This window comes from Lissotriton vulgaris, chromosome 10 (assembly GCF_964263255.1).
Source record: "Lissotriton vulgaris chromosome 10, aLisVul1.2, whole genome shotgun sequence".
Taxonomy (NCBI): domain Eukaryota; kingdom Metazoa; phylum Chordata; class Amphibia; order Caudata; family Salamandridae; genus Lissotriton; species Lissotriton vulgaris.
In genome coordinates, this window is record NC_141698.1 from 1,020,877,911 (window position 1) to 1,020,949,999 (window position 72,089).

The 72,089-nt window shown below is 46.9% G+C and overlaps 2 protein-coding genes and 1 pseudogene across 3 annotated transcripts; 1 reads left to right on the forward strand and 2 right to left on the reverse strand.

Moving 5' to 3' along the window:
* The first annotated feature begins 12,428 nt into the window (after positions 1 to 12,428).
* LOC147689244 (uncharacterized) lies at positions 12,429 to 25,942 on the forward strand. 2 transcript variants are annotated; one of them, XM_086940052.1, is made up of 10 exons: positions 12,429 to 12,576; positions 12,732 to 14,195; positions 14,963 to 15,052; positions 15,304 to 15,408; positions 19,055 to 19,164; positions 19,330 to 19,524; positions 20,300 to 20,462; positions 23,612 to 23,777; positions 24,300 to 24,394; positions 25,857 to 25,942. In XM_086940052.1, exons 1-10 carry the CDS (start codon positions 12,429 to 12,431, stop codon positions 25,940 to 25,942), a joined length of 2,622 nt encoding a protein of 873 aa, XP_086796178.1. The 2 variants fall into 2 exon arrangements, with proteins under 2 accessions (XP_086796178.1, XP_086796177.1); XM_086940051.1 differs by having other exon boundaries at positions 12,732 to 14,192; positions 14,960 to 15,052.
* A 23,763-nt stretch (positions 25,943 to 49,705) lies between these two features.
* LOC147689245 (histone PARylation factor 1-like) lies at positions 49,706 to 50,798 on the reverse strand. The gene has a single exon (XM_086940053.1). The coding sequence runs from the start codon at positions 50,771 to 50,773 to the stop codon at positions 49,811 to 49,813; it is 963 nt and encodes a 320-aa protein (XP_086796179.1). The 5' UTR covers positions 50,774 to 50,798; the 3' UTR covers positions 49,706 to 49,810.
* An 8,117-nt stretch (positions 50,799 to 58,915) lies between these two features.
* Positions 58,916 to 59,458, reverse strand: LOC147689246 (cis-aconitate decarboxylase pseudogene; annotated as a pseudogene).
* Between the last annotated feature and the right edge of the window lie 12,631 nt (positions 59,459 to 72,089).

The following is a 72,089-nucleotide window of genomic DNA, read 5'->3' on the forward strand; positions in this document are numbered from 1 at the left end:
TACTTTTAAACCATTGTATGGCTAAGAAACCATATCAATGCTTTTACAGTATTATCTCGCAATACTTATCTTACTGTACGTACTTTTTATAATAACAAGTCTTGCAATTGTGGCAATTCATTTCTCTTGTACGAGAAGAAAGACTGTTCAATAAATGTTAACCCTTTATTGACAAACGCCCGTCTCTCTATTCTCTACATATTGTGAAAGTAATCTGCACCAACCTGACTGAGTAAAATAACTGTCTATTGTTTCACACGACCCTAGAGATCGACTCTTGATCTGAGGAGCAAAGTTGTCATGTTGCACGGTTGTTGGAAAACTGAATCCCTTCTTTTCTGTGCCAGGGAAGCTGATCACTTCCTATTTTCAGTCAAGAAAGTTTCCAGTGACCTCTGAGCTAGTTGGTAACAAACCCAATTAAGTCTAGCATAGTCAGTAGAGGCCTGGAAGATCCGCACTTCTACGTCGATACTACTGTTTATGTTATTCCAATGCGCAGGGCCTAGTGGGAAACTAGGAACTACACTACATGGCGCCCAAACGTTTGGTAAGGCGATAAACTAACACAAGACGTTAGAGTAACTCAGTCGTGCATATTTCACACAGACCCCTTTCTCCCGTAAATACTCCAATAGACGTCTGGAGTGGGTGAAAGGTTAAAATCCGCCCGAACTTAGTAGGAAGAGATTCCTATGTAAAGCTCTGGTTTATTCAACGTTGAAGGATACAGTGTTCCAAAATATTGTGCACCTAATCTTTGTCTCCTTGGAGACCTACTCTGCAAACCTTGCATTTATACAATGCCAAGAGAAAACGGAACCACTGGGGCCGCAGCAGATGCGACTCAGCAGGGTCCCGAACACACTGACCCGGATGCTATTATCATCCCGGTCCACTTAAGAAAATCTATAACTTTAAAACTTATAGAAAACGGACTGACACCACAAGGTGGTACAGTAATTTTCGTGATAGAGGCACACGAATATCGGCAGACAGAGGTATTCTATTCATGGATAAACTTTCCAGCGGCAAACGCTACAACAAAAGAGTTTCACTATTACAAAATAGAGGAACCTCCGGAAGAGTACGCTCCTTTCGAGGAGACTGAAATCACACTAAAATTCCAAGAGCACCTGCTCTGGTTTAATAGCGCCCTAAAACATAATGATCACATAACCAGGCTCGGTCCACTAGGTAGACCAGGAGCAACGTGGCCGGTTCTAGCCAGCTACACACCACATCCTGACATTGCAAAAATGTCTAGAGAAGAGCTGTTAGTACAGCTAAAAACACATATAAAAATACATAGGCAATTAGTCCAATATGTAATGCGGACTGCAACAGTCCAATCAGCTGCTAATGTACCACAGCTGACCCCTCATCAGGGGAACACTAATAAAATTACACCACAGAACATACAGTCATGTCTTGGTAAAACACCCGTAAAACGGGAACAAATTCCTTTCTGGTTAGCACAGAAAATCACTCAAATAGAGGCAGTATTTCCTGATACTACCCCTATTGAGAAACACAGAATCTTGACAATCTGCCTTCCTATGGGAATCGCACCACACATGGAGGACTGCGACACTTGGGGTACAGTCTTTGCTTCCATTTACACAAAAACACACGGTGTTCCGTCTAGTGCGGTAATACCAGAAGTGCTAAAACAGATTCAAAATGAATACGGTCCAGAGCCCGCTTTAAATCTTGGTATAAAATTACTGAAAGACTTCAAGCAGGTCTCGGCTATATTATTAGCCAATATAAAAGGAGAAGCAGCATCTGTGGCGATCCGCCAGAAGTTGAAGGAAACAGATATAACAGATCAGCCAATTGAGCTTGCCAGAATCATAGAGAAATGCTATGAAGAATTAGGTAGAGACAGCTTGGGTGGAAAACCAGTAAAGCCCCAACTGCTCGAAAATCCTGAAAAATTATTTATTAAAAATGATTTAAACACTCCTAAAAAGAGCTGGGATGGAAATAAACAATCCACTCCCAAGGAAAAAGTTTTCCAGTCCAGAGGAAGGTCTCCTCGACGGAGGGAAAGAACTCCGACTCGAGAACACCGGTCTCCCCAGAGGGAGCCCTCTGAGAAAAGATATAACCTTAGAAATAGGGATAATTTGAAAAAACCTGATAGATATCAAAGTATTGATACATGTCCCTCTCGATCTTTTTCGCAGAAATCGGAAAGAAGAGGACGGTCAGACCCAGGAGAGCACACCAAGTCCAAAGACAAGGAACCTGCTCAGAGTAAAAAATCTCAATTTTCAAAAAAGAAGGTAGCCAGTGTTAGAGTAATCAATCATGCCGAGAATACTGAGGACACAGTTGAAAAACGGGGAGTGGGCATTGACAATGTTGGACAGTGCAGCAGAAATCAGTATAGCGCGCAAGATCTTGATGAGTCATCTGGAGACAGTGGACACAAATGAATACATTCAGGTTGAAACTGCCAACACCAGACTTAGCGAGCCCCATAAGATATACAAAATAACATTGCGTATAGAGTGTGATAAGACTAGGAAAATAAGAGGTCTATTTTGGGATAAACTCTCAAAAGGCTATGATATTCTGTTAGCTGAAAAAGATTGGCCCCCAGAGTTTGTCAGGGAGTGCCCTCGTGGCGAAGAAATGATTATGCCTGCCTTCTCGAATCACATTCCGATTCACAAAAAATATACTTATGCAAGGAAATGGGCAGTAGCCCAGGCACCGGCATTATATAAAAATCATGTAGGATGGGATGAGGACTCTCCTCCTCACAAAATCCAGTTAAAAAGTGAACCAACTGCCCAACGGCAGTATCCCATTAAGCAAGAAGCTAAAAAACAAGTCAGGGAGATCTTAGATCAACTTGAATACCAGGGGGTGATTGAAACATGCACCTCTCAAATGAACAATCCTTTGTTTCCTGTCTCCAAGCCAGACAAATCATATCGTCTAGTTTTGGACTACAGACACCTTAATGCATGTTGTAAAACTTTTGCAGTACAAAACTCGCATAGTGCAGCCCTAATGAATAACATAGTTAGGAAAAAATATAAAACGACATTAGACATATCTAATGGTTTCTTTTGTCAAAACATTGCACCAGAAAGCAGATATTTGACCGCTTTCTCAGCATTTGGGTCGCAGAAAAAATTCTGTCGACTCCCACAGGGGTTCAAGAACAGCCCAGGACTATTCTCAGCTAGAGTAACAGAGTTACTACAAATATATTATGATGAAGTATTATCTTACGTAGATGGTATTTATCTCACAGACGACGACTTGGATACTCACTTGAAAAGAGTGAACACCATTATATTTGGGTTCGCAGCAGAGGGTTACAAATTCAACTTTAAAAAGTCTCGAATTGCCCATCTGACAGTACTATTCTTAGGGTACGAATTATCAAGTGAAGGGAAAAGCCTAGCAGACAACTTCTTAGAGAAGTGCGCTGTACTCCAAGCTCCAAAAACACTGAAGAATTTACAATCCATACTAGGTTTTCTGAATTTCGGAAGAACTTACATTCTAAATTACGCAGAGAGGGTTAAACCTCTCTACGAACTAATTAAACCTGATTTTAAACAAATCAATTGGAATCAAAAACACACAGAAATTTTGAGATCACTGCAAACAGACATGTTAGCAAAAACAAAATTAGATACACGTGACATCACACGCGATCTTGTAATCCGAGTCATCCCAGGAAGATGCGGATTAACGTACCTAACCTCTAATGAGGGAGAAAAGGTACCAATTTCAATTAAATCTCACTTGTACACACAAGTAGAAAAAACATTCAGTCACACAGAAAGAACTGTGAAAGCAGTGCAAATTGCATTAGCAAATGAAAGAGAATTAGCACATGGTAAAAGGATTAATATCCTCACAGCGGAATCCGCCTTCGAGGCGCTATTCAGCCCAGTAAACCTACCTACAGTGTCACTGGATCCGAAATGGATACAGTGTGTAGATTCTCTAGGAGCAGAAGATGTGAAATACTATTTCGCCCCGCAATTCGAAGAACTGAATGATTTAGAGTATGAAGAAGAATATCCTCTGCCAATCGAACTTCTGCCTCTCCCACAATACGCCTGTATAATCTATACAGATAGATTTGTACAGCATTTCAACGTAGAGAGCAAATCCTACGATGCAGCCTGTGCGATTATTAAAGGTCGTTGGCTGTGCGGTAAATTCAGACCGAAAGTAACAAAAACTGAATCTGTAAGAAACTGTTCGGTTCAGAGAACTGAAATCAGATCTTTAAAGATGGCGCTTGAAAATGCAGAACGTGAATTCCCGACACTAATCGTGTGCGATTCTCATTTATGCGTCAACTCTTACAATAATAAACTGCAGAGCTGGATTGAAAACGATTACAAAGATGACACAGGTGCCACAATAAAGCATAAATTGCTCTGGAAACAGGTAGCTCTTTTACACAAAGAACTACAAAAGACTCACGTGATACACACACAGAGTCTTCGACGTGATGGCGTTCACGTTGCAGGGAATTCATTGGCTAATACAGCCACAGCGGAAGCAACTAAACCGGCTTCCGTAGCCACAAAAAAGCGTACAGAAAAATACATAGATGGGGAAACCATGCTGGCAGTAAAAACGACCGTAAAAGGCGACTGTGCAGCACTGCCCGTGAACTATCCACTCAATTATGCATACATAATCAATGCAAACTCCGTTCCTTTTGCTCGAATGCCTGGAGTGGGGGATAGAGTAATTCCAAACAGGAGCAGGAGGGGCTTCCTCTTACTGGAAGCACACATGGGGTTGGGTCTGAGACACCAAACAATTAAAGACTCTCTGAAAGAATTACAATCAGAGTACTGGTGGCCAGGAATGAGCATAGATATTCAATGTTTTGCTCAAAATTGTGAAGACTGCAACAGAGATCGCAGTAATGAACAGGCCAGTGTAGTTTCAGGAACCCTGATAGACAGCATTAGGCAGTCTATCTGCGCAATCAAAGAAGAGAAGCGCATCCCATTGTACATCCTTAAGGCTAAACACACTTAAAAGATGTGGCCTCCAGCGCTCGGCTGACGCTAGAACGGTTATAAAAGATCTGCGAGTCTTTATCGGCACATACGCAATTACCACGTTCCATTCTGACCAGGATCCTGCTTTCTGCTCTCGAGCTTATAGGGAGGCCATGGCCAGCATGGGAATTGGGTTGCGGTATTCTTGTCCGTCGCACCCCGAAGGGAATAGTGTGGTTGAAAGAAAAAAACGGGACATAAAGCGATCTATAACAGCGAAGGTATTAGGTTCAGGCGCTGGGTGGGTCAAACATGTAATAATTGTCCAGTCCAGTCTTAACAATTTGCCAAGAAAATCTCTAAAAGTTTCCGCCCATACGAACTATTGTTCGGAATTAGAATGAAAATTCAGGACCTCGATAGTCAGATGTCAGTGGTACAAGAAAAAACAACAGACTTTGACATCAAAGATCGTTTGGCTGTTTTACAGGAACTGAATGAAACAAGAAAATCCTTAAGCAACATAAAGTTAAAGCAACAGCCATCTACCACTGACGAGGCACCACAAGCAACAGCCCCAGCATGGCCTGTCTGGATTCCAAAGATTGGGGATCTAGTCAGAGAAAAAATTGCGGTGAAGTAGGAATTTGGGCCTTCTTACAGAAAAGCAGTACCTGTCTTAGCAGTCATCGGAACAAGATCAGTAGTACTACCGCCCCTTGCTGGTAAAAAGGAGAACAGAGTTGTGTCTATCGACCTGGTAAAACCACAAGCATGTGGCCTATAATCAACAGTAGGCCCAGTGGACTCCCAAGAAACAACAGAATACCCAAACTTGCAACAATCCAAGAGGTTCAAACTGAAAGACTAATCACATTCGATCAGCCTGCAGTGCACAGTGAAGGACTATGCAATAATGCCATGGAACTCGTGCCTCTTGAGACACAGATTGAAACGGTTCATCAAGAAACACCAGTCTACAATAATGTGGCATCAGAAAATGCTACCGAGAGACAAATTGAAAGAACAATTCCAACAATTGACAGAACTGCCTCTGGTTATTTCATCAACTTCGACAACTTCTCTGAAGATCAAAACGACCCCGAAGTGATGCCAGAAACAAAAAAGACTTTCAAAGAAAAAGCAACGGAACTCTTTCAACAACTGAAGGAAATCTACTTAATTTCCCCTTGGTTAGAGTTCTGGTTCGGTCTAGGTGTATTTTTCCTCCTGCTTTGGCTCATCATGGTACTTTGTTTGGGAAAATTCATTGAGGGAAAATACAGTACAATGGACACAGCAAGTCAGAACATCAACCTAGTCCTGAAACCACACAGATCATCCCACGTGAAGAAAAGAGAACTGTCAACAGTAAATGTCACAGCAATTCCAATACCTGGTGGGGTAGTATGGGAGAAAACTGACTATGAGATCTATGGTCCGGTCGAGATCCTGAAGTATCCTCATCAACTGAAGGTTTCCTTAAGTGACTTTGTAAAACCTAGTACATTCTCTGATGATTGGGACTTTAACAGTTTTAATGACATGATGTCTGATTTAGTAATGTCAGCTAGATTCACAGAACATGATTATTTACAAGGTTCATCTAGTTATGAGCAATTATTCTGCTATACACATTATGGTGATCATTATTTGCATAAATCTGCACAGCCTAGAAATGTTTTTATGTATAATCAATGGGAACATTGTGCTACAGCACCTAAAAGCAGTTCTAAGACATTCTTTGAGAAATTCAAATACTTCTCAGGGTTTAACACCAGTGATGCAGAAACGTTTTATTACAAACTGTTAGATAAAACAGGAATGAAAATAATGCTGACAAATTCTAAATTGATATATTCAGAAGCATTTTATGAAAAAATGATGACATTTGGTTTTGATTATTGGAAAAATAACATTGAAACGAAAACCATTTGGGGTACAAAAGATTGGCAGGTACAAGGCCTTGAAGCACTATTCAGAACCTGCATGATACCAGAACAAATGATGTTTTTAAATGACACAATTCACCAAACATCCTGTCTTGGCCTAGCTAAGATCAAAGACCTTAAAACACCATCTATTCCAAAACCAATACCTGAAAATACAACTACAGATATTGAGTTAGACGTTTCACATATTTTACATTTTAACAGAACACATCCTGATTGGAAAAAGTGGTTAATCTGGCCTACTGACACAAACAGCTGTCAAGATAGATTCCTGAACAAAACACAGGGGTTAAAAATGACCAGACTAGACCCAAGATACTCCCAGAGACAACATCCAGGGATAGTAACAACATACAGTGTAGGGAAGCTCTGCCTCAAATGGCTAACATCATCCACACTGGCTGAAATTAAGCAACACTTGTCTTTACTAAAAGATGGTGCTAATTTGCGCGATTTCATTGTTGGACCACGCAAACAGCGTCAAAAGCGTTTCATAGCGACCAGTATCTATGCTGCATACAACGAGGCTTGGAAAGTCACACAAATTGAAACAGCTGAAAAAATACGAGAAATTGATCGTATTAATTTAGAAAAATCACTTTCTGTAGTGGACAATGGGTTAATGACTCTGTCCTCCAGAATATATTAGTTGGACAATATTGTATCTTCTACCTTTGACATAATAGACAGAGACTTGCTAATGTTACAACATGACCAATCTCAATTACTTTCTATTGTACAATTGGGCTGGACGCTGCAAAATCTTCGTTCAGGCTATGTGCCATGGCGTTTAATCAACACAACGTCATTATTTTCCATCTTTAACCTTACTGATAAACAAATCGGTTTGGCACAGAAAGGAGCAGACTATACAATCCTGAGCATCGAAAAACTTGAGAGATTACCATTGACAATGTCAGAGAGTCCTGTCATTGAATGGATAATACACGGAATTATACCTATTCCGATAACAACTTTCCGATTTAAAAAGTGCCTTGAGTACATACCTACTGGCCAGTATGAACGATTGGGTAAAGGATATGTAAAATCTGAATGGAAATTACCATACACACATTCTTGCTATAGTGACAGCGACAAAAATGTATTTCTTAGTGGTGAAAACTGTAAACATTCACTAAGCGGTATACTTTTGTGCCAGGGTATTAATTTACACGGAGCATGTGATGGAAATTCTAACAACCTTTCATGCCACCAGCTAGTCACACCTGCAACTCAGATAGAGCCCTTCTTTATGCAACTTGCGAACGGGAGTTACATTCTTAGAACGGATCACAGATGTTGTGGCCTTGTTCCAGGGAAAAGTTATCTAGTAAGAGTAACATCCATGGTCAAATGTTGTATGCAGGCATTGTTCCCGAGCGGGCTTGCAGACACAGAGACTCCCATCTGGCCTCGTCTGAATCTCTATTCTATACGAATTGATACTTTAAGCAAAATGAAGTCTGTGCTTTTACAGACAACAGTGCCCATAACGTCATCAAAAGAGACGTATGATCTTCTAGTTGCAAGGACAGCTACGGAAGTTCATGAACTTTTATCAACAAATTGCCCTGTGCATTTCACAGAAATGCTTAGCCAACTCCTTAACATGTCTAGTGCCACAGGCATCCCAGGCATATTTAAGACGATTTTTACGGGACTGCTAACACCTTTTCAAGCAATTTTGGGAATCGTTCCTAATTTTGTTCACTCTGTTTTTGGCGGCATACCCTTATTTTTGGGACTTGTAGCAGGGATTTTATTTTTGACCGTCCTGCTTCGTTATGGCAAGCCAAAGCTCAGATATAGCTCCCATGGGAATGGAAGAGACAATCCTAGCAATGCGCTACCGGGACAGGATAACTAACGTCCTTGGATTGGCCAGGCTGAGAGATCTAAACATGATCTGGTTCCTTTCATTCAGACCTATATGGCAGAACTGTATCTTACCGGTACTACGATGTATGCTATGCGGAGATGAGTGCGTGTTGGACATCTGTCTTTCACTTCCATCAGCAGTACCAATGGACGTCGATACTTTGCTCAGTCCGATAACGGCTCACGCATTGTGTTGTCCCCAGCGGCTACCAATCCTGATGACGGCATTCGTTGAGACTCCTGTGCTACGACTAGGTGGTAACAGTGGAGCGAGTGACAAAAGCAACATCACCCAGGTACGACCATCTGTGAGCATTGCTGATCCTGACTACGATGACAGCAATCATTCTTACACCTGCCAAGTTACAGCACTATCGAATTTGGTTGAACTGTCACCGGATTTTGTAGACCAACTCTTTGAGAGCCTGTCTGATATGATGTTCTCACCCGAACAGAAACAATAACTTTGGAGAAGCATTCCGACACACAGCGTTCCCATGAACTCTGAATTCGGCCTTCAGTTTTGAACAACAAAAACTGCTAAAAGCGTTGGAACTCTATTTCCCCGTTCAAGCATTAATTCTTTTGAATTGAACATTCTTTAATATTCACCCTTTTTTGGCACGAACAATTCTTTCTTAAAGTAAAAACTATTCTTAGAGAACAGAAGCTTCAACTTCTATTTCTAAACACATCTAGAGACATAATAACTTTACACCAGCCTCTAGCACATGTATTGCAATGCATTTATATGTGATGATTTATCTCGCCCTTCTTCTGTTTCAGAGATATTTCATGTGTAATTCTTTTTGCATAATCGTTCATTGATTTCATATGCTATAATTTTTGAATGATTTCTATGCTTCAAAAACGTACAGTACCTATCATTTTCACGTATTACAAATACGCCTATTTCAAATGCATTTATGTATTTTGGGGTGGGCAATGTTACACATGCATCTTATTGCTATAGTTTTAGTAATTTGATGGACATGAACCCGTGGAGTGGGTGTTGCGTGCTTATCTAGGATCCTGATCGATACTGTGACCTTATGCCCCTATTCGGCTATAAATCCATTTATTCCCTATATTGGCATAACCGTTCAAGTACAATATTCAGAAAGTCATCTCTGGCCTCACACGAACAGAGCCACATTCCAGAATAGTTTTCTCTGCCACTTCCTTTGCAACCAATTAGTGCAATGACAGAGCAGAAGTCACTATCTGAGATTCCTAGATTAACACTCCGAGTTCTTCAACAAGATAAAAACTCAGCAAACCTGGAAATCCCCGCTTGCTGTGTTTTGATTAGTAATGGAACTCTAATGAGCAACTGATAGCGATCACTTCCAGTGACATCTTAATTGACGTCTTATGTCCAGCAAACTTACGTCAAACATGGCACCTTTCAGGTATAAATATTACCAACGTTGCCTTAAGCAAATGCTGTGTTGCTGCTACCGTTGTTAGCTGTGGTTCGCTGAAGCTAGCAAGCTGCTGCACGTCGCCTGAAGCTGCTGTTATGCTGAAGATACCATAGCTGCTATCGCTACTGCTATCGCTGCTAACTAGCGAACGATGGTGTGGTGAACTTAGGAGCTGAACAGCCCTCCCTCTGCGAAGAGCCCAGCAGATGCCAGCTGCCCGCGGACGCTGTCCCCCCTCCTTCTCCTCCTCGACGCGCTGAAGAAGAGACGCTGCCTTTCTCCTGCAGAGAAATCCAGCTCCAGCGTTTCTGGTCTACCCTTGCGGGTGACTGGGATACCGAGTTTCCCTGAAGGAGATACCAGACCTCCATCATTCTATTCAGAGGTATGGTGTTGACTAAACCCTTAGTGAGAATTCTTGAAGCAAACCTTGGCAAAACCAACTTAACTTAAAGCTACTTACTTACTCCCCTCCCACGTATTAGGCTTAGGTCAGGCACACTGGGGTAGGCGTAGTTAGAAGCACCAGTTGAGTATTTTAGCCTAATGTATATATGAATGTATATATGTTTTATTACTTTTAAACCATTGTATGGCTAAGAAACCATATCAATGCTTTTACAGTATTATCTCGCAATACTTATCTTACTGTACGTACTTTTTATAATAACAAGTCTTGCAATTGTGGCAATTCATTTCTCTTGTACGAGAAGAAAGACTGTTCAATAAATGTTAACCCTTTATTGACAAACGCCCGTCTCTCTATTCTCTACATATTGTGAAAGTAATCTGCACCAACCTGACTGAGTAAAATAACTGTCTATTGTTTCACACGACCCTAGAGATCGACTCTTGATCTGAGGAGCAAAGTTGTCATGTTGCACGGTTGTTGGAAAACTAAATCCCTTCTTGTCTGTGCCAGGGAAGCTGATCACTTCCTATTTTCAGTCAAGAAAGTTTCCAGTGACCTCTGAGCTAGTTGGTAACAAACCCAATTAAGTCTAGCATAGTCAGTAGAGGCCTGGAAGATCCGCACTTCTACGTCGATACTACTGTTTATGTTATTCCAATGCGCAGGGCCTAGTGGGAAACTAGGAACTACACTACACTCCAATAACTCTCCTTGTCGCACATACCGCTTTTTGTTATGGCTTTTGTTTCTGTGCATAATTTCCCATACTGATTGGCCCTTTCCGTTTACCAATTCTCGCTTCTTCAAACGTTCTGCTGGGTCTCTCTGCCTTTTTGCTGTCATATCTCCCCTCTTATACAAGTGCTGGTTTTCCCTTTTTATCGCTGGCTTGTCGCTCTGCTCATTATGACACTGTTCTGGTTTTGTATATAACTCTGGCTTTGTCCTAATGTAGTCAATTCCCTATTCTCCACCCTTGTGCTTTGCCTGTGCCTAACCTGTATGTAAGTGTTATCCCTGTAAAGCGCTCTGATACCCTAACGGGTTACGTTTGCGCGCTGTAACACCTCAAATAAATAAATCAAATAAATAAACATGCAGGCGCGGCTCAATGTGTCCCTGTGTTTGTAAATTTCACTGGGAAGAATTCAGCATATTTTCCAGTGGGGCCCAACTTCTTGGTAGGGTGGACGGCGTCCACCCGGGTGTACTCCAAACTTGTGCCCTGAGTAAATGGTTATAATATCCTTGGCCCAAGCTCGCGGCAAAGACTGCAAAAAAAATACACACTTTGGGGCAGATTTATGTTAACTGGCGCATCCCGAGGGATGCGCCAGTTAACATGCGGCATAGTGCGCCACAGCTACGCCACCCATGGTGCGCCGCATTTATGATGCTGTCCTACTCTCATACCTTGTTCCCATCTCACCTCTGTCTGATATTAGGCCTCTGCCTCCTGTCTCACCTCCTGTTCCCCATCTAACCTTGTGCGCCGATTTAATCTGGGTCTTACCCACCCAGCTACCCGTCTTCCATCTCCTTCTTACCCCCTACCCCTCTCACCCCTGTCCCAATCTCACCTCTTGTTCCCTCTCACCTCCTGTCCCAATCTCACCTCTAGTTCCCTCTCACCTCCTGTTCCAATCTCACCTCTTGTTCCCTCTCACCCCCTGTCCCAATCTCACCTCTAGTTCCCTCTCACCTGTGGCTAATTTCTTATCTTTTGCCCTCTCTCCCCTCCCCAGGTCTGCCACTCACCATGGAAGGCTTCGCCTCTGTGTACTACAGTGAACCATCCGTCATGGGCTTCCTCGCCAACGTCATCAGCGCCTTCCTGGTGGCCCTACAGAACTTCTTTTCCTTCCACACCAAAGTGAACGCTGAAGGGGTGGAGAACATCCTGGCAGGTGAGTGTGGCAGCCACAGATCACACAAAGAGTTACAGATGACGCTGGGATAACATGCATAGGACACTTGGAGGGAGGGTGCCGGGGTACACGCGCGCGCCGCGCACACACACACACACGCACGCGTTGTTCAATGCCTGTGCTATCTCTTGCAGGGGTCCATCTCATCCTGATTGGAGGACTGACACAGCTCATTGCAGGCTTCCTGTGCTTCCGGAAGTACGATCACCTTGGGAGCACCGCCTTTGTGGCATTCGCCGCCCTCTGGAGCAGCTACGGGGCTACACGTGTCGCTCTGGGCGCGTACCCCACCATCCACAACACCACACAAACCCTGAACATTTCTAACAATCAAACCATCATGGCCGCCTCCCCTCTTCCGGTCGCTGAGAGCGCAGTAGCAGGGCTGGTGGCATACACCGCCGTCGCCTTCATCCTCTCCTTCTGCTCGGCCACCGTTAACTACGTCATGCCCTTCGTGTTTGGCGCCATCACCCTCACGCTGGTCTTCGAGGCGGTGGGGCTCTTCGGACAGTGGGCGCTGGTGGTCTCGGGGACCCTGGAGCTGCTCATTGTGTTGATTGGGTTCTATGGTGCCACTGCCCTGCTCCTGAAGAGCCTGACCCAGAGGTACGTCCTTCCAGGCTTCGGGAACCCCTTGTTCAGCGTCTTGCTTCTGGGCTCGGCCAACAGCACCTCTTCCAGTGGCATCGGGGAAGAGACCAAGAAGAACTCCAAGTACGCGGAGCCCATGGCCTTGGGACACATCGCCGACGCGGTGGCCGCGCTCATCTTTGCCTTTTATTGCTTTGGGTACATGAAGACCTTCTACATTGGCGCCATCTGGGTCAGCATCAATGCGCTGTCCCAGCTCTGCGCCAGCTACTACAGTTACTTGAGAGAAGACGTCTACCACACCACCAAGCTTGGGCTCCACAGCCTCTTCTGGCTGCTGATGTCCTGGGAAGAGTTCATCCTCACGGTGCTCCTCACGGGGGACAATGTGGACAAGAGCCGAGCGGGCATGGTGGGGGGCTGGTTCTTTCTGGTCGCCGCTTGCATCCTCTGCCTGATGTCCCTCAACAGAGACCTCCTGGAGGGGCTGCAGAATTCATGCTTCCTCCTCCTCACGGTCTCCACCATCCACCAGATTCCACTCCTGGGATCCCATATCTTCTTCGGAGTGGTCTGCAGCATCTACACCGCCACCTCCCTCTACGCCACTTTTGCCAGCCTCATTAACTCCATCGCTGATAAGTCGCTGATCTCTACTGGACCCCAAGTGATGTCATCGGCTACGCTCCAGGACTTGCTGCTGAGCCTGAAGCGCGTCACCAGCAGGTCTAAGGAGGGCCAAGAGGTCAGCACCACCAGATGCCAGCTCCCTGATGCCCTCTTCTTCTTCTGCAATGGCCTGGCATCCCTCTCTGCCATCCAGGGGTCCCTCAGTGACCCCACCAGAGCCCACCTCTCCATCCCTTGGGTGCTGATCCCCGGCGCTCTCTTCCAGTTGTACGTCTGCAGGATCGTGGTCCAGAGAGGGCGAAGATTTGGGTCGGTCCTACCATTCTTTTACGCTGCTGTATGGGCCACATGGGCGTGGCTACGACTCGCAGGTAATTTATGATCTCTTAATCTTTACAATGTGTAAAATGTATCCAGAAAAGTCCGAGGGATCCAGTGTCATGAAGCTTCTGAGTGGTTTAGATCCTCAGGCACACCAGTAGGGGCAGTGGGGGATGTATATTTCTGGTTATTGGTTTCATTTGGAGCAGCCATGCATGCATGTAGTTTCTTGATGACATCACATGCAGTTCTTTGTCTGACTGGGGGCCCTTGCAAGCAGTGACCTGAAGAAGCACCTGGGAGGGGTCATATGTGATGGCTGCCAGGTGGGGGGCAAAGGGTTGAAGAGGAGTGCAGCTGGTGGCCACTAGGAGGCGACTAATGACTTATGGAACCATTAATGGGTCTGGATAAACTATTTTTGATAATCCAGTTGTGGGAAGAACAAAGAGGTATTCATGTCTTTGTTCAAATAAAGGGTAATTTCCTGTACCCAGGAGCATATTTACCAGAATTTTAATTTTTGTTTGTCTTCAGAAAACTATTTATACTGGGATAAGGAGCTCAGGGAAGTGTGTATCACCAAATCGGGGCGCACCTGTTCAGGGTGGGGTGGAAGATACAGTTTTGCACATCATCAAAATTCAACATCCAGCCCCATGATTGGCTGTTAGATGATCGAGGTGTTGACAGTATATGGTCCCCTCCATCCCTTGTCTCTTCTCCTGGCCCTCTCCTGCCTTTGAAGGAGGAGCTCCTTCCTGTGTTGTGTTTCATCCATGACTAACCCTCTGCCCCCCTCCTCTTCCCTCTCCATGTCCCCTGCTGAATATCCACGTCGCCAGTTATGGTGCATTCACTGTTGGTGCCGTCACCTTCCTGGTCATCAATGTCTTCCTGATGTCCTTGGGTAAGTCTCTCCAGATACCGAAGTCCAGTCATCCCTCTGTTGAATCCTTGAGGCCCAGGTGCCCTGACAGACAGCGGCTGCTTCCGGCTGCAGTGGGTCTGGGCCGGAGTCTGTCCCTCGATGGTCCATATGGACAGTTCTGAGGCATCGTAGCGTCCTCATCTAAAGACTTAAACAACTGCGACCCCCGCTGACCTCTGAAATATGTCCTTTCCGGCCTCTGACGCCATCTTGTTCTGCTTGTTCCACAGTCGCCTATGCCAACGTGGTGCTGGTGCTGCTCGCGCTGCTGATGGAGGCGGTGATGGTCTGTTTCCTGCTCTTCACCTTGGAATGCCTGCCCCTCGCGCTCGAGAGTAAGTGGACGCCTTGACTATGGTTTCCTCTTGTGTGTTAATGCATGTCAGTGATCTCTAAAGGGTTAATAAACAGGCAATATCGATCAAGTGCCATCCCGAGTCCACCTGCAATATGGTGAGGGCTAAAGGGAAGTGGTCTGTAGAAAGGACTGGAGTGCGCCTGACAAGCCTGAGCTTCTGAAGGGCTGTGGGGGTGAACAGAGTCATTTACGTGTCAGGCTCTGCTAGAGTTGTCTCTACAACGCAAGGGGGGCTGGAATGGAGTCAGTCACAAACCTGACATGTGTCTGGTCAGGGCCGTTTCTAGGTGTTGTGCCGCCCTAGGCGAGAATTGAAAAATGCCGCCCCCTCCCTTTTTTCTACCATCATTCTCTCAAAATTGCCTATGTAACCTTTGGTGTTTGAGTGTCCTCCATATATTGCAGTATTATACCTCTATGTTTACTGTGTACGCTTTTGTAACCTGCACACATGTCACTTTTTCCTCCTGTAATGCACCGTTTGCTACCTATTGTATTTTGTTGGCTCACGATTGTCAATTTTGTGGCCTCATTTAATGTAACGTTTGCTTTTGTAATTTGTTCACTTGTAATGTTCTCATGTATCAGTTCTGTTCCTATTGTGAAGCGCTCGGACACCTTCGGGTAAAGTCCGCCCTATATAAAAACGCATAAATAAGTTAAGGGGTCCTCTGCTCTTAAGTTCTTCACTGTGCACACTCTCTTCGTGCTTCCTTGACCCCCTCTCCCGTGTCCTACTACTCCTCCAGGCTCCTCCAGGCTCCAGGCTCCAGCCTCGCTCACATGCAGGGACTCAGAGATCATAGATTCATTCCATCATCACCTCACGTCCTCAGTCATAGGCCGGAGGCCTGGACATGGGGCCGCCATCTACTCTCAGATCTTTTTAGCCTGCCTGGCCTGCTGCAGCAAACAGGCCCGCCCCACCCGCGCCACCACCATCCAAACCGTCCTCACTCGGACACAGTGTGTCACCTCATCACCCCTCACAGTGCTGCCTGCTACCCAGCTCCTGCTCACTCAGTTACAGTGGTTTTTGCACCACTCTCCAGCTGACCGTAAGGACGGGCTCGGTCCGGAGTCGGAGTGGAGATAACAGATAATGATTCACCCGCCCGCCTCCGCCTCATTTACAACAAATTTAGGCCTGAGTGATGAACGTCTTACAATCCTTTGTCATCAACACTAATGTTGATGCCAATTTATGGAAAGTTACCAGAGAATCAGGAACAGTTCTCCAGAGCTCCGTGCAACGTACACAATTCAAGAAAAGCTGCAGCTGCTAAAAGTGAAAACTACATTATTTTACATATTATTCTGTTGGGAAGTCGTAAAATGGAAGCTGCTCCTCGTTTCCGCATTAATGAAATGTATCCGTCTGTAATGCAAATGGTGCTCATGTAAAGCGCTCTGATACCTTCGGATCAAGTTCGCTGTATATAAAATTGTGGGATATATATTTTTTTATCTATAATGTGCATACGAAGAGTAAGGTGCAACAGCCACTTTCTCGTACTTGCCAAAGGCATCTAAAATCAGAATTCAAAAGGATTCCCTCCCTCCAGATAATATCGACTTGTAATTTCGCTAGTGCTTTGTGCACCATATGTGCAGTTTCTATGCTTTCTAAATAGCATGCGTTACCGGTATGACACACCAACATCAGAAGAATGGTGCACTGAATGGTGCACTATGTTGCTTTTGTCGGGATACACATTTGTGGGATGCAGTTCACAGCCGATAATAGCAGGGAGAGTTTAACTCACTGAGCCCACTTGGCTCATCTCAACACCGATGTTTACTGGCAGGCAGGCTGGCAGCCCGGTCAGTAACGGTTCAATAGTCCTGATGATCTGGGTGGGCAGCAACATCACCTCCACCAAAACCTTGGCTCGAGGGCCACACAGGCTTCTGCAAGAGATTCAGGCGAGGCCAGAAATCGGATCAAGGAGCGGAAGCCTTTGCTCACTTTAGTGCAGGGGCCTGCTAGAATCCGACAAAGGACAAACCGATGCAGAAAATTATATTACACAGACAAGGACACAGTCATTTTGTTTTGCAGGCGGGGGAGAGATTAAATGTATAACTTAGTTTAGAAATGGCTAAAAATGACGACATTTTTAAACAATGGTGTGGATCGGGTTAATTATAGTTTAAACAAGTGTTACCAAATAAAATGTGCTGGGTGTATTTGTATCTAAGAAAGTTAACCACTTGGGGTTTGTTTGTGACATTAGCACCACTATAAGCCAGGGTGTTAAGGGTTAATGAGTGCCGTTAAGAGAGCCGTCAGCCAAAGACGAATTTCTTCCTGCTGGGGTGTTCCCACTGATCAAGAAGAAGCGACAGTGGGGAACACAAGTAAGCCGACAGTGGAGATGAAGAAAACACCCGGAGGAGGTCAGCTGAGAACATGTGTAGTTGATGCCTATTACACATAATTAACACATGATGATTAATTTACAAATAAATAATTGAATTTGCGGCATGCAATTCCGATCCGAAATATATATTTGTATCTTTATTTTCGCAGCCAGTGGCCTTCTAACTGACTCACCGGCGGTGTGTGCACTGACTGCTCAAGTCACGACCTGCTGCGCAGGTACGTCCCCACACGACACGACCACCACGGCCAGGCCTGACCACGGCTATGCTGTTTTGCAGGCTCGAGGTGCTGGGAGAGGGCCGGTGGGAGACGGAGTCGGGACCGGACAAGACTCTGTGTGGCACTGGCAGTGGCAGGTGGCAGGTGGCAGCTGCAGACCAGTATACTAAATTATGAGCAAAAGGGAGCAGCGCGCCAGCTGACACACACAGTCCGACCGTCCCCCGCGAGCGCTGAGAGAGATGGTGGCAGTGGTGCGCCGTGCGCGTCACCGTCACTGGCCTGCCCTCCCTGGCCGAAGCACTGCTCGTGGATTGGCCAAGAATGTTCCCCAGGGCCGTCATTGGTAGCGCTATCCCAGCGCTACAAGATTGACGGCCCTGGGGACCCACACTTACACTAGTGTGTCCCGCACCCCGCTCTACACACAGGCCATTAATCTAGGGTGTGCTGTGCTCTCGGCAGCCTCGGCTAAACGCGCAACAAGCAATTGCAAACAAACAGTCAGCAGGTGTGCTTCACTTTCACAGTGCACTCCAGACTCCACTGCATGATCACAACAAAATGCCGCCCTCATCATTTTGCCGCCCTAGGCGGCCGCCTAGTCCTGCCTAATGGCAGAAACGGCCCTGTGTCTGGTTCTCTGCCAGACCTCCACGTGTCTTAGTTTCTGTGCCTGTCTCTCCACTGCTGCCTTAACATCACCTACTTATAATACAAAGAGTTGGGGTGAGCCCGATAACACTGGGAACCAGGATAATTAAGTATAAATCAACACAGGAGTTCCTGTACCAGTTTAAATGTTTTACCACACTTAATTTCGTACAGACAGAAGGCGAGTGAAAAGTAATCTGTCTTATATTTTTATTTTATTGCCTTGGGTGGCATTTCCCTTCTTGAAATCCCTCCTGAAGGGAGCCCCTGTCTTGGTTTATCATTAACTTGATCAGCACACTTGTCTCTTTTGTTGATTTTATGAACTTTATGTCTAATTTTCCCCTCTTTGTGTTACTTTCAGTCACTGTATTGTCCGTCTTCAGTGTCGTCTGTATCTACGGAGCGGCGGCATCTCTTGGAAACTGCATTTTCCGCAAGGACCTAATTCCCATGGGACCCTCTTTCTTCAAGGTACAGTGATAAGTGCATACAATATGTTACGATCACTATTCTTTCCGATATGTCTTTCAAATTATAAGTCCATCTCTGTCCTCTAACTATGTGATGTGCATGTGCCGCTCAAAGGCAGCTGTAGGTGGCGCTGTCTCACTCCTTGTCTGCTCTCTGTCCTTTTAGGAAACAAAGTCAGAGGAGAAAGTTGAGGCGTCCGACTCTTGCGTGTGCCCCGATTCCTATCGCACCGGCAGTCTAAGGACCATCGCCGCCCTGCTGGACCAGGGTGGGGTGTGCGGGGTCCCCACAGACACGGTCTACGCCCTGGCGGCCTCCTGCAAACACCCCGAGGCCATCCAGAAGATTTACACCATCAAGGTGAGCACCGAGGGGCGGACTTCCGGCGGAATTTACCGAGTCCGAGACAGATGCTCTGTCATTGAAGAATAAGGGACCCCTTTAACCAGAACAGTTAGAAATCACCCTGTGGGCGGAGACATTGTCATGGAAACGTCAGGGTGAAACCATTCTGCAGGGGTGTGATTACCATGGTGATACCAGCCTGGAGTATGTATATATAGAGATATTGTCATGGAGACGTCAGGGTAAAACCATTCTGCAGGTGCGGGGTTACCATGGTAATATCTGCATAGAAAGTTCCAGTGTCAAAACTTAGTTAATTATTGGAAGCAGCCAGGGTACTTGTTATCAGATCATCCTGTGCAGAGAGTGCTGGATGGGGTGATAAGGGAGCCGAGGGCTCAGCCCACACATGGCCTCAGGAGAAAATCCTGCTGCGGGGCCAGAAGTGACCAATTAGAATCTATCACATGCACAAGAAAGATGCTAATGCCCCAGAGCACACAGTGAGTCTGCGTTCTCAGACACACTAACCTTCTCTGCAGGTGCCATTGCACTGACTTCTGTGGCCAGTGTCTGTCCGCTGTAGGTCATTAAAAGGTCCTACAGGTTTTTAACTTATACAATCGGTTGGCTAGCACTAGAGACATTTAGTTTATTTTCAGAGGTGGTGTGACTGGGTCTAAGCTCATTTTTAGGTATCACGTGACCCTGCACAGAATGTCTGAAGGTCATGACCTCCCTCTTCTCTCTCTACACCAATCATTTCTCCCCTCTCTTACATCCTCTGTAGGACCGACCCCTGGAGAAGCCCATCTGTATCTGCATCTCCCACCTGGACCAGCTGCGGGCCGTGAGACCCCCCTTCAGCCCCCTGCTGTGGGACTTCATGGGGAGCGTCTACCCTGGGGGTGTCAGTTGCATTGTCCAGAAGGGGGAGTGGCTGAAGAGGATGGGTGAGTGTGACCTCTTCTGCATGGTCTGTTTCATTCTACAAAGAGGGGTGGGCTGGGGAGGGTAGAGGGGTGAGGGCTACACATGCCAGAAGTTGTGCCTGGGGACATTCAGGGGTGGGCCCACTTCATATAAGGGCTTCTTGTCTAGATCATGCTTCATTCACCCCCCCGCCCCCCCAATGTGTACCGACCCACATCTCAGGCAGGTCTTACACCCACCTGTCACTCCATTCACCCCCAATGTCCATAGACTCCCATCTGTTGTAGGTATTGTTTGAATGTATTACACTCCATTCAGACCCCTTCTCATGTACCCATTGCATGCACATATCAAAGTCCAGTCACCCCTTTAATGTGGATAGACCCCATCTCATGCAGGTATTACATGCACATTCACCCCCAATGCGTACATACCACCCCCTTCTCATGTCAGCATTGCATGTATATATCAGGGTCCAGTCACCCCTTTAATGTGTGCAGACCCCCTGCCATGCAGGTATTACTTGCACATTCACCCCCAATGCGTACAGAACCCCATTTTCATGTAATCATTGCATGTACATATCAGGATCCAGTCACCCCTTTAATGTGTTCAGACCCCCTGTCATGCAGGTATTGCATGTACATTCACCCTCCTGTTGTCTACAGACTCCCAGCTCATGTAACTGTTGCATGTCCATATTAGGGTCCAGTGACCCCCATTCTGTGTACAGTCCAACATCTCATGTAGTTATTTCATGTGCATATGAGGGTCCAGTGACCCCCATTCTGTGAACAGACCCCTGTCGCATGTAGCTATTGCATATACATATCAGGCTACAGTCACCCCATTAATGTGTAGAGATTCTAATCTCATGCCGGTATTACATGCACATTCACCCCTAAATGCCACAGACCCCCATCTCATGTACCCATTGTATGTACATATCAGGGTCCAGTGACCCCCATTCTGTGTACAGACCCCTATCGCATGTAGCTATTGCATATACATATCAGGCTACAGTCACCCCATTAATGTGTAGAGATTCTAATCTCATGCCGGTATTACATGCACATTCACCCCTAAACCCCACAGACCCCCCATCTCATGTACCCATTGCATGTACATATCAGGGTCCAGTGACCCCCCATTCTGTGTACAGGCCCCTAACTCATGCAGCTGTTGGTTGTTTAGACCACATTCCTTACACGGTTCTTATATAAGTATTTGCTTTATCTTCTGGTTTTCTTGTAAGGTCTCAGGCTCTGCAGTTCATCAGCTGGATCTGTGCAGCTCTGTATAAACACAAATACATATATTGCATAGTGTCCTTTGTTTCAAGTAACCATCATTCCACATTTATGCAGCAATATATCGATGCTGAGTCGTTTCCTGTTTTGTGTGTGTAGCTTCTTAGATGCTGTTTTACTTTGCATTCTGGTATTTGTAGTCCAGCATGTGTAATGAAAAACAAACTGAATCAGAACTCAGTTGAAAACATGATGGGACAGATTCCTTCTCTTCCATGAGACAACACAGGGGCTCCTGTCTGTTTGGACTGGAGTTCCAACTCTAAATCTAAATGTGGCCATGCCAGTGCCAGGCCAGCCAGGCGCAGTGGCGTAACGCATAATGATGGCGCCCCCTACAGAGTGTAAGGAGGTGCCCCTTAGTCTCCCATATCTCACAGATATTCATTGACTATTGGCTAAATGGGCCCACCTAAAGCTTTTGGGGTCTCTGATGTCTTTGGGGCCGCCTGCGCCGCAGAGGCTCCGGGGGCCTGTGTTAGTCCCCTGGCCCGGCGGCCTTACATCAGTGAATAGTACAGCAGGAGGCGCGATGGAAGCCAAGCTACGGCCTGGCCCTCCCTGGCCCAAACCACCAATGGGAGAAACAACAGAGAGTGCCCATGCTTGGGGTGTGGCAGGGTCTGGAAGAGGTCTCTTGTGGCTTAATAATAATCACTTTTCTGTCCTAATAATGACATTGAAATAACAAGCATTGGCACCATCAATAGGTCTGACATTAATGAGCTAATGCAAGCAAGCTGCATTTGTGATTTTACTTTTCTCCATTTATTCCCACTTTAAAGCTAGCCCTATTGGCTTTACCAGAGCATGCCTGCTTTAAACAGTTGGACTGTGCACCATTATATATTGTGTGTCTGAGAGTGTATGTATGTGTGTTTGTGTAAACATATAAATATATGTGACTCTTGCACAGGTCCTGACTAAAACATTAAATAAACTCTGCAGCAATGACAAATCAAAACAAAGAAGCGTTGTTTTTTGTATTCTGTGCATGCATGAGATACATAATTTATTGTGTGATGAGTCAATGCACTTTGCTGTTGTAAAATAGTCCTTAATGCAGGCAGGCTGATACACTAAACAGCAATAAAATTAGGATGACATGAGGGATAAATACTTTCTGGTTGGAGACTATTGTAAAGAATTTATAACAATGTGTCTTGCCGACAGCTGGACTGTCAAGACAGAACAAACCAATGTGTGCATGTTTCTCACAGTTTGTAATACTTTCGCAGTAGCACAAGTTCTTTCATACTAAATGTACAAATGTCTGTCCACTGCACAACCAGTGAAATCATGTTTCCAAGGACCTCAATTAAGTGTCGGTGTTCCGAAGCGAAACCATTCAAACATCAGCTCAAATTAAGCACTGCCATCTGCAGGCCTTCCAGCTCCAATGGTGCCACCGTGTGACACACAACATCGGCTCCCTTCACACGGTCATCCGGTGAGGAGCCGATATCACACGGTGACAGAGAAACACGCTGGAAACCACTTAAACCGTGCATGTCCAGCTCGCTTCGGAGGCTTTGAACTGCCCCCGGCCATTAAGGATTGTGAAAACACCACAGGACATCAGCAACAGCCCCAAGCAAGCTTTCTATTGGAGGAGAGGGCTTGGGGCAGGGCGGAGCCAGAAGCACCTCTTAGGCACTTCTAGGCATGAGGCTCCACCCCTCCAAGGCACTGACATTATGGTGAAAATGCTGCTTTAGTTGTTAGGGCTACATCTGGTGGAATTGCTATACAGCACCTCAGTTAAGGATGCAGAGTAAATAAATACAGTCAAACACAAATGCTCACTCCCTCACACCTGGCATGTTGCTGAATAATTTTGTTATTTTCTCCTCCTGCAGGAGTTGGACCAGCTTATGACATTGTGGGCACCAAAGACTCCATCATGATCCGAGTGCCGGACCACACTATCTCTGCCCACCTGACCGACATGACCGGCCCTCTGGCCATTACATCCGCCAATCCCAGCGGGGAGTGTGATAGCACCCACCATGACATGGTCATCTCGTGAGTACTCATTCAGAACAGGGGTTCAAATCAGGAAAAGGGTGTGACTGGGCCTTCTGTGGATGAGATGGTACCTGGGGTTCGAGAGTTACTAGATGGCTGCTAGGGGCTGAGGGCAGGGGCAAGGGTTGCTGAGGGCGTGAGCTGAAGATTCTGAAAGGTTAAAGGGAAAGCGTAGGAGTATTGATGGGTGATGTGCTACTTTGAATGAGTTCTGTTTTTATAAGGATTGGGCTAGCGTTGAGCGGTTACTTGGTGTCTTCTGAATGGTGGGTGGTTTACTGGTTCTACCGAAAGGTGAAGGAAGGGGTAACAGTGTTTGTGATATCACAGCCATATGTAAGGGTGTTTGAGATGCTTGGCATAAGCCTATATGTGGGCGCATTAAACACAGGTGTGTTTGACCAGTTGAGGTTGAGGTCAGGTAGATGTTTGCCAGAGCCAGCCTCAATCCCCAGCACCTGAGCCTTTGTCGATGATTACTTTAAATTAGTGATTTTGTATTTCCTCTCTGTGTTCCAGGCGTCTTCGACACAAGCTGGAGGGGGTGCTGTGTGATGGCGACTCCTACGAGATGGTGGGCTCCACGGTGGTGAACTGTCTGAGGATAGACGAAGGTGGGTCTCAACCAATGCTTGTTTCTGTTTCATCTCTCCCCCTGCTATTCCCAAAGTAGACTCAGGAGCATCCATGGATGTGCACAGAGTGCTCTGCTCCCCACCACCCCTCCCCACCCACCAAACACCTGCCATGAGATTTGGGAAACACCTGTCCTGGTCCAGTGCATTCCTGGTGTCCAAGGCAGACAGACCTACAAAGCCCACAATGAATGGACAGCTGAAGCATGAAAGGGGCCAGAATGAATGCGTAACTAAAAGATGCACTTTATTGAGCCCCTGAGGAAAACTCAAAGCACTTGGTCTAAGTTTGCAGGGATGCCACCTGAGGTTTCCTACCTGTGCCGACTCCTGACCCCCACTTTCAAATTAACAAGCCTTTCTCTTTATCATTAGTCTGCACCATTGGTGTAAAATGTTGCATAATTTGTTTCACAAAATTTTGCAAAAATTACATGAACGGTTGGAAAGTGAGGATATGTATGGCTATCTCTTCTTTCTCCATTTATATACGGATCAGATGTATGAGGATAAAACATTTTTTTTTAATTACATGAACGGTGTAAAATGTGGTTGCATGAAAATTTCATGGTAGCTAGTATATACTGCACATTAAAAAGTCCTGTTAGATACTGCCAGAAGACTTAGACAAAAATGTTTCTTACGGAGACATTTTATGCTCAAAGCCGTCTGCACTGATGAAGAAATGATTCAAATTCCCTAACGCAAATTTGGCAAATTTAGGAATAGTGATTAAAAATTCACCCAGACTTAGTCAGCACATGGACCCAGAGCCTCCCTCAGTAAGACAATATCCCTCAAGGTGGGATCTTTATATTCCCCCAACTCATCGTTCTTTCTCGGGGACAATCCCACCCTGCCGGAGTTACGCGATACTGAAGGTTCTTACTCTGATCCCATCTGAAAATAGAGACGTCGGAATCGCAGATTTATGAAATATTGACGTACACAAATATACACAAATGTCTCTTTAAAGAGCCTTCGACCTGTTAAAAGTTCCTAATTCCAGTGAGACTCACATCCTAATCATAGGAATACAGAGTTAACTTACTATTCAATCTCCTATCAGAGTTTATTGGCCAAGTGCTTGATAGTGAGTTTACTGCTGGTCGACATTTTTGTAGGGAGACAGTTTTGTGTGGAAGATATTTTGGCCGTGGAAGTTTTCGAGTCTGTGTTTTAGCAGTTTGTTGTTTCCATGATATCCCACTCTGCCCCAGCCATTCAATGTCTCCTTGAGGGCGCAGACCCATGCTTTCTCCTGTCAGTATATACCATGTGAGAGGGCGGCCCCACCTGTACTCCTTCACCCATTGGTTCCTGAGGGGCCAATCCCCACTGTGCTCATTATGCTTGTCTCCTCCCCTCCCTCTGCTGCTCACAGACCTCAGCCCTTTCCAAGCTCTCTCAATCTCATGCTGTTGTGCTTCTTCCTTTCCAGGGATCCTGAGCATCGTGAGGGAGGGCTGCGTCCCCACCACCCACATCATGCAGACTTTCGAGCGCGTGAAGAACGCGCAGGTGTGAGGCTCCCACGTGCTACGACCAGTCTTGTTCTACTGACCACAGCAGCATCCGCACAAGACCTGAGCCAGCTGTCATTTGCACTTTATTACCCAGGAATGGAAGCATCACAATCTGAGGCCGTATATCCGCGTCGAGCCTGGGCCGAAAGGAAGACATTACCAGAACAGACTTACAGACTGCAGTGGAGTCGGACATTCTTATAGACAGCTCACAATACTTTTTTGTCATCATACTTCATTTGGATTGATAGGCAGATGTTTTCTACCCTTCACTCTCCAACAAGGCATTGACCTGAAAGTCAGTGCTTGATGATGTGTACAGCGACAGATCCTCCATTCCAAGCCCCTCAGGATGCACGGGCACAGATCCAATGTATATATACTGTTGCATTCTGTTTGAGTTCTTTGCTTGAATATTATATTTTACCCTCTGTCCTTTTAATTTAATTTTAATGTAATGCTGATACTGATATTGATGATAAATTCTATTTATTTTGGTACTCTGAGGATGTCTGGTCCTGTCAGATATCACCAGACTCGTGTGACAGAATACTGCAGAGACAGAGATCTCATATCGTTACAACCACAACTATTGGCTTCACTGGATGGTGCCGGCCACCAATCGAGAGGAGCTTCAAGAATCACTGACAGAAGTTTTTGCGTCCCAGTGACCTGCACATAGTATTTAACTTATTTAATATATTGGAGTTTGTATTTATTGAAATAAAATTGCCCTTAAAAAGAAACTGTCTTTTCTCTTTGATGCCGGTGGACCCATACCATGAATCCTCCTGTGATGCAGCTGTGAAAGAAAGGTGTCATGTGTGTGTGAGTGTGTGCATTTGTTTTTGATAAGCAAATGTTATTGATTTTAAAAACTTGTAAACAATTCAGCCAATACACGGTAATAATCAGTATAAATTCATTCACACAAGCACTATACCCCCCAATCACGATCCCCATAAAAGAACATAGACACAATTCGGAATCAGGTTAGTCAAGACCCTCCACAGTCCCCAACCACTTCCTCCACACTTTACAGTATTTCTTGACACACCCCTTGGTGTTTTAAAGGGCCTTTTCTTGGGTTGCACACCAGTCAACCCCTCTTCGCCACCGCTCTTGGTTAGGAGGGTCGGCTTATCCAGGCCACCGCAATGTCCCTCTTGGCCACCATCATAGCGTTGTTAAAAAACAGCTTGTCATTCCTGGACCCATCCAGCCCATCAGTGAGCCCCAGCAAGGAATGACGCGGGTCGTGAGGAACCTCCTAGCCTAATACCTCCATTACCTCCACTTCAATGGATCCCCAGAATTGCCCCAAGCGGGGGCACAACCAAACCAAGTGGAGGAAGTCAGCCGGGGCATGGTTACATCTTGCACGCGACGCGTCTGGGCACAAACCCACTTGATGTATGCGCAGGGGAGTGAGATACGCAGCATGTAAATAGTAGAGCTGAATCAGCTTGAGTTTGGCGGAGAAGGTGACTGTTCTGGTGGCCATACCTCGTCAAGGGGGCCCACCCAGTCCACCCATTGGTCCCTCAATTTGTATAGGGACGTGGGAGTGTTGTTAATTAGGGTGCGGTAAATACGGGAGACCCCCCTACCTAAGTCTCCCATCATCGTCTGCGCCTCAGGTGGGGCTGTATTCGGGGAGCCACGTGTCGCCCGTGATGTGTTTGTGGAGGGCATGTCTCAACTGCAAATATTTATAAAACTGGGACGAGTGTAGGGAGTAGCAAGTTTGGAGCTCCTGGAAGGACAACATATGGCCCTTTGCCCATACGTCACCTAGCTGGGAGATACCAATGAGATCCCAATCTTTAACCCCCCCGCAACCCACTAACCTCCCGAAGCCAAGCCCCCTGCCACAGGTGAGTACATTGGGTCAACTTCTCCATCCACCTGGTGTGGCATAGCGAGGCCCACCAGGCAAACAACACAGAGCGCGTCACATCAGGCAATCGGGTCGGAATGGGTTCCCCGTACAGTATGGCTTGGATGTTCGTAAGCCCCAGCTCATACAATTCAAGCCTGTAGGCTGGGTCGGACCAGCCCCCATTGAACCATTCGCGGACAACTAGTAGGCATACCGCCAAGAAGTACAGGTACAGGTGCGTCATTCCCATGCCGCCATCGTAGGAGGGAATCTGGCATGCCGACAGAGCCACTCGGGCCCGTCCTCCGCTCTAGAGAAATTTGGGGATTAGACTATCCAGTTCCATGAACCAAGCCCTGGAGAAACAGAAGGGAGTATTCTGTAAGACGTAAAGGAACCCGGGGAGGATCATCATTTTAAACAGGGCCACCCACCCCAGAGGTTTCAGAAGCAGCTTCTTGACTAACGGGGCCACATTGAGGGACCATCCCAGCTCGGGAAGAAGGGTGATCCAAATCCCCAGATATTTAAAAGACTGCCTCCGGAGTGGTATGGCAGACTGCCAATCGAAGCACTCTCTAGAGAGATGAAGGCGGACCAACACAGACTTCCCTGGGTTTAGCCTCATTCCCCAGGCCTGCTCGAAGGCATGCAGGATCCGGAGACACTGGGGCCCGGAGGAGGCGGGGTGAGACAGGAAGACAAGAACATCGTCCGTGTATAATGCAATCTTGTCCGTGTCCATATTGGGCCACTCCCATTCACGGAGGCGGTCTTCAGCTCGCACCAGGGATGCCAAGTCTGCTGCCTTCGATACGGTGTCTCACGAAGTGCTTCTCGACCGTCTGAGGGATGTAGGGCTGGGAGGTGTTGCTCTGTCGTGGGTGGAAAGTTTCCTTTCCTGCCGCTCCCAAGAAGTCAGGCTGGGCTCCCATAAATCCATCTCCAGGGAGCTCACCAGGGGGGTGCCACAGGGCTCTTGTCTTAGCCCCACATTATTTAATGTATATGTGGCCCCCCTGGCCGACTTAGTGAGGTCCTTTGGGTTTACCCCGATATCCTACGCCGATGACACCCAGCTTCTGTTCCCCTTCAAGACTTTTACACCTGCTCTGCAAAAATCCTTTGCAGAAGGCATGAAGGCTGTGTCAAAGTGGATGGCCGAGTATTGCCTACAATGCAACGTAGGCAAAACGGAAGTTCTATTGTTTGGGGAAGCAACAACATTGTGGTCTGGAGAATGGTGGCCCCCAGAACTAGGACCAGTACCTGTCCCAAAGCAGACTGTCAAAAACTTAGGGGTGTTATTCGATCAAGCCTTGACTTTTAAACATCATGTCAATCAAGTTGCTGGCACATGCTTTGGGGCCATTGGACTTCTGAAAAGGGTGTTTCCCTATATACCGGATAGCCACAGGAAAACCCTAGTCCAGGCGCTAGTGATTAGTAGATTGGACTACTGCAATGGCCTTCTTCTGTCAACTAATGAAGGCCAATTAAAAAAACTGCAAGTAGTCCAAAATACGGCGGCAAGGTTAATTCTTAATGCTCCATCTAGAACTCTCTCCCGTCCTCTACTAGCTAATCTTCACTGGCTGCCAGTGCGACAACGCACGAAGTTTAAAATTCTGTGTACTATTCATAAATGCCTGTTAGGCAAGGGCCCCAAGTATCTTACTAATGTTTTCCAACCCTATGTCCCAACCCGATCCTTACGATCAAGTAGTCTTCACTTACTACAGGTTCCTAAAATAAAAAAGTCTAGTCAGGGAGGCCGTGCTCTGGCGCACCCAGGACCCGCTCTTTGGAATTCCCTTCCCCCTAAACTTAAAACAATCACTAACCACTTATCCTTTCGTAAAAACCTTAAGACTTACCTTTTTACTATTGGTTAATCTGCCCATGTTTTGTGTACCCTAGAAAGTGAACTGGTGTGATGTAGACCTCCCTTAGCAAGCAAAAGCGCGGAGATACCCCTTCGGGGATTTATTCAGGCGCTATAGAAGCATATAAAATAAATAAATAAAAATAAATAGCTAAGGAGAAAGGGGGCATCCCTGCCTAGTGCCCCTGGCAATGGGAAAGGCCTCGGACAGTACCCCGTTAACCAAGACTCTCGCTCTCGGGTGGGCCTACAGGACCTGGACCAAAGAGCGGAAGTAGGGCCCGAACACCATCTCGGTCAGCACGCCCCACATGTATGTCCAGTCCGCCGAATCGGAAGCTTTTTTGACGTCCATGTACAGGAGTGCCAAGTATGGGGTAAGCAGGTGCCGATTTGCCTGAGCCAGCTGCAGCCTTCGGAGGCAGTGGCGGGTCCCCGCTGAGGCATGAACCCGCATTAATCCGGGTGCACCGATCGGGCCAGAATGGTGGCATAAAGCTTAATTTCGGTATTAAGGAGGGATATAGGGCGGTACTCTGCACACAGTCGGGAGGGAGGCTGGGACTTTGGGGGAACCACAATGGTGGTGATATATGCCTCCGGTGGAAACAAACCTTTCTCCACGGTTTCTTTAAATAAATTAGCTAGGTGGGGTGCTAGGGTGCCTCGGTACGCCACGTAATACTCCTGCGGAAGGCCATCCGGACCCGGGCTTTTACCCGGGGAAAACAGGGTGATCGCCTCCTCAATTTCCTTCAAGCTGAAGGGGCGCTCTAGATCCTTCTGGGCTGCTGGCTCCAGCCTGGGGAGGCACACCCCACCCCGGTCAAGAAGGGCAGCAACGGTCAGCTCGGGGGGTTGCACAGTGTACAGCTTCCGATAATAAGATGCAAAGGTATTTGCCAGTGCCACAGGAGCGCTTTGCACCGCTCCAGCTACATCCACCACCTCTGGGATAATACGGTTCGCCCTCGGGTATGTGGCCAACCTGTGCAAGATCGCACTGTTCTTGTCCCCCCAGCCGTAAATTCTTGCTACCGAGGACCTCCAAAGGAGCTTGGCCGCATCCAGGGATAATTGCTTAATGTCGTCCCGGATGAGGGCCAATTGTCGGTTCTGAGCAGCATCCTCTGACGTGGATAGTAGCTGTTCCAAGCGAAGCGCCTGCGCTTCATTGGACGAGATCTCTTGCAGCTGTGATTTTCTCTGGAATTTAAGCTGCCGTTTTGTAAAACCCTTTATGGTCGCCTTCCCAACCTCCCACGGGGTACCCGTAGAGGCTTCCGATCCCTCGTTGGTAGCATAGTATCTTATAAGCTCTTTCCCTACCTCCTTCTTAAAATCTTTATCCTGGAGAAACAAGGCCTTCATCCTCCATGTTTGGCGGGCTGCAAGAGAGGGGGCCCTGAGCTAAGGAGTATCGAGAAGTGGTCGGAAATGCCTCTGGGGAGGATACGGACGTCAGCAATCTGTGAAAAGTCTGGTGCGGGGACAAAGATCGCATCTATGCACGCTTGTGTTTGGTGAGCTGCGGAGGTGTGTGTAAATTGGATGCTGCGTGGGTGCCATGTGCGCTATGCATTCCAAAGCCCCAGAGACTCAGACCAGTTTCGCAGTTGTTTCGCACTCGCCACCCGAGCGGCAGATGGAGATCCCGATGCATCGATGGCCGGGGCTAAGAGTGCATTAAAATCACCCGCAATGACGATGTTGCCTGCGGGCAAGATATGTAGCAAGGAAGCAGTGTGTGCAAGCGTGGGGGCAAGAATGGAGGGCGGTGCACATATCGACATGAGCGTGAGGGTTGTACCAGCCAGCAATCCACAAACTGTCACAGATGAGCCTTGGGGGTCATGTACCACTTGGGAGAGGACAAAGGGCAGTGTACGCCTTAGAAGGATTGCAACCCCTTGCAAGCCTTTTGAAAAGCCGGAGTGCCATACCCTATGGTAGCCATAACGAGCCAATAAGGGGCAGCAGTTACCCAAAAGGTGCGTTTCTTGAAGCATGAGGATATCTCTGCAGAGACGCTGCACGTACCTTAAAACCGCTGTTCGTTTGTGTCGATCCAGTAGACCGTCGACATTTCACGACAACACATGGTGAGATCCCATAGGGGAAGTGTTATCTGTCATAGTAGACGGTTCCTGGTCTAGGCGGGGCGCGCGCTTTGGGTGTACAGATGCACTTGGGAGCCTATGGTGGTGCATGTGATCACGTACTGCGGGGACACACCCATCCCTCCCACCGGTAAGTTGCGTCATTCCGTGATAGCTGAAACAAAAACCAACAAAAAGCAGAACAACATACAGGGAAGAACTTTCCCAAACCCCCTCTTACCCCCACCCCCCATCCTACACTTCAAGAACAGAAGCATCTGTCGACACCCCAGTAAACAACACCCAGTACACAGGGCAAACAACCAAACTAAAACGCCTGCGAATGGGGAAGTGTGGAGGACCCCTCCCCATGAGCGGATGCGTGTTTACAAAGACCATCGGAAAGTTAGGAACAGATCAGCGACAGTGCGCTGTCTCTGGCCGCGGAGCAAGGCCCGGCGGGCAGAGACCGGTTCAAGCAGGGTCCCTCAACACCATCGGGCTACAGGAGAGGTCTGTGTCCTGAAGATCAATCGCGGAGGGACGCATCCCCTCTGTCATCCAGTCAAGCAGACGAACCTGAACGCCTCCCTTTCGACGCTCCCTCCTCAACCTGGGGTGGCTGTTGTGTGTCACCCGGCGGGGAGTCTGAGCGGGCCCGCCTCCGGTCACGGCACCTGCGGGAGTGATTACACGGAGGCTGAGGAGCGGAGGGAGCGCAGCAACCTACCTCGCCCCCGCATCCCCCCGCCCATGACACGACCCTGAGCCCGCAGAGGGCACTCCTCCGTCGCCCAGGTCCAAGCCTTCGTCGGGCTGTCGAAGAACAGTGTCTTGTTCTCAAATACCACCCTCAGACGAGCCGGGAAGAGGAGCCGATATTGAATGTTAAGTGCCCTTAACTTTTATTTGACCTCTCCAAAGGAGCGCCGCTAGCCCTGGACCTCACAGGTGCAATCTGGGAATATCACAATGGTGCAATTTTCGTGGAGGAGTCATTTTTGTTTGCGAGCTTCAGACAGGATGGCGTCTCGGTCTTTGAAATTAAGAACCCGCATTATGATCGGGCGGGGAGGAGCGCCCGGTGTTGGCTTGGGGGCCAGGGACCGATTAGCCCGCTCAATCGCAAACCATGGGGACAAGGCTCCCTCAGGGACCCACGATCTCAGCCACCTCTCAAGGAAGTCCACTGTATGACTTTGTAGGGGGTAGTGAAGCGGTCCATTTTGGTCTGGCTGGAGGGGACCCTCACAGATCTGTCCGCTCTGCCCATGTTTTGCCCCCAGGGAGGTCTGGGTTCTCAATGACCAGACTCCACTCCAGACTGCCCCTAGCGACCACAGGGGTAATGTCAGTTCCAATACTGTTGCTCATGGCGATCACGGGAGTGCGGTACCGGACAGCGCCAGACTTGGGAAGGAGAGGTCCAGCCAGGTTAGCCCACCTCGGCCACAGGTAACAGGAGGTGTGCCAGGAGTGGGGGAGAGGGGGAGTAGACACGGCGAAAGGAAGGAAGCCGAGCTGACCAGGGCCCCACGCACTCGCCTTCTGCCCAACCGATGGCCGAGTCCTCCACCCCAACCCGGATGCCTCAGCACCCCCACTCCTTACCTCCACTTCAAGGCACAGGAGCTTGCTGTAGGCCCCCCACCGACCACCGGTGGGGCCCGCAGCATAGGCCCCAAGGCCAACAAGGGCAAGCAGGGAGCGAGCAGGTCTCACCACTTGGCCTCCGTAGGTCTGTCACTACCAGTGATGGCCACAACCCCAGCACAACCCACAGCAGGCCAGGCCCACCCTACAGGAGAAGTCCGCCCAGGGCCAGGCAGGAACCAGCCCAGCAAGTCCACTTCCGGACTGCGATGGGGGTCCGCAGCACCCGTGTTTCCAGTCCAGGCCCCAGGGGGTCACTTAAGGTAATCCACAAGTCCAACGACAGTGGTGTGATGGGGCCCCACAGCGCCGCTGCACGCAGTCAGGGACAGCAGGGCCCACCGCCGACGACTTCACAAACCTTAAACAGAGTCCCGCAGCACCAGGCACACCGTACTAGCACACATGGCAGCGGCAGAGACCTCCACCCCCAGCGGGGTACGTCACAAGCGCCAGCCCTCAGCGGCTGCTGGGCTACAAGCACAACAGGGAGGGCCTTCGTGCCCCCAGGTGCAACACTTAGGCCCCCAAGAGCACTGGTGACAGTCACAACGGCCCCTGCAGAGCCGAGCCCGACAGGCAGTGTCAGGTCAGCCCCCGGCCAGTAGCCAGGAGGGATCTTCTCCCCCAGCGGGGCACAATTCAAGCGTCAGCCCACAGCGGCCGCCAGGCCGGGCCTCGAGAGCAACAAGGAAAGTCAGCAGCACCGCAGGCACATTCTCGCCACACAGAAGAGACCAGTCCAAACAGCAGTTGGCGATGGGACGGCACCGCCAACAATGGTGCAAGCAGCAGGGCAAAGTCACAATAGCACAAGGGGGATCACCCCCCCGCGCTGGCTGCTTCCCCGCTAGGCCGAGACAGCAGAACAATCAGACAAAATCCATAGTCAATAGCGGGCCGCCGATATCCCCAGGGCCCACAGCGGGCTGCCGATATCTCCAGGGCCCACAGAGGCACACCGGCACCAGCTCACCACTCTGTAGAAGATGTCCCGCTACTCTGTACATCCCAGGCCGGTCAGCAGGAAGGATCCAGTGGGGCCCGCAGGAGCATCACAAGTGGCCCGCGAGCACCGAGACCCCTCGCGGAGCCGCGACGTCACTTACTCCCCAGCTCAACCGCATGGGAGTTGAGCGGCTCAAGACAGCCACGTCAGGCCCACAGCATCTCCATGCAGCAGCTATAAGCCCCTGAGTGGGCACCAGCAATTCCCACAGAGGAGGCCACGGTGTGTCCTGGACAGGGAGGGGCCCACGAAGAAAGGAGCTCCCCCCGCGGGCATGTAGGAACGCCCGCGGACCATCCAAAGATCTCAAGTCCGCGCTGCCACAGCCGCCATTTTGAGGAGCGCGGCCCGGCAGATCCGGGAGACACGATCTGCCCAAACCGCTCCAGATTCAGTGCTTCACGACTAGAAAGGAGCTGCGGGGGGCCCCCCAGGCATCCAGGTACGGGGCACAAGGTGTCAAATGTTCCCGATGGCAGCGGCTGATGGAGCGGATGACAGAGGGGTCCGGAGCACATCTAAGGTGCGACCGACATCTTGACGCTCGTAGCCACGCCTGTGTGTGTGCATTAATTGTGCAAAATTCAGTGGTATAAAACCAATATTTACCATGAAGTTTGGAAATTATTTCATAGTTTCATTGAAATATGGTTTTATCATCATAATCACAGCCCCAAAAAGCACTCTGCAGCAGAGTTTTACCATTGTCTGGGCTACTAGATTTAAGAAAGGGGAAAATAGAAGGAAGGTATAGAGGCAACACTGAAGGAAGTTGGAGGAGAAGTGTAGAAAATAGTGATGGGGCAGAGAAAATGAAGCTGGGGAAGAGTTATAGTGGAGGGGTAGGAGGGCATGCAGGATTTGAGGGGAGAGGAAATGATCAGGCGAGGGGTGGGTAGCAAAAGACAAGAAGAGGGGGACTAAAGGGTGGACATAAGAACAAAAGGAGTGGTGGGGTTGGGGAATGAGAGATGGCGGAGAGAGGTCAAATGAAGGGCGGGTGGAAGAGGGATGAAGGCAGGGCGGGAAATGAGAGAAGAAAACGGACATGGGTGAGAACAGGAGGGAGGTATTATGAGGGTTGAGAGGCAGACCTAAAAAGGTGAAAGCACCATTAGCAAGTCGATATTAAACGTGTATATCACCGATTCAAGCACATAGATGCCACGCACTATATTTAGTTAGGGTAACCACAGTGCCCAGCAGTTGAATTAAAGGCTATTCCCAGTAGTGAGGATCGTAGTCAGTGCTCAATCACAAACAGCATATTGTGCACGTAACAGTAGTAAAGGCTTCTCATTAAGAGATGCAGCATGATGGAAAAAAGACCCTGCATCCGAATACGGTAAGAATAGTACCCATTAATGTAAATCTTTATGAGGCATACTGCGCACACAAACATAGTGGAGGTTAAATCGCAAGAAATGGGGTATGCTAATATGTGTTGCATGATCTCAAATATGAAGCCACTTTATTCGGCGTCACCACTTTATTCGGCGTCACCATAGTTAACCATATGTTAGATAACATACGTTATGTTCTACGTATAAACACATACACTGCAGAGTGCCAAAATACCGTAGAGCTAATGACCAGAAGCCTCATCCAAATAGGGCCAATACTTAACTTAGTCAGATGCGTTCATGAGTATTTCCAAACAAGTCCAATATGGAGATTTAAACCACACGCCATGTTTAAACACATTTAAAGAATAAGCGGCGTGAAAGGGAAAGACGTCACCAACAAAAACAAGCACACGAGTGGTGCGTGCGAGCGCCTTAGCTAGACATTTGTTTTGAATTATCGGGCCTGCGTCTGGGCACGATAATTCAAAACAGATGGTGCCTGTGCGGGTAACAGCAAGCAATAGGCCGTGGTAGAGCAAAGGTGGGACATGCACCCGCCTTTGCCGAATTGCGTGCTGCCTTTCTTAGAAATACGCACGCAAAGGCCAATAGCCTTGACCAAAAACAAACCACACGCACAAGCATGTGGTCAGATTTTGAAGCCCCGTTACAAAAAGTCTTGCAGAGCAGCGCATGCGTGCTGTCTCAGGTGAGACCTAAAAACATATCCCAATAGCTACCTACGGTTGTGATGTCTGGAGGAGATACAAATGTGTAAATGAATTGCAGGTGGCTGGGAACAAATTCTTGCATAGACTTCTTGCTGTTCCCACCTGCCCCCCCCCTTCTTTATGATGCACGAAGAGCTTGGTCTGGGCTATATTTTTGACCTTATTGCAGTTGCACTACTAATGTGCTAGTTTAGAATTTGGTCAAGCTTGTTTCTACTTTAAACCAACATGGTTTAGAGGATTGTATTGCACTTAAGGGGGTTTTGAGTATTCTCTGGCTAGACTAAGTCATGGAACAGATGAGGAGGATTGGCTGCCCCGAACTGTTCACGAACCCAAGTCCACTACGCCACTGTGATATGAGGGGCATCAAAAACATGTTTTGGCCAGGCACATGGGGGAAAGGGAGGGTACGGAACTTGCCACACCCACAGTGGGACAATATATAATGTTGACCACAGGTCCACTCGGACAGCCTTATTTGTTGTTTATTAATAATGTCCACCACCGTTTCCTACTGACCAGATTCAGATTAAATTTTATACACTGTTTTTTAGCTGTTCCTAAAGGATTTTCAAAGCCAATTGTTTTAAAGCCCTGTCCTTGTGATAGGTTTTTCATAGCAAGACAACATGCACTTTATATTTTTCTGCGAGTTTTATAGTATTGTACGGTAAAGAAATATCCTTCCGTTGGCAAGGACTTATAATTTTGGACAAGTGAGGCCCGCCCTGGTTTTTCTACAAATGCTCTCTCCCCATGATCTGCTTTGGAGTTGCAAGATTTTTTTAGGAGCTCTAATACACAGGAAGAAGTTGTTTAAGGAATAAAGAGCTCCTATTTCATTCTGTGTCTAGGGGAATTTTTCACGTATTATTAATTCTGGTATGTATCACAGACTGTTCCCGATTACACCGTTTTCGTGCTTGCACTTTACATGTCCAATTTTTATTCTTCTGATTCTGTGTTTTTGTGTTCGTGTTCTAATGTCTTATTTTTAAGTATGGGCGAATTTTGCGGATATGTGGTCTGCGAATTCGCGCAAAATTACAAAAAAGTCTGCGAATTTGCAGATTTTCCTGCAAAATCGCAGATTATTTTGCGATTTCCATCTACTCAACTGGAGTATTTTCTACTGGCTAGTCAGTAAGTGCTACCTCGTTGGGTAAATGTATAGTGCTTTTCCTACACTGCAGCTGCGTAAAGGGCCAGAAGATTTGTCTCTATTAACCATGTGTGCCTGTAACTTTGCCACCGCGCCAAAAGGTGCCGAGGTCCCTTGACTGAGCTGTCCATCATAGTTGGGAAAGGGCTTGAAGAAGTTTGATACCGCTAGTGTGTGGTGCGGGGCTTCTATTTGTGTCAACATGCCTCTTGTGAATAAAGGGTCAGAGAGCGAGCAGGGCAGCAGGTGAGGAGAAAGCAGCCTCCTGGTCACAGGAACTACACAGAGATTGCTCTTGAGAAACTCAGGGATGCAAAGACCTCCCTCGGGTATTACGGCTAATTTTCGACGGCAGATATAGGGTTAAAGCACACTTTGCCCAGCCTCGACTGTGCTCACTAATGCTTTTGGGCTGATTAAAAAGTTACTGAATGCAAGCTTCAACTCGGGCACCTGCTTTATTTATATCTGTAAGTTCTTCCTGTTGAGGTTTATTTTTTATGACTGGAGCCTTGTGCCAGAATGAATCCTGCCCTGCATAGTTATCCACGAAGATTCCACCGTTTTGTGCAATACCTCTACTCAACTGGAGTACTTTCTACTGGCTAATCCAGTAAGCACTACCTCGTTGAGTAAATGATAGTGCTTTTCCTACACTGCAGCTGCGTAGGGCCAGAAGATTTGTCTCCACTGACCATGTGTGCCTGTAACCTTGCCACAGCGCCAAAAGGCGCTGAGGTCGCTTGAGTGAGCTGTCCATCATAGTTGGGATTGGGAATGGGCGGGAAGACGTTTGATACCGCTAGTGTGTGGTGCGGGGCTTCTATGCATGTTCACATGCCTCTTGTGTATAAAGGGTCAGAGCGAGCAGGGCAGCAGGTGAGGAGAAAGCAGCCTCCCGGTCACAGGAACGGGGATTCCGCTCGAGAAAGTCAGGGATGCAAAGACCTCCCTCGGGTATTACAGCTAATTTTCGACGGCAGATATGGGGTTAAAGCACACTTGCCCAGCCTCAACCGTGCTCACTAATGTTTTGGGCTGATTAAAACGTTACTGAATTTGAGCTTGAACTCGGGCACCTGCTTTATTTATATCTGTAAGTGCTTCCTGTTGAGGTTTAATTTTTGGCCCACAGGAAGCATTACAGAGTTAAGGCAGGTGCCCAAGTTGAAGCCAGCTTTGTAAACATTTTAGAATGGCGCCAGCAAGCACTCAGCCAGCTTGCCTGCGCCATTCTAAAATGGGTACAAAGTTAGCTTCAATTCGAGCACCTGCCTTAACTGTGCTTCCTGTGGGCCAAAAAAAAAATCTGCCTGCTCTGGAATTTGCAAATTCTTCGGCAATTTCGTGAGATTCGTAGATCGCGAAATTGCTGAAAATTCGCAAATTTCGCGAGCGGAGCGGATTTTGCGCCCATACTTACTTATTTTAACTTACCTTCTTACAAAAGAATTTAGTTGTTTTTTATTCTTATCAAATTGGAAATGAACATGCACTATGTCTGTTTTTGAATATCCATGTATAAACAATAAAAAGGATGGGATGAAATGGACAGGATTCAGTTCCATAAAGATAAGGAACAGCAATAGTTTACACACAGGGTAATCTCAGATAAATTGACATGGAAATGTAGATTTGTTTTACACATTTTCAGATTATTAATTGTTTTCATGTAAAAGATTGTGAAAAAATAACATAAAAATGTATGATATAAAAATTGAAAAAACGATTTTAATTAATACAATGCACTGATTTTTGGATATGTTCAAAATCTTTTTAGGCCCTGATAAATCCATACTAATATAATAAAGAGAGAGCCCAAACCTTTGAGGCGGGTAATCTCAGGAACCACAGCACCAATTACAACACCCAATACAGTGTTGGAAAGGGCAGTTGCAGCAGAAGGTCATAGTCTATGCAGACGCCCACCATATACATTTAAAAGGTAAAAGAACCGTGCCAGCAAAGTAGTCCCTTGTGAGCGTGTCTGCGTTGTTCTGTGGGCGTGTGCTGGGGGTGTAACAAACGCTGGGGGTGTGTGGTACATTCCACCCTTTATGCCATGTCTCATATTGTGTGCTAATCCCACCCTGCTCCCTTTAAGTACCCCTGCACCCCATAATCCTATTCATAACCCACCCTTAATCCTTAAAATACCCCAACACCCTTAAACACTAACCCATCTAAACCCTAAAAATACCCCTGTACCTCAAAACCCAAACCTAGCCGTGAACCCTATAAAATTAAATACCCCGTACCTCAAAACCCATACCTACCCCTGAACCCTAAAAATACCCCGTACTCCAAAACCCAAACCTAGCCCTGAACCCAAAAAATACCACTGTACCCCAAAACCCAAACCTACCCCTGAACCCTAAAAAACCCCTTTACCCCAAAACCCAAACCTAGCCCTTAAAATACCCCTGTACCCTAAAAACCCAAACCTACCCCTGAACCCTAAAAATACCCCTGTACTCCAAACCTACCCCTGAACCCTAAAAATAACCCTGAACCCTAAAATACTACTGTACCCCCCAAACCTAGCCCTGTACCCCAAAAACCCAAACCTACCCCTGAACCCTAAAAATACCCCTGTACCCCAAACCTACCCCTGAACCCTAAAAATAACCCTGTACCCCAAAACCCTAACCTAACCCTGAACCCTAAAATACCACTGTACCCCCAAACCTAGCCCTGAACCCCAAAATACCCCTCTACCCCAAAACCCAAACCTAGCCATGAACCCTAAAAATACCCCTGTACCCCAAAACCCAAACCTAGCCCTGAACCCTTAAAATACCCCTGTACCCCAAAACCCAACCTAAAACTAAAAATACCCCTATAACCCAAAACCCAAACCTAGCCCTGAACCCTAAAAATACCCCTTTACCCCAAAACCCATACCTATTCCTAAACCCTAAAACTACCCATGTACCCCATAACCCAAAACTATATCTGAACCCTTAAAATATCCAAACACCCCAAAACATATACCTCAGTACTGTTAAACATATACCCATACTTACCTTATCCAAACATAAAAAAAACATGCTTTTACCATTCATGTATTTACAACGAATTTTGTTGTAAATGTATGCGTGGTAAAAGCATATAAAATGGAATGCCATGCGTTATAATGGCATTGCGGAGTCATGGTACTTTCGTAATGAAAGTATGCGGAGTGATGGTATGCGGAAAGAAAGTTGCGGAATAATGGGTGTTTACCCTCCCCCGGTAAGTTCATTGGTGGCACAGCGGCCCACATCTCCAGCAACATACTCATATTTTTTTCACCACCATTTGAAAAATGCACAGGTCTCTCTCATTGATGGCCAGCACCGACATACACTTTAAGACACACCTCCCGCCACAAGTTCTAGAATTGCGAACTTTAGAGCTGGGGAGCTACTTCGAATCTTGGCATCAGCTCAACATCTTGTGATTGCCGGCAAATCGCTTTGTCTCCCCGTGCCTACCACAAATGAATGTGTTCTTCTGTAATGTAAATTGTGCTCATGCCATGTTGTTGAGTTTGCGCCATATAATATTGCAAGGAAAAATAAAGTAGGGAAACTTGAGTTCACACACCACTGAACGCGCACTCTTAAGTGCATCAGCAGTGTACTGTGAATCGGAGCGTTTCACAGGCCTGTCACAGATAAGAAATGCTATCAAAACGAAATCCTACAAAACAATATACTACTGGCCGGCAGCAATTCATACCCGGACAACGTCGGGACGGGCTGCTAGTTCCTTATAAGGGATGAAACACGTTGGCTGGGTCTGCAAAAAAAGTGATGTTTTTTTAATTGAATAAAGGATTTTAAGATAACATACAACATTTGATGATTTACTTTAAATTAAAGATAAGAAGCTTGGTATACATGATTGAAAACTGAGTGATTACAGCTACTAAATCGAATGACCATAGAAAAGAATAAGAATACATTATTGCCCTCCAATGTATGAAAAAACCATTACATGAGAAATGTAGTGTTGTGCAGTATGTGCCCAATGAAAGCATTTGCTGGGTGTATGTATGCTTGTGAGAAGTAAAATACATGATGGGTGAAGTGTTTTGCAGTATGCACATGGGGAATGTGTGTACCGGCAATGGGTGTGTTTGTATGTAGCACACCATTACACAATACAGAAAGGAAACAGTACTGAGCAGTGCACACAGAGGGATTGTGTGTGCTGATTGTATGTGCGCCTTGGGTAGCACAATACATGGAGGTGACAGTACTGGACAGTATCTGTGCTAATAATAATAAGTCCATTTGTAAAGAGCCATGGTTACACTAATGCCAGTGTGTCCCCGCGCTGCGGTAACAATAGCCGTGGTCAACCCAGAACCCTCTGATTTATCCTTGAGGAAAAAGATGTGTTTTAAGTTTTTTTCCTAAAACATTTTTCTTGGGTCTCCATCCGGAGCTCCATCGGAAGGGCGTTCCATTGTTTAGCCGCCAATAGGCGAAAAGATCTGCCACCCATTCTCGCCTTTTTTATGGCCGGCACACATACCAAGCCAACCCCACCCGACCTCAACAGACGTGAGGGGATGTGTGAGTACACAAGGTCAGCTAGATAAGCAGGAGCCTTTCCCCGCAAAATAATATGGCAGACACAGAGTGCTTTAAAGGCAACTCTTTCTTTAATTGGGAGCCAGTGAAGTGCCGCCCGTGCTGCCCTGGCAGAAGATCTTCTCGGGCATCTCAGAATGAGGCGGGCTGCTGCATTCTGCACTCCCTGCAGGTGCAGTAAGCATCTGGCTGGAGCGCCTAGATACAAGATGTTCCCGTGGTCTAGGCGAGAAGTCACTAGTGCATGGACTAGTGTCTTCCTAGCTGCCATAGGTAGTAGGTCCAAAGTTTTACGCAGGACCTTCAGAATTCCAAAGCACGTCCCTGCCACCCGTTTGGTTTGTTAGTCAAAAGAGAGGTTAGGATCTAGCCAAACTCCCAGGTTTTTTGCCTGTGCACATGGCGTAGGTTCCGCCCCCCAGGTCCTGAGGCCACCATGCCGACGACCATACAGTTGGGGCCCGTCCCACCACCAACACCTCCGTCTTATCACCATTCAGCCTCAGGCAGTTATCCGCCATCCATGCGGCCAATTCTTGCATGCATGACCTGAAGCTGAAGGCGGCCGACTCTGCCGCCTGGGTTAGGGAGACCACCAGCTGTGTGTCGTCCGCATAGGACACGACCCTGATCCCAAACCTCTCGGCAATCCCCGCCACGGGAGCCACATAGATATTAAACAAGGTCGGGCACAAGGTCGATCCCTGCGGCACACCTTGTCTCAGCTTGATGACCCGGGAGTAGTACTCGCCATGTCTCACCTGGAAACACCGCCCGACAGAAAAGATTGTAACCAGCCCAAGGCTTTGCCCACCACCCCGCCTTTCTGCAAGCATTGTACCAGGGTGTGGTGGGCTACAGTGTCAAAGGCGGCACTTAGGTCTAACAAAATTAAGGCAGCTGTTTGACCTGCATCCACAAATTGTCGGATGGACTCAGTGGCAAAAAGTAGAGCCAATTCGGTCGAATATCTGGCTCGGAAGCCAGACTGGTTAGGGTGCAGAAGCTCCTATTCCTCCATGTGAGTCGTTAATTGTAATTTCGCTACTTTTTCAGCCACTTTAGCGAAATATGGCAAAAGAGAGATAGGGCGTAAGTTGTCTAAATGCTCTAACTGAAAGTGCGGTTTCTTCGGGAGCGGCAGAACTACAGCTTCCTTCCAGCAGTCAGGGACGCAACAAGTATCAAAGGAGGTCAACACCAGGTGCCTTATAAAAGGCTCTAGGCATTACAGACACCCTTTTAACCTTGTAGGCGGAGCTGGGTCCTTAGGAGAACCAGACTTAATGCTGCTACAGATTTTAATTAATTGTTCCGGGGGGGTGGGGGGGGGGGGCAAATATCGAAAATTCTTTCAGCCCTCCTCCTTCCTCCATACATACTCCATCTTCCATCCCAAACTCGCCGCTCCTTGCCACTTCCGGGAAGGTGGAATATATTTTTTCCACCTTTTGGGAAAAGAATGCGGCTATCTGGTTACAAAGCCCCTCTGAACCCACTGCCGGTGCAGCTAAGCTATTAGTGGAGGTTAGCTCTTTGCACACCTTAAAAAGTTCCCGGGTTGAATCTACTGGCTGAGTCAATTCTATCTAGAAAGTGTTCCGCCTTAGTCTTTCTGATAAGTTTGTGGTAGTTCCTTAACTCCTTTCTGTAAGACTCTTTCCCCGGCTCCGAATAGTCTACCCTCCAGCGCCTTTCTTGCCGTTTACATCCCGCTTTCGCTGCTCTCAGGGACTCTGAGTACCACGGGGCATGTTTTTGGTTTCTGAACTGTTTTTTTTTAGCCCATGGGGCCGTACAGTCCAGAGCCTCCATGATGCGACAATCACCGCCCCCTGGCGGGCCATCCTTCCCGAAGGCCTCAGTGAAAAGCTCCTGCGAGAAAACCCCCCACCTCCTACAGACCGCTATCTTGCTGCTATGTGCCGGTCTCTTCGTCTTCGGACGTCTGATCGCAAATAGCACCAAGTGGTGATCCGTCCAGATAACAGGGCGGGAGGTTCGGACCACAATATCCTCCCAATCTGCCACCAAGGGGTTCAGTAGATGCCCTTTTATATGGATGGGGGCCGTGGATCTAAGTTCTAGTTGAAGAGAGGCCATTTCCTTGCAAAATTCACTAGCAGTGAGGCAGGTCCTATCCTCCAAGTATAGGTTCAAGTCTCCCAGTACTATGAATTTCTCATACCTCAAGGCAGGTTGCGCTAGGTAATCCAGAATACTGGACGCAAAGCCTTTAGCCTGACCTGGTGGTCTGTAGATAAGGACCCCCTTCATAATGGAGTTCCGATCCACCTTAAGCGTAAAGGAGCCTGTCTCACACTCCGTTAAGCTGATTTCCTCCAGCGTGCAGTGGACATTATGCTTATGAATGATAGTAATGCTTACCCCCCTACCATCTTTCCTATCCAAATGACTTATAGCATAGCCCTTGGGAGCTGCTTCTATGATGTCAGGTCCTGATTTCTCACCTAACCTGGTCTCCGTGAGTAACAAAATATCAATTTGGTCATCGACCAGAAGGTCATAGACCTCCAACCTGTGTTTCCCCAGTGATCAAAAAGTATAAAGAGAATCCCTGGAGAAAACAATTCACTCACTCGTACTACTTGTAATCACTGGTCACAAACTAATTTATACCGTTCACAGACTTTTTTTTATTATTAAAAAAACACACACATGTTGATAAAAAAGAATGCATTACATAATAAATTTTGTTATTAATAAAAAGACTGACACTTCATACAGTAAATAAAAAACAAAGTTAAAAATAATTCATCAATGTATACAGATAAGACAGCGAAGACAATAACACATTTTAGAGTGTCCACAAATCCTAACCACGTTTATCACAACTTAATCTAAGGCAAACAATACAACACCTATGAATCAAAAGCACAACCCCAAAGAATCAAGAACATCTATTTCTGTTACTGATTGCAAGATTCAAAAGCCCTTGTAGTGTTTTTAGGACAGATCTCATTTCACAATTAACCTTATTCCAGTAATTTACTGTGCTTGAATTCTAGAAACAAAAAAAAACGTTGACGCGTTTCGGTGTCACTGCCTTTGGATATTGGCACACCTTCCTCAGGACAATTTCGAAGTCATTTGGGGTTAAAATCATGTATCCTTCCTTAAGATTAAAGTTCTGTTTCTTTTTAGATGGGTAAGGATCCAAATCCACGTTATGCTGTGTCCTAGATTAATGTCTTTGGAATATACGTGGTCGTAAAGGGAGAATCCCTTGCCTTTACGTCTCTTCAGGTTCGTATGATCGCCCTGCCCATATGGTAAACCACCCTCTGGGTGCCGGAGATTCACCTTATCTATGGAGGAGGCCCCTGCGAATGTCGGGGGTAACCTCTTCCCCGTGGTATTCTTTTCCTTATTTAATTTCCCAAGCACCTTTGGATAGCGGTGAATGGCTTTATTGGAGAGATGCCTGATCTTTGCAATGATCTGCTCTCGAACGGCCACGGGTACGTCTGCTCCTGTATTCTATATACAGGAGCAGACGTACCCGTGGCCGTTCGAGAGCAGATCATTGCAAAGATCAGGCATCTCTCCAATAAAGCCATTCACCGCTATCCAAAGGTGCTTGGGAAATTAAATAAGGAAAAGAATACCACGGGGAAGATTCTCTTTATACTTCCCGTATTCTATATACAGGAGCAGACGTACCCGTGGCCGTTCGAGAGCAGATCATTGCAAAGATCAGATTTTGTAGTTCGGACTAGACTGTTCCCATGGGGCACAGGGTCAGAGCTGATTTGCATGAAGCCATTATCTAACCCAGGGTGGTGTGGAGTGCAAAAAACAATGGATTTAGGCCCAGATCATTGTACTGGGGTGAATGTAAGACATTGATCTACATTCTGTCCATCAAATTGTTTTTTGTAATTTTCTCCCTGAGTGTACTGGGGTAGCTCAGACGTGGGTCCCAGAGCCTCCACACCACTGGAGTCAAGCTAGCTGGGCTGATGAGAGGTGTTACCTCGAAACCGGTCCGGTCCTCGGATGCTTGATTCCGGTCTGGGAAAGATATGGCTGTGTAGTTCGGACTGGACTGTTCCCATGGGGCACAGGGTCAGAGCTGATTTGCATAAAGCCATTATCTAACCCAGGGTGGTGTGGAGTGCAAAAAACGATGGATTTAGGCCCAGATCATTGAACTGGGGTGAATGTAAGACATTGATCTACATTCTGTCCATCAAATTGTTTTTTGTAATTTTCCCCCTATTGTGGACCCTAGAGCAGCAGCGCCTGCCTGCTTGCCAAGACAAGTGTGCCTGTGAGAAAGAGGAGAGCGTTGGAGGGAGTAAGGTCCAGTGGGGAGCTCAGCCAAATGGACTCCCAGTGCAAGATGTAAGGAGATGACTGCTGCACCGATATGGTCATTGCATATGTGCAAATTCCAGTCGGCAACCCTGTATGCCAGAAGGGGGCTGCCATTAAGATAATCATGAGAGGAGTGCCGTACGGGCTAAGTGAAGCCATGTGGTGCTCGTGGAGGTGACACCCTATGCCAGGAGGGGCCACCATCAATGGCATATTGGAAGGGCCAAAGCCTGTGTAGAGCCTAGAGGCGTCCCCAAATCACAGGAGAAGCTTCCGAAATTTAAGTAATTCGGAGGGTCATGCCATCGCCTAAGAAATCTGAGCCGTGATGCGTGGCAACATGGATTGACCCAGCACTGCCCCTGTGAAACTGATGAATACGCAGTGTGTGCATCGTTGCATCATCATAACCCCGGCAAGGAGTACAGCAAAACAACCCCTGCCGGTGTGTGGAGCACAAGATTTATTGACAGGAGAAGCACTGGTGCACTTCTGACTGCTGTTGCTCTAGCCATCTGTGCGTACTCAGGAGAGATCTTTGTGTTATGAGTCGAGTTCACTGACCTGTATTCATACTTCCCCCTGTGCGGGAGCCTTGGTCTGCTGGAACCTAGCTACCACTGGGAGTCAAGGGTAGAAGGAGCACTTAGCCCAGTTGCTCAGGATCCATAGCAGGATATCAGAAGTGAAAGGATTCAACCCCCATGATTGGTTCAAGTAACCACTGCATGCCATGAGGCCATTTGAAAGGGGTTTTGAAAATGTCCTTTCAAATACTTCCCAAGTGTTATATGCAAACCCAGCAGACCTGTCAAACAGGGTTTGACACTCTAAGAGGATTTGATATTGTAATGTTAAAAAGGATGCTCACAGCACACCTTTCTGCGGTGATGTATGATAGAACCCCACATGCATTTATCACACATTCCTTTACAACCCAGTTTCTACCCCGACTACATCACGTATTCCTTTACCACACATGTCGTTACAACGACTTGCGTTAGGGGGCACTGGACTTTGGAGTAGTAGAACTTAACTATTCCAACTCCAGTCTACGCAACAGTAGGGAAGGTGTGGGTTTGTGGAGCATTGGTGGTCCTGGTGTTGTTGAAATTAGTCTTGGGGCCGTCATGGGTATCCCTGTATCATGCTCATTGACTCTATGGCACCTGTGGGTGTTCTGGTATGGCTCTTGGCTGTGTTTCCTTTCATGCTGCAGGTAGTCGTCCTGCTTAACACCAGCAGAATTCAGGTGTAACATTCCTGGTGGTAACGTGGGTTATCGCCAGAATTAATTTCGCATTGCAGTTGTGAAAGTTGTGATGTCATTTCTTTGTGTGCAGAACAATATACGGACTGGGCAGTGTATCCTGTCAAGATCCAGCACCTGACGCACTATTCCTAATCAATATAAATACAATGAGATATCATCATTGATTTTGTGTGTACACTGTAAGTGCAGGCCCTACCTCAGTGCATTTCAATACATGATTATAGTATTTAGAATAAATCGCAAAGGTGCACCTTGTGTCTTTTTGCACGGGAACTGGTACGCTGCATTTCATTATTAGCACTTTAATGCAACTAAAGTTGAGATAAATCTAGCACAGTATTCAGAAGTTGGTGCAAACTGCAGAGATCAACAGTATTCCCACGATAAGTACTCCAAAATTTAACTCCATGGTGGATTCCAGCAAATAACAGTAATAAGAACAAGAAAGAGTCACACAGCAGTTAAGAAACTGATCAAAAAGGTTTATAATTTTTTTTGCCAAACTTTATTTTTTTATAATCATATATAAGCCATAAACTATTTTCAAATGTTATTTTTTTATTAGTGTATCTATAAAAAAAATAAACCAATAAAGAAAATTTAACAAATCTAATAGAAAACAATGAGGTGGAAGACTCCTGTGGGGACCATGGATGTCGACGACAGAGCTTGAAAAATAAAGCACAAAATTAGGACGTGTGTAATGCGCATATCAAAAGACTGAGAGAGAGAGAAACAGAGAAGGAAAAATAAGCCAGAGAGAAAAAGAGAGGGAAGGAAAGAAAGGGAGTGACAAAGGGAGAAAGAAGAGAGATAGAAGGAAAGGAATGAAGAGAGTGAGAAAAGACAGGGAAGTGAGAGAGAGAGACAGACAGAGACAGAGACTGTCGCCTCTGCGCATCCATGAGGAAATAATTACCTGGTGCCATCAGAGTGCGCAGCAGTGGGCGGACTGCACGTGCCAGTCAAAACCCCGCCGATCTTAGATGTGTTGCTGAGTCCTAAATGGTGGAGACCACATCCAATTGTGCGCGTATCTTACAGATGTCGCTGAGTCCTGAATGGCGGAGACCACTTGAACTTCTCCACGGCCCGGCATATCTCACACATTTCGCTGAGTCCTGAGTCCTCAATGGTGGAGAGCACCTCAGGGTTTAGTGCCGCTAAGCCTGTGGAACTCAAGTTTGTGGCACATGGTGGTAGGCTCCGGATGTCCACATGAGTTTGGGGTGGCACTAACCCTATGCATATGAAGTCCGCTCCAAGGAGATGGTAGGCCGCTGACGGCCATACAGCTATGGGTGCGACTTACCTTCTGCCCAACTTTGCGCGGACTCTTTATGGTTGAGACCTGTGGAGCATTTGCCAGCTAGTCTGCACCGGTGATAAAGGATGAGACGTTGTCGATCTATTATATTTGCATGGTCATATAGCCTGTGCCGCATGTGCCGGATGGGTGTGGTGTGTGTGCAAACCTGCCCTCCGGGAGTGGCCGTGCGATGTGGAGAACTAGACCACTGATCTGCACAGCAACAGCGAGTATGCCTGCCACAGGTAGCTATGTGGGACCACCGTTAGAATGTAATTGGAGTGGCGTGGCGTGGCGTACGATGGAACAGGGCAGGGATAGACACAATGACGCGGACAGCTCGTAGTTCTGCATCTGGGAAATATGCTTCACTGATCGAAGGGAGTCTGGTGCTGTGGTTGCTGCAAAGATGTTGGGGTCACTGCCCTTCAGGACTCAGGACACAGTTACACATGTGGGATCGGCTTGTTTTTTTTTGTTTTTTTGTGTGCATTTTTTACATTTATTTTATTAGAAAACTATGTAAACTAACAACAAAATAATAATAATCTTTACTGCATCTAAAGCACAACAGGTATCTGCTTCTCTTTGGCTCATGTTGTCAGCTGATCTATATTTTCCTTTGTTCTGTTTGCCAAATGGGCACTTATGATCTCTGCAAACAAGTTCCTCTTCAACAGGTTGTAGGCAAGAGGCAGCAGCTGGCCCACCACCTTGTGGAAATAATGTGGCCCGTAGCAGAAGAGGTCTATTCCAAGCTCATATCCCTTGCCATAATCACATTCGTCATTTGCGAACTGAATGAAAGTCATCATTTCCTGAATGGGTGCAAACGCTTTCATCCGTAGGTCATCACTGGGTGCTTCGACAATGGCCTTGCATATTTTTTTGAGGCTTGCGTCTGTCTCAGGAAGCTCTCTGTAACCAACATCATTTTTATCTATCACCACAATCAGGCCAGCTCCATGAAATGATTTAGTCACCACCTTTTTATCCCTCTGTTTCATTTTGAGGGTTTTCTGTTCTAGTGAATAACCATAGTCTTCAGCTGCCCCACACAGCTTTTCATCCAGGTCTTTCAAAAGGGTACATGTCTTTTTATCTGACACTTCTTTAAGCTTTTTAGATAAAAACAACCTGACCGCGGCAAAAATGTTATCACCAACTTGAATAATGGTTCCATTTTGTTTTGCTTCATTTGCCCCAACAAACACTGGTAGTTCATCTGGAGAGTCCCTAAAATATCCCATATGGTACTGTGTTTTGCTGTCACCAACAACAACAGTCTGAAATTCAGGAGGATCATAGAAAAACCGATAGTGTAGGTTGAAATTTAACTCCGATTTTTTTGATGTTTTGTGTTTCCCAGCGAGTACATCATATGGACCAACAAGCTGAAGCCCGAGGCTTGATTTGAGAGCATCACAAGTATTTTTTGGATCAAGAGCCTGACAGAATGTCCAAAAGTGATAGAAATCTTCTGGCATCCCAAGTCTATACAGACTTCCCACCTCCTGTCTCAGGGTGTCTGGAAAACTAGCTTGGTTTGACCGCATCTTTTTCTCATTTTTAGCAGCCTTTTCACACCAGTAATCACCATTCTCTGACCGTCACGATCACGTCACGTCACGAAAGGAGTCTAGTACTGTGGTTTACTCACAGACTTGGAGTCACTGCTATTCAGGACTCAGGACACAGTTACACATGTGGGATCGGCTTGTGTTGAAGAAGGTTAGTGGCTCCATGTGTCGACGGTCTTCCACAGTGTAGGTCAGAGGTAGCGGTGAGCAAGAGCCCATAGCCATGTGCATACGTTGGTGGCCCCACCGGCCTGCGTAGTACAGGTTCAGTGGCACCACGTGTTGCTGGCTTTCCTTATGCAAATATCCTTCACTGATTGAAGGGAGTCTGGTGGTGTGGTCAGTGCCACGAAGTTGGGGTCACTGCCATTTAGGAGTCAGGAACCAGTTACACACGTGGGATCGGCTTGTGTTGAGCAGGGTTAGTTGACACCACGTGTCGCCCGTCTTCCACAGTGTAGGCCGGAGGCAGCGGTCAGCAAAGGACCATAGGCAGGTAATGCTGACTTGAGCTGCACAGATTGGGAGTATTTGGTCTTATTAACACAATATAGTCTCTTACACAATTTGTGTCGCTACTAATCTTGAATTGTGAACCGTGTAACCCCAGTGTAGGGCACAGGCAGCGGTCAGGATGGGCGCACAGCCACATGGCATTGAGTTGAGCTGCACAGTTAGTGACACCTGGAGTACTCGGCGTGTATTCAATCTGCGATGATACGTGGTCCCGACGGGTCATACTGAGAGCATTGTCTTGCCTTGTTAAGGCCACGAGAGATGACTTATGGTGCAGTGAGTTAGTAGCACCTGAAGTACACAGCGTGTGCGTATCCTGCGATGAGGCGTGGTCCCAGCGGGCCGCACTGAGAGCAATGCATCTTGCAAAGTGGACTGCGTCATCTGCAATCACCATTGCATCTGAATTGTGAGCCCTGCTGTCCGCAGTGTAGATCGAAGGCAGTAGTTAGCATAGACATCAAGGAATGCTTTTTGTCACTTCTTGACAAAATCTGAGGACATAGAGTACAATTCTCTGTGCAATTAATAAATCAAGTCTAAATTCAATTTGTGAACCCTGCTGTCCGCAGTGTAGATCAAAGGCAGTAGTTAGCATAGACATCAAGGAATGCTTTTTGTCACTTCTTCTTGACAAAATCCGAGGACATAGAGTACAATCCTCTGTGTAATTAATAAATCAAAGCTGAATTCAATATGTAAACCTTGCTGTCCGCAGTGTAGATTGAAGGCAGTAGTCGGTACAGACATAAGTCTGCGGTGCTGTGCAACTGGGTTCGCAGGGGGCCTGTGTGGAGGAGGCCCGTGGTCATGACAGCAGCCACGTGCCAGGCTGAGGGCAGCCGCTCTGCAGACTCATTGGTCTTCCCACAAGTGAACCACGCCCAGGGCATGGCCTATTTATTCATACTCCTACACTGGAGTGGCATACGTTAGACCAGCCCATTCCACTTTCGCTTCCAGGGGGTGGCCAACACAGCTACATGACAGAGATCTTCCCCACTGCCTGAGGTAACATGGTTGCGTCCACTGTGCACTACATTACAAGTATCAATAGTATATCTCCACATGGGGAGGTTTGTGCTTTGCATAGTGAGGTCTGTGCAACACATCACCGCTACACTTGGCATTTTGTGCATTATTATTGATGAGTGACTTGCCTCCTTCACACATACTTGGTTGCCACATCTCCCAACATTCAGCGATTGTGCGGCTGATGGGACATGTTATTTTGGAAGGTCCGTTGTCCTGTTTTTCGCTGCCTCGGTGTTAGTAGCGGGGGTGGTCCGGGGGGGAGGTTCTGGTGGTGGTGGCGCTGCGTGTTGTGGCCTTGTTGAGTGTCGGAGCTGCATGAATATTACCTCTAGCACATGTTGGTCTTTAGATGTGGGCTGTGAGTTGGGTGTAATTCACGCAGTAGATAGTTGAACTCCTTACATCAGTTAAAGGTTGATGTTAATTTCTTACTGGTAAGTCGGCCTATCGCCTGTTTTCAGATCACATTTGGAGAATCTGACCTTATGGGCCAGGCGGCGCAGGGCACGCCTAAGATCTCCGGGTTCATTTGCCTTGGCAGACAGAGACACGTGACACTCTGTTAGGCGTAGAAAAGCAGATTTATTAGCTGCAGCTAAGCACAGTTGTCCTGTAAGTACACCAATGGTAGGTTCTCAGGAGACTGCCACTTTATTCCGTGGCGCACAATCTATTATAGTACACAGGTTTACAATGCCAACTCCCAAAACAAACAAAACTGACAAATAGGAATAGTTTGAAAACAAGCTATTGAATGTCTAAAACACACCCTTCTTTCAGACCCTGTGTGCTCTCCTCCCCTCAAGTTAATCAACACTAGTGCCCGTAATTTAATTTGCAGGTGGTAGAACAAGTTTGAATGCTTCAAAAGACAGTTTATGTAACAAGAGAACACACGAAGAGAATAGCGAAGGTCAGTTAAACAAGATAAAGTCAAGAAGAATGGTGGGACCCAAACAGTGGAGTAAGACATGGATTAATCAGTCTAGACATGGATTTACAGACTCGACAAACCCTGACATCGGTTTCGTAAACATGGGCAAGAGTTACTCTTTAACGAGAGAGACACATAGCAGCTGAAAAGGCAAAAACATCGCGTTCACCGCGTCCGCCGTGCTGCCTGAGTGAGGCAACACAAAATGGCGGTTAAACACAAAATGGCGGGTAGATACGAAGCATAGTCAAACCACGTAACCTCACATTGCAGATTTAGCTGGTTGTTGAAAGTATAGGGAAGTGGTGTTTTTAGTTTTTTTTGCACAGGAACGCCTACTTTGCATAGCAGTAGCGTTAGTTGTGGCTCTGGTTTGTGGCGATTTTTTTGGCAGAAGGTATTGATGGAAGAGTGGTGAGATTTGCAGTTTTCATCAGGTTGAGAATGGGATGATAAATAAAAAACACAGAAAAAAAGATATGTTTAATGACCATTATAGTTAGAAATGAGCATTTAAAAAACCTTTGAAATTCACTGAAAAAAAGCATAGGTTTTACAGACATTATAGTTAGGAATTAGCATTTAAAAAGCCTTAGAAATTTGCTGGAAAAAACATAGGTTTCAGGGACGTGATAGTTAGTTGGACATTTCACTCATACAAAACGATAGAAATCCCCCTTTTATAGTTAGTTGAGCTGACTATAACTCGCGTGCGCGCAATGCTCTGATGATGACGTCACATATTACATCATTCATGACATGGTCAGTTACATCACTGATGACATCACTGATGACATCTCAAATGACATCACTGATGACATCACTGATGACATCGTCCACGAGAAAAACTGATGCACCTCGTCAGACCCTATCATAACACTTGATACACCAACTCTAAAATACAGACTATAATTTTCCAAACCATTAACACACCAATACCAGTTAGTACATATCCACTCACTAATTTGTGGGTCTACACACCCATCCACTCATTCACCCTTACAGTCACTCATACATACAGTCAGCCATCAATACAGCATTATCATATCCAGTCACATATCTATAAAGACACTCAGACACTGCCTCTCATTGAAAGAGTTAATCACACATCTTGTCAGTCATGGAAATAATCAATCACACTTTCATTTACTCATCTGTACAGTTATACACATACTACTCCACTTATTTAAATATATAATAACACATACTTACACTCTAATACAATAACTAACACAAGCACACAGTGATCCACACAGGCACTCTCACAATTACTCAGTCTTGCATATACTCATTTATATACTCCAACACTGATATATACTGCCTTTTACATATGCAGTTACTCACACATGTACTGCTGAGGCATTCATTCACTCACCAAGACACTCGTACACACACTCACCCAGCCATAGAGCCCTTCACAGATACAGACTTGAACACATATACCCAGTGAATTATCCACTCATATATCTATCCACAGAGTTATACCCCTCACCCACCCATACAAACACTCAGACAAGCAATCAATAGCTGATATAGATCCTCATTTAGCTGCTAACCAAACAATGCACCCGCTCACACACCAACTGACAACCTAAACTGTGTGAATGTCTGTATCAGTTGGTAACACATGTATTAAGGAAGACATAATTAATCACTCACTTATACACTCAGTCGCACACCTACTTAATCATGCATCCTGATTCTTATAAACCCATTCATTGTTCAATACACCTTGGCACATATATATAAAACATATTTACATTTTATAGAAACACATATTCACTGGATGATGTCATCAGTGATGTCATTTGAGATGTCATCAGTGATGTCACTGACCATGTCATGAATGATGTAATATGTGATGTCATCAGCAGTGCATTGCGGGGAGCGAGTTAAAGTTAGCTCAACTACCTATAACAGGGGACTTTCTATCGTTTTGTACGAGTGAAATGTCCAACTAACTATAACGTCCCTGAAACCTATGGTTTTTTCAGTGAATTTCTAAGGTTTTTTAAATACTAATTCCTAACTATAATGTCTATAAAACCTATGGTATTTTCAGTGAATATATATATATAAACACAGCTGCACAAAACTCACTAGTACTGCAGAATTCTGGCGCGGCACCCCCCTAAGGGAGGCATGATACACATCCTATGTCTTTGCCCATCACTGCAATCATACTGGGAATCAGTATGGTGACACATTCGCTAGATGAGTCAACTGCTCAACCTGCCCTGTCACACAGCACTCAGGATGTCATCAAAATTAATAACCACAAAAAAAGATGGCTGGATGCAGCATTAGCCTTCACAATGGTTTGCATTCTAAGGCAGTGTAAATAGCCCTTACTGTCAGATATTGAAGAATGATACACACAATGAAAAGAATGGCCACACACGAACGAGTGGCATATAAGGTGAATAATCAGCTATAAGGGTTTGGAGATATTTGGGGGATTAACTAGAATAAATATTCCTGGACGGGTGATACACCTCTATAGGTGACATAAGCTGATCATATCATTGAGCCTCGTCTAAGGACCGTTCTCAATTTCTCATTCAGCCCTTTCCAGCTGCACATTCTGGCAATCTCTGCCACCAGATAGCTATGACCACTGGACTGACCACGGAAAGGCTGGTTGCGTAAATAGCTGACTACAGAATGCAGAGAATGCTCCAGTCTCAGCTTGATGGTTGCACAATATTACAAGGCCACCATTAGAGCGCTGCAGAATCTAAAAAATATAACAATAACATACAATTAGCAAGACATGAAGCTCTTGATCTTGGATTTATGTTTTTATTACCAAAAATTACCTATGTCTTTACGTACGTTGAGAAAGTGGACAGGGGACTAATTGTAAGATGTTCCAATTTGAATGAAACAGAGTTTATTATGTTCTTTGACACCAAACCAGGATATTTCTAGTGAGGGGTCTCTGACCATTAATATTAATTAAACAGCACTAAAATCACTAAAGCGTTTAATCAAGGGTCTATGGATGAAAAGCAATACCAGGGTGTGATTTATTTGTAAAATGCATCAAGCGCCTTAAAGCCCTAAATTATGTGAGCAGATTATTTGAAGGAGAAGAAACCATGTCATTCGCCTTTCCAAAGACATCTATGGACTTTGGCCATATTACAGGGAGCTGTTGGTGTCATTAGACCACAAACCGTGCACTTGGATAGTGAGGAGTACCGTGAGTACCCCCTCTGTTTTAATTTTTTAACTGGCCTGTAATCGGCAATACCTTTTTTAACTGGCAATACCTGTTTAATGTTTTTAAATATTGTGTACTGTGCTTCTTGTGGACTGCTAACTGTCAAATACTTTACTGTTCTCCCTAACCCATCCTTACTTGCTTCGTCTGTCCTTCCCATTCCTCTGTGGTTCGTCCGGGGCATCTCTCCGGTCCGCCGTGGCTCTAGGTGCTGTTTGAGCAGAGAGAGCAGCCCGGAAAGTAATTTGGAAGGTCAACGCCCACTATCCTTGGGTAGTTGACGCTCTAGTCTTTTAAGCGCCTTCCTCCGCCCCGGCTTCCAGTTCCGACTTAATTCGGAGCCCGACGCGGACGCTTGCGCACCACTGGAACGCCAAAGGCAAGCAAGTCTGCACCCGTACATGCCTGGACAGCACCATCCACCAGGAGGGCTGTATCTTTTTCCTATCCTTCATTCTCTTCCCCTCCACACGTCCATCTCATCAGGTCTAAACCACAATAACTGTGTATGGCTTTGAAGGCCTACTCAAGAGAGGAGCTCATAAAATTAGGGAATCACACTCAGGGAGCACTCTGCAGACAAAAATGATTTCCTGCGGAGAAGCTCACCCATTGGCAGTGTGACCTTTGCAAATTTACATGGACCAATAGGTTGTCCATAGGCAGGCATAAAGACTTGGGGCCCTCAATAGATGCCCATCTTAAAAGCAAACACCCATCCATTAGCAATAACAGCTCTAGTACCCCATCCTAACTACATTGCACATACTTTAATGCACGCTCGATTCCTAAACACGCTTCAGAACTATGGGACCTCCTAGACTCAACAAGGCCAGATATATGTTTTGTCACGGAAACATGGTTAACTCAGTCTCCTACCCGCCATAGCCCCAGCACTTCCACAAGGCTACAGCCTGAGATGTGATAGACAGCATAAAAAGGGGGGAGAGGTAGCCATACACCCAAAATCCCTCTAAGAATAGACTCATGTTCGTCACCCATAGTGGATATACTAATCATTCAACTAAAAGCTCAAAATAACACAACCTTGAAGGGATCCCTTGTTTATCGCTCACCGGAAAAGAAAAAGGACTTCAGTACCAGGTTGATGGAACATTTAGCACCCCGTATCCTAGCGGCAGATAACTTTCTGCTGCTAGGTGACTTCAACTATCACATAGACATCCAAATGGAAGAAGTGGCTGGTAAATCTATGATTGTTTGGTATTTCCACATGATTGATTACTTTCCAATATGCTCTGCTTTCCAGCGTATGTGGCAGATTGTGAGAACGGAGAACGACCACAGTGGTGCAAACTGGATGACAACAGCCAAAGAATGTTAACATTTTAAATTTGTGCCAAGACCTGATCAATCTTAAGTACTTGTTCATGTGTATATTTAGCTGTTATTTGAGTAGTTGTGCATGTGAGGGAAGCTTCTTACAACAGGGAAGCTTTTTTTGGTACAGGTTGTTAAACTCTAGTAAGGGGGACAGCATGCTGAGGAACAGCTGAAAATGAGAGTTTGTGTGAGAGGCTCCATTCTCCCTGAACCAAGCAGTTGCTCACTTGTGAGTCAGTATCTAAAATTTCAGCTTATTTTTATTTAAAAAACTATACAACCATTGTACAATAAATACAGCAAGTTTAGTAAAAAATAAATAAATAACAGAAAACACAAAATATGTTTCACTAACAAAACATGAGAGACTGGCATAGAAAGTCCTTGCATTGACTTAATTTGTCCTGTGCTTTTAGAAAAGTACACGATACAGCGGGACACAGAGAATTCAATACTGGTATAAATTTGAAGATCCAGCTGTCCCTTTCTTTGGCTCCCGGGGCGAATCATTCTTTGTGAAGCAGACATGATATTTCAGTGAGATCAGGGCTCATTTGTAACAATAAACAAATAATAAATGCCAATAATTAAAAAATAACGTTTTACAGTCCTTGCAAAGCACTGATGAGGTTCTAGGAATCTCAATCCTATAGTTTCTGGCCAGCCAGATGCTTCTTATTTGTACGGCTGAAAGGGGACCTTTTTGTTCTGTGAGACATGACAGCACTTCTTTTCATGAGAGGTGAGTACATGACTGTCACTCATTGTTTTATACAATGTTTAGATAATGTTCCTCTCCTTGAGGCGATTTTCAATTTTATATAAAACAACGTATATTAAAGATGAGTGCACCAGGTGCGTCATTCAACTTTTGTGAGAGGGATGTATTTTGATTGAACACTTTTAGTACAGGGAGGATGTCAGGTGTGAGCTGTCTGCACCTTTATTGCAAAGAGAATGCAAGGTGTGAGCTGTCTGCACCTCTACCGCAGAGAGAATGCCAGGTGTGAGCTGTCTGCACCTCTACCGCAGAGAGAATGCCAGGTGTGAGCTGTCTGCACCTTTACCGCAGCGAGAATGCCAGGTGTGAGCTGTCTGCCACGCTCTCGATCTCCTCCACCACTTCAATAATGGCTTCCGCCTGGTCTTGGTGGAGCACATGGCTAGCGTTGGAGCGGAATTTCTCATGGAGTGATTCTTGGCTGAGGGGCTTCCTCCAGTGTCCACAGAAGGTGTCACATCTGCCCGTCACGATCTCTCCGCTGTCCAGGAGCAGCGCTACTTCTCCGTACATCTTGTCGAAGTTAGCCACAATGTCCTCAGGGTGTTCCACCACCACCTTCTTCAACAGGTTGATGAGGTCAGGTCTCCTGAGGCTGTCCTCGCTGAAGGAAGAGATGCCCACCTTGCCATCCAGGAGGGCAGTGCCGGCGTTGAACTGGAAGGAGTGTCGGGCCTGGTGCTCAGACTCTGGGAAGGGTCTGTTGATGTACTTGGAGACTGGGACCCTCAGAAGAATGGAGCGGATGGCAGTGGGCTTTAAGGAGCCCATTATATTGATGACTTGGTTTCTAGCTGAGATGGCAGCGTCTGCGACCCAGTGCATGCCCAGGTGAGCTTGGAATCTCTTAAAGGCGATGTCTTGTTTCACAAAACGCAAAGAGAGGAGGGTCCCAGGGGAGGATTACCGACCTAGACTGCTATAACCCCGAATGACTTAATTACACCAACAACAAATAACAGTAGGTCAAGGATAAGACTTTCTAAAGCATGTATCTGTGTGAACCTAAAAGCTAAAAGGTGAAAACTAGCCAGTGGAACATCTCCCAGACTGTGCAAGTTCCCATCAGTCAGCTCACGAGACCGCCGTTCATCATTTGGGGATCGACACGTTTGGTAAGTCAAGTATCCACAATAGATTGGCAGATGTTGTAAGCCTAATCTATGTTAAACGTGTCAGTAGGGAAGCGTGTCTGTGAAAAACTGAATAGCAGTGCATAAACAGAAGAAAGTGAAAGTGAATCAGTGAGTGATAAAGCAACAGAAGTTTAAGATCGGGTAGTGATAGGGGGAAAAAAGTTTATTCAGTACCCCTTCAGTCCCAAAGTATAAAAACAGTGCAATAGTAGTGTAACAAAATAACTACTATGAAGTATCTTAGGTCGACATCTTTCTGCAGACTACTGGAGCCAGGTGGTCTCCCGCTGCTTCTTCAGGACCATTGCATGCTACTGCTAATAAAAGAATTAAAGAATTGATATCACCTTATATGTGATCAGTTACCATCTTCCTGGCTTCATAGAACAATCATCCAGATACATACAAAAGAAAGAACAAACAAGGCACTATTAGTATGTGCTTGAATTTGCACACTTGGATACAAATCCAATTGCTGACTTAAAAGTTAATAGTCATCAAAGACAGTTATAACTTGTCATCATGCTCGCCTGCTCACTCACCTTTGTGACTAATTTGCATATAGCCAGGTTCTGAGCTGGGATGGTGCAGTGAGCTAAAAAACGGCGTTGGATCTAGCCCTGATCCCTTGACTGGGCGAGAGTATTCTGCTTAATTCAGAAACTCTGTCCATCACCACCCCTTGTTGTTAAATATTTTGTCCACCATAAGCGTGGAAGGGTATACTCAGATGTGAGTCCCTTGCTCATTGCACCATCAGGATTCAAGCAAGCCGGGCCGACGACGGCTGAAATGCCAGAAACCGGTCCCTGGAAGCTTGTTTTTTTCCCAGTGTAAGAATTGGCTTGGTAGTTTGGTTTGCCCTGTTCCCATCATGCACTGGGACAGGAACAGACTAATTTGCATATCGCCAGGTTCTGAGCTGGGATGGTGCAGTGAGCTAAAAAACGGTGTTGGACCTAGCCCTGATCTCTTGACTGGGTGAGAGTATTCTGCTTAATTCAGAAACTCTGTCCATCACCACCCCTTGTTGTTAAATATTTTGTCCACCATAAGCGTGGAAGGGTATACTCAGATGTGAGTCCCTTGCTCATTGCACCATCAGGATTCAAACAAGCCGGTCCGACGACGGCTGAAATGCCAGAAACCGGTCCCCGTAAGCTTGTTTCCTTCCCAGTGTAAGAATTGGCTTGGTAGTTTGGGTTGCCCTGTTCCCATCATGCACTGGGACAGGAACAGACTAATTTGCATATAGCCAGGTTCTGAGCTGGGATGGTGCAGTGAGCTAAAAAAACGGTGTTGGATCTAGCCCTGATCTCTTGACTGGGTGAGAGTATTCTGCTTAATTCAGAAACTCTGTCCATCACCACCCCTTGTTGTTAAACACTCACCTTTGTGGCAGGAAGGAATAGCCTCACCTCACCTGGCTCCAACTCAGGTACATGGAGCACCACTCTAGCGGAGGGAATTAGAAACATATTTACCTTCTTAAAATATGAAACTATGCAACAGCAGTGTTTAATCCAACTGCAATGACCCACTAGTCGGTACCAAGTAATTTCCGTGTATTTAAAATGGCCAAGTGACTATCTAGGCTTGCTGCTTCATATGACAAAACAAAGGAAAGCTGTATTCCCACAACGTGGATTGGGAGCCTTAGTGATCACATACTCTGTCATAGTTGAGCTCACACCTTCGAAATTACACTCGAAGCGTCAAATCAATCAGTCATCTCAGCACTAGCGCTGCAAGCCTTTTAGGAAGACGTATTTGTCACTCTTACCAAAGTACCAGAGCAACAAATCATATCAGCGTTAGTGAAAAAAGATTTTAGTCAATGAATGTCAGGCGTTAAGCGCATAAATCACCGTTGTTACATTCCCAATGTTCACAGGACAAAGGAAAACGCTCGATTTAGCACGCTTGTTATACACATTCGTTGGGCGCTACACACTAACCTCTCCGTCGGTACCCCTAGCTTCCCTCTGGGTTGTCTGTTGGGGAGGTGCCGGCGCTGCAGTACTCACTCGACTAAGTTCGTTCCGGCGTTTGCGTCGCCCTGGCGTATGACGTCATCAGGGCATGCTACTCTATAGATCATGGGAAATGTAGTTTAACGTTCGCTCTATTGTTTAAAACGAAGCGTAATACAGGCAAAAGTACAAATCAGGGATGATGTGGTGTAACACTCAATATGTGTTTTGTCAGAGGTCAAGTAATAACTTTGCACAATACCTTTATATCATAACTCAATACCCATTAGGGGCGCGAAAATCACATTAGTCACGTTTAAGCAATCATAGTAGTCGCCAGTGTTTTCTCATTGGCCATACCTACAATGACACCCACAAACCTTGCGGGACCCATCGTTCGATTTCACGTACCGGTGGTACTCGGCACCGTAATAAAAGTCCTGAGTAGAGACTAGCTCTGTTCCCTTATGATGTAGACGATGACATGCAATATTGGGAGAAAGGGACAAACAAGTGCAAGTGACTAACGATGATCTGTTCAGATCCCTAATGATGTTAGCACATGATCTATAAAACCTATGGAGGTGTTATCTCCAAAACAGTCAAGTCTCATTGACTGATGGAGTATGGATGGTTCTAGTGATATGGTATATAACTCTATGAACTGAGACACAAATCGATTAGAGCGACATCCACGGGATATCTTCGTTTAGCCCTATTTTGTCCGTCTTGAGCTTAAACACCCATTTCTGTTCACACCTGAACAGAAAGGCGGTGGCATCAGCCCCAGGTGGAATCAGTGGTTGGTCCAATACTGTCCAGTGGAGATCAGTAGGTTGGTGTCCTACTTCTAAAAAATGATTTGTGAGTTTCGTGGCTTGCTTGGAACACCTGACTGAGCTCTTGTGCTCCGAGATCCTCACCTTAATTTTTCTAGTTGTCATCCCTACATATTTCTTGTTACAGGGACACGTGATCAAGAAAATGAGGTTTGAGCTGTTGCAGTTAGTGAATCTTCTTAACTGCCAAGGGCGATCGGTACCTATGTCAATGTTCAGTGTTTTGGTTGTTTGTGGGCAGGCGGCACAGTTCCCACAAGGATAGTGTCCGGTGACCGCTGGCATATCCCACAGTGTCCCCACCATCCCCACCGCCCGGTCAAGGAGCTACAGCTCTTTCATACCTGGTTGAACGAGAGAAATAGGTTTCTCAAGTTTACCGTTGAATATGACAGACACCGACTAGCCTTTTTGGATCTCTTAATTACATCTTCTCCGACTGGCCTTCAATCTGAGCTGTACCGTAAACCGATGGCAAGGAATTCCCTTTTAGACTACGGAAGCTGTCACCCCAAGGCTTTGAGGGACAACTTGCCCTATGGGCAATTCCTTCGGATACAAAGGAATTGTTCCACCAAGTCTGCGTTTGAGGCCCATTCTAAAACCCTGGCGGCAAATTTAGCTGAAAAAAACTATCCCAAACGTCTAATTCGCGCCTCTAAAAAGAGGGCCTCGAAGAACAATAGGGAAAGTCTCTTGGAGATTCTCCCCCCGAAACAGACAGAAGATCGGATTACATGTGTAAATACTTTCAGCTCACAATCCAATCAAATCCAAAAAATTGTTAAGAAACATCGGAAGATCCTAAATACGGGTAATGCCACACTACCACCTCCATTGTTTGCTTTTAAGAAGGGACAGAGTCTGCGAGACCAAATAGTACACACCAGACCCAAGAACACCATCCCACGGGCGGTGGGGACACTGTGGGATATGCCAGCGGTACATGCTTTAGAAAGTCTTATCCTTGACCTACTGTTATTTGTTGTTGATGTCTTGTTTCTCCAACAGGAAGCTGTAATCTTGATCTGGCACTGCCAGGGGCGAGGGCTGGTAGTCACTATAGAAAGCACTGAAGCCTGAGCAGCCGGGCACATCGTCCAAGATGAGTGGGTTGGCTTCCATCCCTCGGGCAGCTAAAAGTGCTGCTTCCATGCCAAGGCGAGTGGCGTTGCCAATATGGAGAGGCTTTGCAAGAGTCGCTGCATTGGCCATAGGTGCCCCTGCCAGAGAGGTTTTGATCGCCAGAGCATGGGCACACTGGTCTGCATTCAATGAAAGAAGTTTCGCTGTGCCAGCAGCACTGCCCATGGTGCCAACAACAGATGGTGGGTGGAATCTGATAGGAGATACAAAGAACAGTGTCAAACATGGCATAAGGTTAATGGCAAGATAGTTGCAGGGGCAGTACTAATAATAAGTGTGAACTAAAGGAATATGCTAAGAGCATGTCAGATATGTACCATTAAAGCCATCATGCAGTGTTAGAAGGCATTGTCAATATGCTAAAATCTAATCAAGCACTTAATATAAATATATAACCCAGTTACAGTGAACAGAAAAATAATCTTTACCATGTTTACATTCTGTGCTATCCACATACATGAAACTGTTTGCATCACAGGCTCTTCTTTGGGCACAGGCACAGATCATAACATTACCCCCTCTAGGGATCTCACTCATAACACATGGGCTTTTTCTACCCTCTTTGAGCATCACAACCATGGTCTTGAGATACTGCAGCCCTTGAGGGCATTCTGTGTTGGTCATGGGATATTTATGTCCTTTGTGGGCGTCACACATACCTCTTGGGGATATTGCTGGCTTCATTGAAGAAAAGCATGAGTCTTCCTTGTACCTCGATGCCTACGTTGAATGCCAACAGGAAGTCTGAGCCACTGGGTCGTGAGCCCGCCGGGAGCATCTGGGAAGCAGCCATGAGAGCCGGCAGCACAGCGCCCGAGGGGTGAGTGGCAGGGTGCCAAGTGTCATCGAAGTCCATGGAGTGAGTCTGTAGAAGAGGAGAAGAGGGTTAGGAGGTCCTTAAAGAAGAGGACCAGGAAGGGATGGTAACCAGAGCGATAGTGTCATTAACCTATGGAAACAATTTACAGACAAGGAGGAACCATATTCTAAAATGTTGTTGAGTGACTGCACCACTGCCCAATACAGACTCTCTACAGAAGTGGAAACAGACAAGATTGAACACTGGAGGAGAGTGTATAGGAGTAAAATTCTCATGAACTCATCGCTCCTAGCCTACGATTGATGGATACATTGATAAGCAACTGTCAAATTCCTTACCGCCACTCCATTGACATATGCAGCCAGCGTGGGAGGGAGTCTCATTCTTTTCCTTCCGTACACAGAGCTGATCGCAGACAAGGAGAAAATGTCCTGTTGATACTCGTTCTCCTGGCAGCGTCACAAGATATTCACTGCTTAACGACCCCAGGGAGCCTAGGGAGTGATTTGTGAAAATAGAAAGAGGTCTCAGAGAAGGGGGAGTGACACCAGAACCAGTAACTGGGCTCAGGGCATAGAGAGAGGTCTCAGACCAGGGGGAGTGACACCAGAACCAGTAACTGGACCCAGGACATAGAGAGAGGTCTCAGACCAGGGGGGGGGGGGGGGGTGTGACACCAGAACCAGTAACTGGGCTCAGGACATAGAGAGAGGTCTCAGACCAGGGGGGGTGACACCAGAACCAGTAACTGGACCCAGGACATAGAGAGAGGTCTCAGACCAGGGGGAGTGACACCAAAACCAGTAACTGGGCTCAGGGCATAGAGAGAGGTCTCAGACCAGGGGGGTGACACCAGAACCAGTAACTGGACCCAGGACATATAGAGAGGTCTCAGAGAAGGGGGAGTGACACCAACACCAGTAACTGGGCTCAGGGCATAGAGAGAGGTCTCAGACCAGGGGGTGTGACACCAGAACCAGTAACTGGACCCAAGATATAGAGGGGGGTCTCAGACCAGGGGGAGTGACACCAGAACCTATTACTGGACCCAGGACATGGATAGAGATCTCAGACCAGGGGGAGTAACAACAGAACCAGTAACTGGAACCATGGCAATAGGGACACAAGTCAGGGTGAGTGACACCAGAACCTGTTACTGGCCCATGTGATACAGAGCGGCATCAGAGCAGGATGCATGACACCAGAATCAGAAACTGGGCCCAGGACATAGAGAGTGAGGTCTCAGACCAGAGGGAGTGACACTAGAACCCGTAACTGGACCTAGGACATAGAGAGAGGTCTCAGATCAGGGGGAGGGACACAGAACCAGAAACGGGGCCCAGGACATAGAGAGTGAGGTCTCAGACCAGAGGGAGTGACACTAGAAACCGTAATTGGACCTAGGACATAGAGAGAGGTCTCAGACCAGGGGAGAGACACAGAACCAGAAACGGGGCCCAGGACATAGAGAGAGGTCTCAGGCCAGGGAGAGTGATACCAGAACCAGAAACTGGACCCAGGACATAGAGAGAGGTCTCAGGCCAGGGAGAGTGATACCAGAACCAGAAACTGGACCCAGGACACAGAGAGAGGTCTCAGACCAGGGGGAGTGACACCAGAACCAGTTACTGGACATAGGACATAGAGAGAGGTCTCAGACCATGGGGAGTGACACCAGAACCAGAAACTGGGCCCAAGACATAGAGAGAGGTCTCAGGCCAGGGAGAGTGATACCAGAACCAGAAACTGGACCCAGGACATAGAGAGAGGTCTCAGACCAGGGGGAGTGACACCAGAACCAGAAACTGGGCCCAAGACATAGAGAGAGGTCTCAGGCCAGGGGGAGTGATACCAGAACCAGTAACTGGGCTCACGGCATAGAAAGAGGTCTCAGAAAAGGGGGAGTGACACCAGAACCAGTAACTGGACCCAGGACATATAGAGAGGTCGCAGACCCGGGGGAGTGACACCAGAACCAGTTACTGGACCCAGGACATAGAAAGAGGTCTCAGACCAGGGGGAGTGACACCAGAACCAGTAACTGGACCCAGGACATATAGAGAGGTGTCAGACCAAGGTGAGTGACACCAGAACCAGTAACTGGACCCAGGACATAGAAAGAGGTCTCAGACTAAGGGGGGGGGGGGTGAAACCAGAACTAGTTACTGGGCACAAAATACAGAGACGTCATACCAGGGGCTGTGAGTGTAGAGACACTTACCTTCCACTGACGCTGTGTGCACCCGCCTAGACACCCTGAGGATGGCCTGTGGCTTCTGGGAGAAGAAAGAGAGTGACATTAGCTGAGTTGATGAAGTGAATCAGAACATGGAAAGGAGAGAAAAGGGCTAGACGAGCAGAGCAGAGGGTAACAAGGGTGAGAAGGGAAAGAGAGGACAGAGAAGGATAAATAACAGAGGAGAGGTTTGAGGGTGGTCCCTGATAAAGGCTCCAGTCTGTCAAGCTTCAGTCCAAGACTGGCAAATGAGAAACTTCAGACTGGCCCATGGGCAGTCCCAGCTTTGCAGATAAGCAATCCTAGGAGGCACATGCCCTCTCCCAGCATGGCACATAAGACGTCACTGCCTGGCATATCAGCAGGTAAAGCCTGGTTTATAAACAGCCCTAGACTTGCACATTAGCTGCAGGCTGGCACCCTGGCCACTCTGTCTCAAGGATCAAACCTGGTCCATATAAACAGCGCCGCTAACGCATTGGCAGCACCCGGGATTTATAGGCACCACCCTGGCATATGATGCCAGCATCTGGACACACATGTGATGTCAGCACTCTGATAAATTATGCCAACACCCTGGCAAATGAAGTCAGCACACTGACAAATAATGAAAGTATCCGGCACTATAGGAACCATACTGGGATGTTATGCCAGCGCCTTCAGTTGGCATATATCTGGTCGCAGCACCTTGACAAAGGATGCCCGTCTTCTGGCCTATGATGCCAGCACGCTGGGAGATGATGCCAGCACCTTGGCACGCCATGTCTGGACTTGAGGTGGTCTCTGTTCCGGTGCAGGGACTCTGGTGAGATGTTGGCACGGGAACAGTGTGGGAATAACATCAGTTGGCACAGTATGAAACTGTTCATCTTGCTCCTGTCATGGACGTGAAATGGGCAATGTTCCCTAGGGCACAGTGTACCACCAGCGTTTACCAAATAGCACATTCATGTCACCTATGACCCCATATATCTATTGGCACAGACTTCTGATCGGCTAAAGGAGTGTTATTTAAAAAAATCCCCTCAAGGCTGCCTCTAAAGACTATGGCTAATTGAAAACGTTGTGTAACGTACATTATTACACATTGTGAAAGAAGCACTTACAATCCAGTCCCAAACTCCTTCTACAACAGACCTTAATCACCTAAGATGCTCCTGTTATGTCACGGTAGACATGCACATCCATAGCATGAACAGAACAGAAACACATGACTAATGCACTCAGAGCAGACGAATGAAAAACACAGGATGAGGTCAGAATGAAAGGTGCCATCCTTTTATTCACCAACGTACATTTAAAAACGGAAAAGAGTTAAAAGTATGAGTAGGAAAAGTATTTTAACATTTCGAGAATGCTAACGTGAAATAAAAGACGAATAAACGCGTGAAAGGAGTATTATGACCCAAATACATCTTCTAATAAGTAAATGCACTCTCTGCTCTATTTTAAAATACATCTCTATAAAAAAAAATTTGAATTTCGAGATCTAGAGGCAGGTGTTCAACCAATGGAAACAGATGATGGGTCCCAAACTATTGCAAAATATACAAATACAGCCGTTACAGCTGCGACCCACGATATATGTAGCAGGGGCTCACCTGGAAGGCGCCTTGAAGCATTCTGTGCCCTGGTGTCTTCTCTGTCCTTAGTGGGGTCGTCTCTGTCGCGTCAGTCAGTCTCTGGGGGGGGGGGGGGGGGGGGTCTCATCTGTCTCTGCAGTCAGTCTTAGTTCCAAGAGAGGTCTCGATCAGTAGCTGTCTTTGGTGATAGATGTTCTCTGTCCACCTGGGAGGGTCTTTTCTGTCCCTGTCCTGGGACAGTCCTTCGCTCTCTCTCTGGTGCTGACAGGAAGGGGCGGGTTGAGCCTCTAGTGCTGGCAGGTGTTGTCTCTCTCTCCAGCCAGGGGTTAAATACACTTAAGGGGGAAGTAAACTCCCCTTAAAAAGCCCTATGTAGAGTGACATCACTAAAAGGGGTGGGCTGGGCCTGGCATCACCCTCTGGGAAAGACCAGGAAGACCTCTTGGAAATTCCTGCAGTCCGTATACTGGAGAAAAGAACAAAGGTGGGGGAGGGGCCTGTGGGAAACCCCAGGAGAAATCCCTGACTGCGTCGAAGTGTCCGCGAGCCCTTCCCTGGCTTCCTAGGATGACGGATGGACTTAGACAATGGTGACGGTGATATCAGAGGGTGTGTGCGCGCTCAGATATATAGCTCCTCTTCTGTGTGCTTCTACACCTGAGCATATATGTATGTACAAATGAAACTGCAATTCTAGTTACAATCGAACACCAGATCTGAACCCCAGACACATAACAGGCAAAGTAGTCTGTGTCATGGGAGAAGCAGAATGTACCTGATAAAATATGTCCTCTGGAAAAAGACCTATAGAAAATCCTTTCTAAATGACACCAAGTTTGAATATTTACCACTGCTCCTCTGCCAGTTATTAGCCCCTTAAAATTCTATTATAAATGAATCTCTAATATACCAGGGCTGTGCCATCACATGCCAAGCTTCTTCCAATACAAATGTAAGTTTTGCTCAAATATGCCAAAGTTTTCCATATTACATAACGCTGAGTGTTGTTAATATGATGATCAAGGCGCTAGCCTGTCCCCGGGGCTGCTCAGCTGCGCGAGACTTAAGGATGCTGCTCACAGCGCCAGCGGTCTGCTCACAGTGCCTGGGGTCTGCTCACAGCGCCAGGTGTCTGCTCAGAGCGCCAGGTGTATGCTTACATTGCCAGGTGTCTGCTCAGAGCGCCAGGGGTCTGCTCACAGCGCCAGGGGTCTGCTCACAGTGCCAGGTTTCTGCTCACAGCGCCAGGGGTCTGTCAGAGCACCAGGGGTCTGTCACAGCGCCATGGGTCTGCTCACAGTGCCAGGGGTCTGCTCATAGTGCCAGGGCTTTGCTCACAGTGGCAGGGGGTCTGCTCATAGTGCCAGGGGGTCTGCTCACAGTGCCAGGGGTCTGCTCACAAAGCCTGGAGTCTGCCACTCAAAACTGACATTCATGTTGGTAATGCAGTGATGCCCCAGAGTGTGAAATGCGTCTTCCTGTGCCAGTCACTTACCCGGCCCCTGCCACTTACTTTACCTCCATTTCTATTGGCTGTAGCATATTTTCCTGCGTTTACCAATGATTGTAACTCATCTGCTTCTCTTGTCAGTTTCCCGTAGCCAAAATACTGTTAATAGCCGCTTTGGTAGAACTATTTTTTATAAAGTTTTGCCTCGTTTTGCTTTTTTTGTCTTGCAGCAGATTTACATACCACAATTTATCACCCGGAGAGATGAAGTGACCTCACAGATTCACAGAACGCTGAGCCGCAGAGACTTGAACCAGGATGAGAGTGGAGACAGTGGAGAGAGTGGAGACAGTGGAAGGTAGTTACTGAAGGGCCAGAGCAGGCCTGAAGCAGAGCCAGGCTGGAACACGAGCTGACCTGTGGGCCTCTCGGTGTGGACAGGACCCTCCATGCGAAATCGCACTATGCTCTTTCAGATATGTGCTCAGAGGGCTGCTAAGGCCGTGCGGCTTGCACCGTAGTCGGGCGGAGAGGGAAGAGCTCCCGGGCAGCTTGTGGAGTGAGGCAAAGACGCGTCTGGCGGCAGCGGTGAGTTCAACGGCTCCGCAAGCTCCGAGCCTGTGCTGTGCCTGCACCCGTTGAACCGGGGCTTGAGCCTTAGCCTGGGTGCGCCTGGGCGCGAAGACCAGTGAGGAGTCGCAGTTGAGGAGAGAGACGCGGTGGAGCAGGCAACAGTGAAGGAGCGTGTAAGCCGTGAAAGAGAGTGACGCGGTGGGGGCAGGCTGCTCCGAGAGCCACGAGCCGAGAAGAGCTGCAAGGAGCCGCGAACAGTGAGGGGTGAGACGCAGGCTCTGTTAGGAGGCAGGCTGCTCCGTGAGCCGGTGTGCTCAGGAGAGATGCGCATGAGAGGAGGCCATTCTGGGGGATAACGCCGGCCGGGCTCTGCTCCGCTGAGGCGTTAGTAACCTATCTTGCTGTCCCGTGCGGTGGCCGGGGCTCTGCACAGCTAGAACTACCATTCCGACGAACGGCTGAAATGCCAGAAACCGGTCCCCGGGAGCTTGTCTCCTTTCTGGTGAAGAATTGGCTTGGTAGTTTGGTCTGTCCTGTTCCCATGATGCACTGGGCCAGGGACAGACTAATTTGCATATAGCCAGGTTCTGAGCTGGGATGGTGCAGTGAGCTAAATAACGGTGATGGATCAAGCCCTGATCTTTGGACTGGGTAAGAGTGGTCTGCTTAATTCAGACACTCTGTTCATCACCACCCCCTTTTCTGAATCGTTTTTGGCCACTATAGGTGTGGCAGGGTATACTCAGACATGAGTCCCTTGCTCACTGCACCATCAGGATTCAAGCAAGCCGGGCCGACGACGGCTGAAATGCCAGAAACCGGTCCCCGGGAGCTTGTCTCCTTTCTGGTGAAGAATTGGCTTGGTAGTTTGGTCTGCCCTGTTCCCATGATGCACTGGGCCAGGGACAGACTAATTTGCATATAGCCAGGTTCTGAGCTGGGATGGTGCAGTGAGCTACATAACGGTGATGGATCAAGCCCTGATCTTTGGACTGGGTAAGAGTGGTCTGCTTAATTCAGACACTCTGTTCATATCCACCCCCTTTTCTGAATCAGAACTACCATTCCCAGCAGCCCCAACCAGGAAGACGCCGCCACCCTTGTCAGGAGGCGCTTAAAGGTCAGCGAGCAACCTCGTCCCGCGAGGACGCGTGCGGGACGCGCCGGACGAAGCCCGGACTAAGGGCGGACAGTCCGTGGCAGATCGTGTCAGGGCTGGGCCACGGGATTTGGACTTGAACTTCCAGTACGTTTGAACTTATTGTGGGGTATTAATTTAATGCTCATTAACTTGATTTTATCTACGGATAACTAATTTTAATTTGTCTGGTGATCCTCACCTGGGCATAGCAAGGTGTTCACTGGGGGGGAGCTTCCTTGTTACCCAGATAGCTACGCAAAAGTTTAGTCTGGTATTGGGCAAAATTGTTTTTATTAGTTTTGGAAGGAGGTAGACTCTGAGTAGTCCCTACCATGTCGTTACCCAAATCAGTTAAGAATATGCCAGTTTTATCCACCCTGGATAAGTATCTTTTAAAAAAGGTCGACCAAATTAACAAAGAGCGACGTTTGTCCTTAGGCAAAGGAAATCCTACTACTACAACATCTACATCTACTACTGCTCCACCTACCTTGCCCAGTCCATCAGTTTCACTGTCTACCCCCACTGAATGATAGTTGTATCCCCGTAGAATTGGACC

What these genes read in the sequence shown, in the direction of transcription:
- LOC147689244 (XM_086940052.1), top strand. Translation starts at nt 12,429, where the DNA reads ATGGAAGGCTTCGCCTCTGTGTACTACAGTGAACCATCCGTCATGGGC. An exon ending in TGTCTTCCTGATGTCCTTGG is followed by an intron (nt 15,053 to 15,303) that starts GTAAGTCTCTCC and finishes CTTGTTCCACAG; the next exon opens with TCGCCTATGCCAACGTGGTG. An exon ending in CACCATGACATGGTCATCTC is followed by an intron (nt 23,778 to 24,299) that starts GTGAGTACTCAT and finishes TCTGTGTTCCAG; the next exon opens with GCGTCTTCGACACAAGCTGG.
- LOC147689245 (XM_086940053.1), bottom strand. Translation starts at nt 50,773, where the DNA reads ATGCGGTCAAACCAAGCTAGTTTTCCAGACACCCTGAGACAGGAGGTG.